This window comes from Bidens hawaiensis, unplaced genomic scaffold (assembly GCF_021521415.1).
Source record: "Bidens hawaiensis isolate Kalapana, Puna unplaced genomic scaffold, B.hawaiensis_p1.1 tig00000326_1, whole genome shotgun sequence".
NCBI lineage: Eukaryota > Viridiplantae > Streptophyta > Magnoliopsida > Asterales > Asteraceae > Bidens > Bidens hawaiensis.
Window position 1 is genome coordinate 6,383,373 of NW_027491025.1, and position 72,089 is coordinate 6,455,461.

General features: G+C 38.0%; 3 protein-coding genes across 3 annotated transcripts; 2 read left to right on the forward strand and 1 right to left on the reverse strand.

Annotated features, from left to right (window-relative positions):
* Positions 1-35,597: 35,597 nt before the first annotated feature.
* On the forward strand, positions 35,598-38,004 carry LOC143622376 (cell division cycle 20.2, cofactor of APC complex-like). Its single transcript, XM_077093552.1, has 5 exons — positions 35,598-35,872; positions 36,423-36,689; positions 36,785-37,054; positions 37,142-37,723; positions 37,822-38,004. Exons 1-5 carry the CDS (start codon positions 35,780-35,782, stop codon positions 37,963-37,965), a joined length of 1,356 nt encoding a protein of 451 aa, XP_076949667.1. The 5' UTR covers positions 35,598-35,779; the 3' UTR covers positions 37,966-38,004.
* Positions 38,005-39,725: 1,721 nt separating this feature from the next.
* On the forward strand, positions 39,726-44,035 carry LOC143622388 (30-kDa cleavage and polyadenylation specificity factor 30-like). The gene is made up of 7 exons (XM_077093559.1): positions 39,726-40,099; positions 40,765-41,142; positions 41,616-41,778; positions 41,890-42,000; positions 42,124-42,192; positions 42,330-42,416; positions 43,071-44,035. Exons 1-7 carry the CDS (start codon positions 39,726-39,728, stop codon positions 43,902-43,904), a joined length of 2,016 nt encoding a protein of 671 aa, XP_076949674.1. The 3' UTR covers positions 43,905-44,035.
* Positions 44,036-45,065: 1,030 nt separating this feature from the next.
* On the reverse strand, positions 45,066-50,960 carry LOC143622398 (uncharacterized). The gene is made up of 19 exons (XM_077093566.1): positions 50,862-50,960; positions 50,312-50,415; positions 49,909-49,995; positions 49,696-49,771; positions 49,534-49,608; positions 49,360-49,413; positions 49,186-49,245; positions 48,995-49,111; positions 48,810-48,904; positions 48,525-48,727; positions 48,337-48,434; positions 47,238-47,341; positions 46,990-47,155; positions 46,768-46,890; positions 46,612-46,694; positions 46,385-46,526; positions 46,221-46,250; positions 45,997-46,067; positions 45,066-45,909 (listed from the first exon to the last, which is right to left on the reverse strand). The coding sequence occupies exons 1-19, from the start codon at positions 50,898-50,900 to the stop codon at positions 45,384-45,386; spliced, it is 2,253 nt and encodes a 750-aa protein (XP_076949681.1). The 5' UTR covers positions 50,901-50,960; the 3' UTR covers positions 45,066-45,383.
* Positions 50,961-72,089: the final 21,129 nt, after the last annotated feature.

Consider the following 72,089-nt stretch of genomic DNA (forward strand, 5'->3'; position numbering starts at 1 on the left):
TCTTTGATCGTTGGTATTTTAAATTAAACCTCGGTTCAGTTTTCTTGAACACGTAAACAAGTAACGTGTGATTTCAAACACAAAACAAAAAAATTTGTGTTTTGTTCTTCGAAATCTTGTGTCCACAAAAGAAACCAATTAAGAATTCAATTGCAAAAAGAAAAATTGTATTATTCAATTGGGCAGGCCTTAATTGTCTAAAAGACAAAACAACTTTATGACTTTTCTTTTCAATTCTTTAATCACAAGAACCTTTTCTTCCCTTTGACTTTCGTGACTCTCACGACAACCCAAACAATTTAACAAATCTAAATTGTTACTGCCAAAGAGAAACACAAGCCAGTTCTTCCAACCTCTTCGTCAGATGAGGATAAAAAACTTCTCCAAGTTCCAACTGAAATGCCACTGTTACGCCGTTAAAATCCAACACACCGGTAACCAGAATCTTGTTCTTTTCCGCTGACTCTTGATCTCCGATCACCGCCATCACAAGCTCTTGCGGTGAAACACCGTCCTTACTTGCCGGATCTTCTTGATCGGTAATCCTCGCAGACGATCTTAGAACCTTAACCGTGGCTCTTGATACCAATTGAAGACAATAAGATTTCAAGTCTAAACCTTTATTGTATTGATTGATAAGTTGTGAATACTTGATTACAAATAACCCTATTTATAACCATAAAATTACTTGTTTGAAAAGAATAGGAGAAAAACTAACTCAAAAACCTCCTAGGTTTGTAAGTACGACAACTAGGTCCCCGCACTTACAAAAGATTACACTAACACGTCTTGCAAAAAAAACATGACTAAATATAAACTACTTATTACACGAATAGATTGTCACCAATATCTAAAGCAAGATTTGTCTTTTAAGTCAAAATAAGCATAAAAAGCCTTTTGAAAGAAAAAAAGATGCCTCAAGAATTTTTTTTTCCATCCATACATTTCTCGTTGAAGATGCAAGAAATGTTAGATAGCATGTAAGCAAATTTTGGAAACAAAATGAATTTGGTTTACCATTCAAACATTTCTCAATTCAAGACATTTAATCATATCTTTAGAACCTCAAGCTTACAATCCAAATCTTATATAGACTAAATCATATTTTATTAGCACCCTGAACTTGTGGAAGATAATAAATCAATTAAACCATGATGAACTACAACTGAATGGAGTTATTCAACCACTGATTGAATGTCAAATTGAAACGGTATAGAGAAAATAAAATCTTATTGAAAACGATATTAAGGAGATTGAATATTTTGTATATTGATACAGAGGTACAAAGACATACATATATAGTCACGATTACATAATTACAGCCATGGTTTAAGCATATATACAAGGAAGGTAAATTAACATTTGACTAACATAATTCTCTAGAATATTCTTTGATATTTTGAATTTGAAACCAATTAATGTGATGGAGTCATATTGGATGCCATAGTGTTAATAGAAGAATCATAATTTCTGTCATTGATTTGCTTAAACTTAAAATTTGTAATGATACCTTATTCTACTTTACTATTGAATCATTGGGCTCTCAAGTCACGTGCCAGTTTCAACTTCCAATGGCAAGAGATTAGCAATGGTGTTAGGAAAGAAGTCAGAACACGGAAGAAAATACTAGTCCTGATTAAAGAACATGAAGAAACACAGATCTAATCCTCTTACGGGTCCTAGATCCAATGAGTCCACAGGTATGGGTCAAATACAATACTACCAACGATACAAGTCCAATCTCCCAAAGTCCAATAACAGAAACCTGCAAAACAACCACCGTGAGCTCGTTACGGGAAAGACAAGAGGGGGTCTTCCCGTAATCACCCACCGGCGTGAGAATAAGTATAGTTCCGATAGAGAGAAAGTACTTTAAGTATTTAGAGTAAATAGTGTAGTGTGTATGTATTACCTCATGGAGATTGTGAAGTATTTATAACCGAAGAGTGTGAGAATATTATTGGCCCAGCTGTCCCTTTCTAGAAGATGCCCTTGTAACTGCTTAGACACTTGTCCTCTTGTAATAGGTTGGGCTATACGGCCCATGTTCATGGTTGTAACAACCTGGACACATGTATATACACGATAGGACGAGATAAACCTGGCCATGTGCACGGTTATAACAACCTGGCCAACTGTCCTTCTTCTATTGGCTGAAGGATCACGTATTCACCAAGAACGGATCTTGGTAAATCTTCTAGAAAGATAGTTGATTAAATACAGCTGTCCTATGACGTTGCCTCCTGGCCATCCTTGTGGGTGTGAACAATACCCTGCGGATGACTCCTGAGGTCGTCTCGATCCTCCCGCACATAGTTCCTAGGAAGTAATGTTTGTTCTTCCTTTGTCTTGGGTTATGTGGGTGATTTATATGTCCCGCGGGTGTCATCTGAGAGGGTCCCCTCTGACCCATGTGTTGGTGCATAGATGTCAGTAGTTCATATGTCTAATGTCTGTAATCGAGTCTGTAATATTGTTTGTGTATTTGTTTGTTAAAGCGAAGTTGTTGGCAAGTTCGCTTAGGCGAACTTGTTAACCAAGCGAAGTTGTTGACAAGTTCGCCTAGGCGAACTTGTTGAACGAGCGAAGTTATGGACAACTTCGCCTGAGGCGAAGTTGTCGTGTATTTATATAGTGTACGGCTGATCGTTTTACAGGTTGATTGAGTTGGTTAATTTACGTGTAATTCAGTGAGTCAAGTGACGTGAGGTCGAGAGTCTGTAAGTATCACGGTTCGAGTTATTAATATAACGTGTGTTTGTTCGTATCGTGTTCGTGTGTTTGTGAGCTTGTGTTCTACGTCCTTAACGATCTACACAGGGATTCCGCACCTGTGTATATCGGGATATCTCGTGTGATCCGTCCAGGGAACCTACAATTGGTATCAGAGCTTTTGCTCGATTGTGTGGTTCGGGATATTCACGCGGGTGTAGAATTCGTTCCATTTCGGGTATTCACGGGACGAGTTTGTGGTGTTTTTGCTCATTCTAGCCTCCTACCAGTGTGTTTAAGCCTTTAAACAGTCAAAAACGTCGTTAAAATCCGATTTTCAGATCTGCAGAAAGTTTAAGTCCGTCAGGCGAAGTTGCTGTTCATCAGGCGAAGTTGCCGTCAGGATACGTAGGGTTTCAGCGAAGATATAAGGAGAAGCTAAGTTATTTACAACTTCGCCTACCTCCTCAACTTCGCCTAACTCAGCGAAGTTCTCATCAAGTTCGCCTACTCTCTAAGTTCGCTTACCCTAAGCGAAGTTATTCTTAACTTCGCCCAGTCACGCGAATTTAAGAAGAATCCAGCGAAGTTATTACTTAAGCGAAGTTATCCTTAACTTCGCCTACAGTACTGTTCAGAGGAAATTTCTTAACTTCGCATTTTCAGAATTTTTCAGGTTTCTTAGTCTTCAAGAAGAATGTCGTCGATCAACATTTCGGAGCTTGTAAAGATGGAAGTTGAAGCGGGGTCAGCTACAAAGGCCCCAAGGTTGCTGAAGGGAACCGATTTTGTCGCGTGGAAGGATCGGTTCATACAATACGTTAAGTACCAGGATGCGAAAATGTGGGTATGCATCCAAGATGGATATATTCCACCAATCATGGAGTATGAGGGTCGAGACCAAATCAAGAAATACAGTAAAATGGAAGAGGAGGAGAAAAAGATGTATGAAGCCGAGAGCAAGGCTCATGCTGCAATCACAATGGCTCTTCCACAGGAGATCCTCCATACGTTCAGAAAGTATACATCAGCTAGAGAGCTTTGGGAAGCTCTTGAGAGCAGATTTGAAGGGAATGTAGGTATTCGGGCTTCAAAGATAAAGTTGCTCAAGACTCAATTTTCAGTTTTTAAGTACTTAAAGAACGAATCTCTGGATGACATTATCACTCGATATTATCATCTAATGACTGAATTGAGTAACTACTCCATTTCATACCGAGAAGAAGAGATTGTGGAAAAACTTCTCGATGCTCTCCCACCAAAATGGGAGATGTATACTGTACTGATGAGGGAAGACAAGGACTTCCCTACTTATGATCTTGAAACCACTGTCAACAAGCTCAAAACTTTTGAGCTTAATATGGTAAGAAAAGAAACATCTATGGATCAGGTTCAAGATCCAGGCATGTACGGTGCTAAAGTAAACTCAAATTCAAGTTCAAAGACTGATTCTGCCGCCTACTACTCGAAGGGCGAGTCTTGTGACAAGTCATCACAGGAGGGGCATGTGTCAGTAAACTCAAATGGGGATGTTTGCTTTGTTGCGGGTGGATCAAGTGGTACTCAACAGACAGCAAGCAAGATTAGTGGATCTACAAGTTCCTCAAGCAATAATTACTCTAAGATGCCAATGAGCGTCAAATCTGCTGAAGAGCAGTTTGGCCTCTATGCTTCGTTTATTGCTTCATATGAAAACTATATTCAAGGAAAGGTTGTTGATCCAGCGATGCTGGATGAAGACTATGACCAGATCGATGCTGATGATCTGGAGGAAATGGATTTACAATGGCAGATGGCCATGATAGTGAGGAGAGTGAAGAAGTTTATGAGAAAGACGGGGAGAAAGTTTGTTGGTGGCAGGCCAGGGTTCGACAAGTCTAAGGTGAGGTGCTATAACTGTCAACAAAACGGGCACTTTGCCAAAGAGTGCAGAAACGAGCGAGTTGAACGTGGTCAGGGCCGGTCTGCACGGCACACTGGGAGTAGTAAAGAAGTCAATGCCATGATGTCCAGAGAAGCAGGTGAATACAACTGGAACCTGCATTTGAATGAAACTAGTGAACAGGCAAATATGGCTAAGGTTGAGAATGAAGAATGTGAGAAGACTACCGGAGAAGAGAAAGCTACTGGTAAGGAAAAAGCTTTCATGACAGACAACAAGGATCAACTCTCCGAGGTAAGTTCTAAATCTATTTGTACTAAATGTGAGAATTTGTCTGAGCAACTTGCTACCATAACTGATCAGTATGTTCGTTTAGATGCTGAATTTAAAACTCTTAAAGAAGATCATCACTTTATGAAAGCAAGAGAAAACAGTTACAAAGTTAAAATAAAAGCGTGTGAAAAAGATGTTAAAAGCTTAAAAACAAAACTTGCTGAAAAAATTGAAGTAATTGATCTAAGTTATGAGGTTTTAGAAGAAAAGACTAAACTGATTGCTGAACGAGAAAAGCAGATTGCTGACCACCAGGTGAAAGTGGTGGAACTGAACCGAAAACTTGAGCAGTTCAGAAATTCCTCAGCTATTCTTGATCACCTAGTTAGTGATCAAGGTACCTCTACAAAGAGAGGAGGAATTGGTTATCACGATGTTCCACCACCTTATAACCACAATTACACTTTTAACCCTAGTGTTCAGAAATATGTTGATTTTGAAGTTCCTCAGACAACTCCAATCAAGGTTACGAGTAAAGAACCAAGTGTTAGTAGTGGCGAAACGAGTTCGCCTGTTTCAAGTGTGAAGATTTCTGTTACGAGTCCAGTCTCATCAGATTCGGATAAGTTGTCCGAATCGGGTAAGACAAAAGAGAAGGTAGTGTTACCCACTGGTGGAGAAAAAGATAAAACCTATAAAAAGTGTACTCCACTCAACCCGTACGTCCCACCTTATGTGAGACGAACGGCCGGTAACACTGCCTCGACATCCAAAACAACCTTTGAAAAGAAAATGGAGTATAGGTGTTGTTTTAGGTGTAATAAGTTAGGACATCTTGTTGCAGATTGCCCTCTGACGCCGAAATTCAGAGGCGTGAGGCCTATTAAAATTGAGCATAAGTCTAATGGTAATTTTAATACTGTTAAAAATGAAAACCCTTCAAAGTTCCGAAATGTAACTAATTCAGGTTTTCACAGAAACAAACCTCAGTTTAACAATGCTAATAACCAAACCACAAGATATAATACTTTCAATATAAATAGGTTTGGAAGGCCTCACACTCAATTTACAAGGAGATTTCATAATATGACTGACAGGAATTATCCAGATGCTAACTTTGGAAAGCAGAAGTACGGAATGTATAGATCCAAGACCAATTGGTCTTGGGTCCCTAGATTCTAATCCTTTGCTTTATTGTGCAGGAACAGTTGAACAGGGCTGCCCACAGTCTTTGGATTGTAGATAGCGGCTGTTCCCGGCACATGACGGGTAACAAATACTTGTTGCACGACTTAAAACCTGTTCAAGGAGCGAGAGTTAGTTTTGCTGGTGAAAGTGGAGGAAGAATTACTGGAAAATGAACGGTGTCCAATGGGAAAATAACTCTTGAGAATGTGAACTTTGTAGAAGAGTTGAAGCACAATCTGCTGAGTGTGTCGCAGATTTGTGATAAGGAGTACACTGTTCATTTCACGAAGAATGAGGCGATCGTGTTGAAGCCTGGTTTTCAGATACCAGACGAGTGGATAGTGATGAAAGCTCCACGTGATACAAATACTTATGTGATGGATATGAGGTCTACTGAAATGGCCACGGGAGAATCATGTTTAATGACGAAAGCAAGCGAATCGGAATCCGAACTGTGACACGGGAGGATGGGGCACATTCATCTTCGGAAGATGAACCACATTGTCAGGAATGGACTTGTGATGGGCGTTCCCTTGAAAAGTTTTAACTTTGAAGACAAATGTATTGCATGCAAGAAGGGAAAGCAACACAAGAAATCCCATCTCACCAAGAAGGTCAACTCAATTGCCAGTACTCTAGAACTGCTTCACATGGATCTCTTCGGTCCCGTGAATGTAAAAAGTCTAGGAGGTACTTCTTACTGCTTGGTGATCACTGATGACTACTCGCGATATTCGTGGGTATATTTTCTGAAATCGAAAGATGAGACGGCTCAAATGGTGAAGAATTTGATTACCAAAGTTGAGAACGTCATGAGTAAAACAGTTAAGTTCATCAGGAGTGACAATGGAACGGAGTTTAAGAATTTTGAAATGGAGATCTTCTGTCTTCAGAAAGGAATTGAACATCAATACAGCGCTCCGTATACTCCGCAACAGAATGGAGTGGCTGAAAGGAAGAACCGAACTTCAATTGAAGGAGCCAGAACTATGCTGGCAGATTCGAAGCTTCCTATGATGTTCTGGGCTGAAGCAGTTGCTACAGCCTGCTATGTTCTGAATAGAGTGTTAACCGTTAAGAGACTTGGTAAAACGTGTTACGAGCTTATGCATGGGAGGAAGCCCAACTTGAGTGGTCTTGAACCATTCGGGTCCCCTTGTTCGATCTTGAAGACAAATTCTAAATTTGGCGAAGTAACCGATGAAGGAATCTTAGTCGGTTATGTTGTTGGTACTCCCAACAGACGTGTCTTCAATACTTCGACTTGCAAGGTGGAGGTGGTGTGTAACACCGACATCACAAGTTACCAACCGCCAAAACCAAGCAATGGACCTGCTGAGCTTTTCGACTATGTTAAGCTTTTTAAGTCATTTAACGTACCGGATTTGGAAATTTCTGAAGAAGAAGAAAGAGTTGCGATGAAGATGATACTTGATGAGGAAGAAAATCTATTGCAAAGACAGCTTATTGATAAATGTCAACCTTCCTCATCAAACACTATCGGTACCTCTGCTGCCTTTGCTGAAGAAGAATTTATCAATCCTTTTCACTCTCAACATGAAACAACCATTGACGAGATCTCTTCTAATTTGGAAGATAATTTGCATGTCGGTTCTGTTCCGACCACGAGAATTCATAAAGATCACCCTTTGGATAATGTGATTGGTGATGTGTCCTCAGGTGTCCAAACGAGAAGTAACTTGAATGAACATACCTGTGTTTATACAAGCATTAAGGAGACAAGAATAATCAATGAATGCCTGTATACCTGCTTTATAAGCTAGATTGAACCGAAGAATTATCAAATGGCTTTAAAGGACAGCTCGTGGGTCGAAACCATGCAAGAATAGTTGGCTCAATTTGAGAAGATGGAAGTTTGGACTTTGGTTGAAAAACCAAAGAATGTGCATGCGATAGGCACAAAATGGGTGTTCAAGTGCAAGAGAGATGATAAGGGGATTATTATCAGAAACAAGGCGAGGCTAGTCGTTAAAGGTTTTAATCAACAAGAGGGGATTGATTATAACGAAGTGGTCGCTCCTGTCGCCAGGTTGGAAGCCATAAGATTGTTTTTAGCGTTTGCTGCTTATGAAAAGATGAAGGTGTTTCAGCTAGATGTGAAGAGTGCGTTTTTGAATGGGAAAGTTGATGAGGTTGTGTATGTTGAGCAACCTCCGGGTTTTCCTGACCCAGACTTTCCAGATCACGTGTACAGGTTGAGCAAGGCGTTGTATGGATTACATCAGGCACCTCCTGCCTGGTATTCAACTTTATCGGATTACTTGCTCGAGAATGGTTTTGAAAGAGGGAAAATTGATAGCACGTTGTTCTTCAAAAGAGATGGAAGCGACTTCCTGCTGGTACAAGTCTACGTGGATGACATTATATTTGCTGCATCAAAAGTCTCCATGTGTCAGGAGTTTGAAGCCGTCATGAAGAAAAGGTTTGAAATGAGTGCTATGGGTGAACTAACTTTCTTTCTAGGATTGCAGGTTGATCAGAAGAAGGACGGGATGTTCATTCATCAGACGAAGTATGTTCATGATGTGCTCAAGCGCTTCAAGATGGAGGACAGTTCTCCATATGATACTCCAATCTGCGTCAATCACAAATTGGGTGCTGAAGTAGACGGTGATGCAGATGTGGACCCAACTCAATATCGGGCAATAATAGGTTCTTTAATGTACTTAACTGCATCTAGGCCTGATATAATGTTCATTGTTTGTCTTTGTGCACGTTTTCAGGCAAATCCAAAAGAATCTCATTTGAAAGGTGCAAAGAGGATACTGCGGTATCTCAAGGGCAAGCCGAAGCTGGGGTTGTGGTACCCGAGAGGAGGAGACTTGGAGCTGGTCGCTTACACAGATTCTGATTATGGAGGGTGCAATCAGAGTCGGAAGTCAACAACTGGAGGATGTTAGTTTCTTGGTGGCAGATTGGTGTCGTGGCAATGCAAGAAGCAGACTTCAGTCGCAATTTCAACCTGTGAGGCAGAATACATGGCAGCATCCAACTGCTGCTCTCAGGTTCTTTGGATTCAACAACAGTTGCGCGACTATGGTCTGAATTTCTTACTTACTCCTATTTGCATTGACAACACAGCTGCTATCTCAATAACTAACAATCCCGTGAAACATAGTAAAACTAAACACATTGACATACGTCATCATTTCATACGGGATTGTGCTGAGAAGAAACTGATAATTCTTGAAAAGGTGGATACGCTTGATAATTTCGCTGATTTATACACTAAAGCGTTTGACAAATCCAGATTTCAAAACCTTATTGAACTGAATGGGATGATCAATCCCGAGTAACCATGCTTTTCTTGTAATATTTAAAAAAAAAAAAAAAAAAAAAAAACGTCACTAATCGCTTAAAAATATGTCGGTTACATCAGTTTGAAGGACTTGTCTTCGTATATGTTTTGGTCCTCATTTTCTACTTGTAGATTTTGAGGATAGCCATTAACCAGATTACTGATAGTGACCGGGGCGGTTTATGATGAGTTTTTCATTCTTTTGCTTAAAATTAGTCGATCATACTTAGTTAGAAGGACACATACTAGTATGTGGTCGGTCCAGCTGATCCATTGGATCTTCGGGATAGCCGTTTACCTGAAGACTTTGTTTTGGTCGGGGCGATTAATGTTAAAATTTTTGAAAGAAAAGGGAAATGAAATTATTTTTTCAAGTCTGTTACTTCGTAAGAAGTTCGTTAACTATGTTTAACAGAAAATTGATCCAACCTTGGAAAATGATAGTTATACTAATTCTGTGTGCTTAGCTAGTGAAGTTATTAGGCTTAAAAGGCTTTAGGACAGTCATTGTATGTCATGGTAACTTTCTATGATGCGTAAAAGTAGATGTGATACAAACTAAATTTACTTGATTTTACGTGGAAACTCCTTAAGAGTTTTGCATGTCTTCATATATATCTTTCCGAATGATAGGCAGAAAAGCGATTACCCAGTCATACACGAGCCCATGTGTGTTCTGATTCCCGTGAAGATAGCGTCTCAAGATACTGCAGTGATCCAGATTCGGGACTTGCAGATAATTTCTACTTTGAAGTCTATGTTTATTAAAAAAAAAAAAAATATTTGGAGTTATTGAAACATATTAGAGATGACAAAATCAAGACTTCACAATCATTGAGTAAGAGAGAAGAACGGGAAGGAGATCAAGAATACTTACAACTTAATCAGACACTATGGGTCGAAGTCAATTCGGGGTGACTTGGGGAAAGCCAAATACGCTTTGAGGAGAGATAGGAGGCATCAATATTTCTGAGTTGTTGCCCACTTAAATTTTGAGGCTTAATTGAATATAACTCGTATCACAGAAACGATGAAAACCATCTTAAGTTATTTACCTGCTTACAACCTATCTCTTTATGTCATAATACAGCTAAACACAGATCTATGTGACAGTCACATACTTAGTATGATTCCTGTTCGGATCTTTTCTAAAACGTGGTAGTCCCTAACTAGACTGAAATTTGATCCCTTATACTTTAAATTTTTTAAGTTTTTGTACTTAGATAGTTTTATGATTTTTTAACTGGTTACTTAGACTTGATCGTGTCGCTTAGTTCTTCAAGGAAAGTTTTTATAACTTAATTGGAAAAATGTTCAAATTATAAGGTTTGATTTTGTAAATATAGGCGATGTTGTTAAACAGGCGAAGTTGTGAATAGGCGAAGTTATCCGTAACTTCGCCTGTATAACTCCGCCCCTATATATAGAATTCTTAGAGTCAAACTGTTCATTATTCAGCGAACTTATATCCACAGCGAACATACTTTTCCGGCGAACTTGTTCTTTCAACCGATTACGTGTTATTTATTCCCGATTTTCACACCGATTCAAGGTTCGAAATGCCATTATATCACATAGTCAATGTTCATTCAAGCGTCTAAATGTTCGTTTCGACTGTTTTCGAACCCTCGGACCATCGGTTTTGAAACCGAGTTTCATAACTTGTGTTTTTACGTGTTAAGAACTATTCTGATCGTCTAGATAACCTTAAACCATGTTATTCGGAGTCCTTAATCTTCAAACTTATCATAAATTCTCGGATTTTGAATTTTGAATTATCCTAACTGTCGCCGATTCAGATTCAGGCGAAGTTAGGGTTTAGGCGAAGTTATCCGTAACTTCGCCTGAAGCTTAAGTTCGCCTGAGGCGAAGTTATCCGCAACTTCGCCTGAAACTTAAATTCGCCTAAGGCGATGTTATGATGAGGCGATGTTAACATTAACTTCGCCTAGATCTTTTTTACTTAATATTAATTAGACGAACTTAAAGCTGAAGCGAAGTTGTTCCCAACTTCGCCTCAACTTTAACTTCGCCTATACAGAGTTTCTCACAACTTCGCTCATGGTAACCAGCGAACTTGTGTTATTCTTTAACGTTTATCTAACTTGGTTAGTTTGTTGCAGATATGGCTGCGGTAGCTGGTGCTGGAGGTGCAGGAGGAGACGATGGTGATAACCAACGTCAATTTTTCCTGGGTCACAATATGTACATCACCCTTGACCCGGAGGCGAGCGGTGTGGACGATTACCGCGAGATCATAACTTTCCTCCTACGCTCGAGGATTTTTCATGCCATCACAAACACTCTGCCGATATCTCTACCAAATATCGAAGACTTCTGGCAGACGGTCGAATACGACTGTCGTGTTGAGCCCCCGGTCATGAGAGCGACTGTGAACAATCAACAAGTTCAGTTCAATTCTGAACAGATTCGGGTGGCATTACGATTTGGAGAAGAGACGAGGGACGACCCAACTGAGTTCGTAGCTCCGTTTCGTGATGGAGCGTTTCTCCGAATGGGCTACTCTGGTCCATTAGGTGATACCCAGAGGAGGAAGGGTTTCCTTCTAGATCAGTGGCGCTTCCTCATGCACGTTATGATAGTTTGCATGTCTGGGAGGAAGGCGGGCACTGACGGTATGGGTGCGACCATGCAGTCTGCAATGACTGCACTGACTTACAATAAACGCTTCAGTTTCAGTCAGATGGTCTTTTACGAGATTGACAGGCAAAGAAGGGCGATGTCTCGGGAGCGGTTCATTATGTACCCACGTTTTATCCAGATGATATTGAACCATGTGGCTCCGAATCTACCGCAGAGACGCCCGATAAGATACGTGGAATCTGTGAGCAAACGTATCTTTGCTCAATGCCGCACTTCAAGTGCGAGGTGCAACCCTGAACGTCGTCCCAGGCATACTCCACTGTTTGGGTTTTTAATTAACCCAGAGTATGTTCCTGCTGGTGGGGACGAGTTCAGAGATCCTCAACCGCGACAGGCAAGAGCAACTCAAGCTGTTCCTGCTCCTGCTGTGCCTGTTGCGTCGGCTGTAGAGGATATAGATCTTGACGCTGTCTTTGGAGGTCAAGGTTATTTTGATATGGATCAAGTTGAAGAGGTGCAGGTCTCGGCTACACAAGGTTCGGGTGTGAGAGCTACTAGAGCAGCTACATCGATGGCTGACTCCGATTTGGATGAGATCATGGATGAGGGGAGACGGTTGATGGTGTCTCGAGAGAGAACGTTTGGGAAAAGAAAGAGAACGGAGGATGATGAAGAGTCAGAAGAGGAAGAAGACATACATAAGCTGATAAGAAGATCAAGACGGGAAAGGACAGGTGCTGGCATGGGAGCTGGAGAGACTTCAAGGACGGTACGTTTCGCTCCGGCCGCACTGTCTGGTATGTCTATTGTTCCTTCTTCTGTACAGGTTACAAGTACAAGCGCTGCGGATGTTCCCGTGGTGGCTACATCATCTGCTGGCATTCCATCCATCACTGCTATCCAGACGTCGACTCCGGAGATCGTGTCTCTACCACCTCCAACGCTTACTCAGTCGGTGGTAGCTGCACGATTTGTAGAGTCAACGGTCATCACTACTGCAGGGTTATCAGGTATGGTACCACCTGCGGTTACGCCTGCTTCTGGTGTCTCGCCTTCGCCTACTTCAGACTCAGAGAGAATAGCTTCACTAGAACGGATCGTGGAAGAGCAATCTAAGACTATTCAAAGCCTAGTGGAAGCAAATCAACTACAGGCATCCCTCCTGGTTGAGCATGGGAAAGTTATAGATGCCTTGAAGGAGTTCTTGGCATCTCAGGGGGAGATGAGCTGTGAGGGCGACGAGCTCAGGACTAAAAGAAGAAATGACCGAGACGATGATCCCAATGCATCGAAAGATGCAGGTGGTGAGCTGCCAAGAACTTCTCAAGCTCTTGGTACTTCCACAGCTGAGGGGGAGTCTGCCGACGCGGCTGGTGGTTCTGGTGATGATGTGGTGTTGGTGGAGGATGACGTGATTGATGCGTTGAAGGAACTTGATGATGATATGTTCAGCAACGATGTGTTGTTTGATGAAGATGTGCTGCCGAGTGATGTGATTGAGAAGATCGGTAAGCAGATTGTGATTGAAGATGGGATAGAAGAGGGGGAGATAGTAGAAGAAGACGTTGAACACGAGATCCCTGATGTTGAGAAAGCCGACATGGATACTGAGATGGATGAGACTGAGTGGGAGGAGCAGCCTAGGTGGAAGGAAGGCTGTGCTCATTGGTTTATTAAGACCAAGAAGCCTGCTGTTCCAGCCATGTTCAAGAAGAGTTATAAAATCAAAGGCTATGTTGAGTCGAAGAAGGGAATTATCTGTTGGATATATGATGAACAGATGAAGTTGTTTGTGGTGAAGCGTTATGATGGTATTCAATACTTCAAAAGAATGTTGAGATCTCTCAATACGTTGCCGGAATGTGAGGTGAAGGATTTGGCCAGGTTGGGCCTGATAAATAGAAGTGACAACAACATGGCAAGAGTGATTGAGAAGATCGTGTGGAAAGAAAGCATAAAAGAAAAGAAGTTTGAATTATTAAAGCCACAGAAGGGAAAGCTCGTGGAGGATACAGAAAGGGGATTGAGAGCAGATGGCAAGCCATGGATGGTGATGAAGTACAAACCTATCCGATGCATCAAGGAGGTTCCAATGAAGACTATGCCTCAAGATGTGTTGAAGAATCTAAAATGGTGGTACGTTGATTGCCAGACTGCTGAAGCCGTGATGGAAGACGAAGATGAATAAGAAGTGCTGAGGGTGTATGATCCGATGCATCTTGTTAACTTATCGAAAGCTGATCTGCAAGTGTTGAATGAAAAGAAGATATTCTATATTCCTGCTTGGAAGGATGAAGCAAGGAAATATCAGCGAGTAGTCACGGTGTGTGTTAGAGAAGGAGTGCACGCTTGAAGATACAGGATTACGAGACAAGAGCTGAAAGATCAAGATATGAAGCTACTGCCAAGGGGGAGTCTGTTGGTGCATAGATGTCAGTAGTTCATATGTCTAATGTCTGTAATCGAGTCTGTAATATTGTTTGTGTATTTGTTTGTTAAAGCGAAGTTGTTGACAAGTTCGCTTAGGCGAACTTGTTAACCAAGCGAAGTTGTTGACAAGTTCGCCTAGGCGAACTTGTTGAACGAGCAAAGTTATGGACAACTTCGCCTGAGGCGAAGTTGTCGTGTATTTATATAGTGTACGGCTGATCGTTTTACAGGTTGATTGAGTTGGTTAATTTACGTGTAATTCAGTGAGTCAAGTGACGTGAGGTCGAGAGTCTGTAAGTATTACGGTTCGAGTTATTAATATAACGTGTGTTTGTTCGTATCGTGTTCGTGTGTTTGTGAGCTTGTGTTCTACGCCCGTAACGATCTACACAGGGATTCCGCACCTGTGTATATCGGGATATCTCGTGTGATCCGTCCAGGGAACCTACACCATGGGTGGTACTTAAGGGTATTTGGGTCTTTTTGGTACCCTACATCTATAATTACCCATTAATAACTTCAGTTTACGATTAACTGCCGGTTCGTCTTTTTTGTTTTCTTCCATACTTGGGAATTAGGGTTCAAAAATCTGTGATGGAGGTGTCATAATGACGAAATCGATTTAGTGTTCAGGTGTGAAGAATAGTGTTTATTAATACACTAAAGTTATTCATTTCACTGATCTATTGAATATTGGAAACGTGAAAGACAAAGCAGGAGGTTGAGGACGACATGTATCGTGGTGGATTATTTTGTATTTGAGGTTACTGGTGTGAGAAAACAAAAACCACCCTGCAACTGCTTCTAACTTCTCTTAAATGTATGTTCTGAATTATGGTGAATACACGTGTTGTAATAATAGGAAGTGAAAAATAAAGAGAAGGGTTGTTGTATGAATGACAGCTGTCAAAACAAACTCTATTTTATTATAATAGTAGATTATCCGTGTCGGTCCCGAATAATTACTAAATACTCATAACAATGTCATAGCCCACACATAATGTGTCGACAAGAAGGTTAATAACAGATTGCTAAATAAGGAAAGATTCTTGTTTGTAAACGGCGGAATCGGGAACAAACAAGATTTGTTGCTTAAAGGTTAATAAAGGTAACAGACACGAACAATAACTCAAATAATTTCCATTTATATAAAGAAATTCATACAAATGATAATCAATTAGAGTTTCTTGTCGGAATGTATATTCAATGATAACCTAGGACAGCCGTCACACTTTAATCAGGAATATTTGTTCTTTTCTGAAAAGTATAAAAGTGAATCCGTAGGAGGTGTGCCCTAAAGTATTCTATTTATAGGTCTGCCACCTATTGACAGCTGTCATTCCTTCTAGAAACCCTAATTAAATAACACGTATTCAAATTACATATTCAAAACTGTACTAAGTGTAAAAAACAGGTCTTCCGGGTAGACTTTGCATAAGTTGTCTTTTCTGAGTAGGCTTTGTGTCTTTTGTCTTAGAGTAGACTTGGTAACCTTCAAGTGTGTTCGGGAACAGGATCTCGAGTAGGCTTTACTTAGAGTATTTTCCAAAGGAAAATACTTACCAAGCAGACTTCAATCTTCTTGATTATATCAGACTTTGCCCGACATGATCTTACGAGCAACCTTGTTCTTCAATGGTCCCTTCAACACCTTGCTAGAAAATAGCTTATTAGCAAAGTGTGCTCAGTAGCACTGTACCTTGCTTAAGTTGAATCCTGGCCGATGTTACTTGAGATATATCTTTACTCACATCAAGCTTACTCGGACCACTGTTTTATTGATGAATACCTTGCCCGATCTTCCAATCACTTGGCTTCATGAGCTTGGTTAGCCAATAGCTTACCCAGAGGTAAACCTTACTCGGCTATGAAGAACAATCATGCTAGATATAGTGAACCATGCTCGGTCATTCACTAAAGAAGATTTCTTGAAGATAACTCTGCCCGATAGGCTAAATATCATGCTAGGGTAAGAAAACCTTGCCCGGGATCCAAGTGTGCTCGGATTCTATACTTAGTGATTCTTGAGGAGGTTGAGAAGATTCCAATCTTCCTTATACTTCTCTTAGGTCAAATCTTGACTCAACAATCTCCCCCTAGATTGGAACACCTCAGTTGTCCCAAAACATCTCTAATGGTTACATACACTTAGTCAAGATACATATTCAAATCGAAATAAACTTTTACACAACAAAAGTTAAAATATTACATATTCAAAAGTCTGTCCGTGGACATTACAAAAACAAAGCCTATTCTAAGTATATTTATCTTCTTCTTGCATTGTAGGTGGCTTGTCTTCGATTCACAATCATAGTTTCTGCCGTTTGCCTAAATATTTGGTAATGAGTGTGACTTTCAGGAATGTTCAAATCCATTATATCTCTTAGATATTCATTGTGCAAATAGGTCAGGTCTTCATCTCTTCTAATTATCCCCAAAATAAGCCCTTCTGAGTTTCGAAGAACATAGTGGCCATCATTTTCTTCTGTACTGTGTAATGTGTAATTTGGGCGTGTCATTCTTCTTCCAATGCTTATACATGTATTCATATTTGACAATGGATTCTTATCTTTGACCTTCAAATGGTAATTCAATTCAGCACTGGCTATCTTTTTCAACTTTGTAGCCCTTCTTGTTCTGTCATGCTTAGTCATCTTCCAACTTTTCTTCTCTTTCAAGAATGGGAATCCCTTGTCAGCTTCATCTTTCAGGTACTTAGAGAGTTCATTATGCTGTCTCCCAGCCAACTTGTTTGTGTCATAATAATCATATAGATCAAGTGTGGCCATTTTCTCCAATTGTTCTTGAGTGTATTCAGCAAAATCACCTCTCATAATTATGTCTCTCAACTATTTGCTTTCCATAATCACCTTTAGAGACTCAGAGACTGAGTCAAAGTAGAGTGTTCTTGGAAGATCCACATTGGATTGTGGTCTTGCTTCTCTTTGGGATCCAGCTCTGCTTGACTCTCCTCTTCCTGCTGATATGAGCTGCCTTGAGACAGGGGGCCTAAACGGGATAGATTTCATTGGTTTGATAGGCCTTATATTGAAAGTTTTTATGAACATTGATTCTATCATTTCAGCAGGGAGGTTGATGAGTTCTGAAAAGTTTTCTCCTGCTTCTTTACAAAGTCTCAAGATCATTTTCACTACCCCAGGATTGTTTGACAACCCTGCAGGCACAAATCTCCCATCTATAAAACTTCTGGGGACACCCTCCAACAAGACTTTCTCCCATTCAGCCTTTTGTAGATAAAACAGTTCTTTCAAAACATCTTTACTCAGTGCATTAAACGTATCCACATCCATTCCTCTTTGATTCACCATTATAGCCCTCAGTATTTTGATCATTTCTTCGTTTTCCCATGGAATAATAGGTTCATCAACTGGTTCAGGTTTCACTTCCACTGGGATTGGGGATTCATCAGCAGTTGCCTCTTTTGATTTTTCTTTTTCAGTTTGGGCCTTTTGTTTCTCCCTTAATGTTATGATTATTCTTTTCTTCACTGGGGGTTCATGTTGATCTCCTGTTGACTACACACTGGATGGTCCAGGTTGCACTCTCTTCAATTGATCTTTCTTTTTAAATTTGTCGTAGAGTGACTCAACTGCAGCCTTAGTTAGGCTATCCACTGCTTCTGGTGCCATCCCCTTTTCAATTAAGTAACCACATTTTCCCGCATATTTCTTTTTCAGATCTTCAAGTTTCTCAGCAAGCTCATTTTCTCTAACAAATTTTTCTTTGATTTCTTCTCTGGTGTTATTGTAAGCATCTCTTAATTGTTCAATCTTGAAGTGTGACAAATCCTTTTCAGAATAGCCATGTTTTCTCAGATAATCTCTATACTTCTGGCCATCTCTGTTCTTCTGTTGTATTAGTTTCTCAATTGTGTCCCTTTCTTTGTCCAATCTTTTCTGCGATTCATAATTATTTAATGAAGATAAGGTTTCAAAGCTTATTCCAAAACTCATCAATTTCATAACCAAAGGATCCTTTTTCTTAGCATCCAACAAACTCTGCTCATTGTTTCTCCTTTGTTCTTCAGTCATTGTCACTTCAAGATCCTCAACATTGGCATTTTCATCACCTTTTCCCTGATCATTTTCATCATCATTATCAGATTCATCCTCCTCCTCTGTAGTTTCATCTACAGCATCAATCTTTGGTTCATCAGGAGTTGGATTTTCAGGGATTGGGACACTTGGCACTCCTTGAACAAATTCTCCAGGCCTCAATGTTTGTAGTGTAACCGGCCTTAGAGGACTTGTTTCATCATCAGGTGATTCAACATAATAATTATTCTTTTCATCCCACTTTCCTTTCTTCACAGATTCATCTTCTTCAGCCTGGTTAGTGGCTTTTCTTTTTCTTGAATAAGTCTTTTCAAATCTGCCAACACTCTCATGAATTTTTGAAGCTTTAGCCATCATCTCTTCAATTGTTTCTTCAGTTTGTTTTTCAGGTTCCTTTTCAGGTTCCTAATGAGATTGGCTTGTGGATTTGGCAAACATACTCACTACAATAGCTAAAGAGTCATCAACTTCCTCAGCTCTTTTCAGATTTATCAAAGATTCAATTACAACTTGATCATCAGCCTCCATTAATCATTTTGGTAATATTGGCTTGATCAATTAGAACCTCCTGCTCTGCCAATTCTAATGGATCCATGGTTCGGGCAATGTGTTCCATTTCCCATGTTTCATTTATGCCTTGTTGCATTCTTCTGGCAGCAGCAGTAGCTTTATCTTCTTCCTCCTCTTCTCTAACAATATTTTCCTTAACAGACTCTTCTATCTCATCATTCTCACTTATTTTTGCTTTTCCCTTGGCTATCCTTCTTTGTTTATCACTTTCAGTTTCGGATTCAAAATCATCAATCATTTTATCCAAGGCATCCATTTCCTCATCATGCTCTACACTCTTGGAGCTTTCAGCTTGTTTTGTTTTAGGTTCAGTGAATATAAGCTCCTCAGTAGTTGCATCATCATCATTGATCACATCAGTTTGAGCATCAGCTAAAATGTCAGTCAATACATCAGTCTGCATGTCAGTGGCTTCCTCAGTGTTAGCCACATTTTCATCAGTATTCATCATTTCATCTTCAACCTCAATCTCCTTTTCAGTTCTCACCTCATCATCATCATCTCTTCATACAACATTCATCACCTCATCATTAACATCATAATTCTGCTCTTCTCTTTCAGACAAATCTGCCTCATAATCCTCATCCACTATTCTTCTTTCCTCACTATCCTCATCATCATCATATGCATTTAACAAATAGGTCAAACCATCAACATCAGTTGTTTTTACTCCTGCATCCACCATTTCAACATCTCCAGTATCAGCAGCATCAGTTGGCTCATTTATATTCTCCCCCTGTTTTGGGGCAGCTGAGGTCTTCTCAACCTTCTGCTCTAGGGTTTGAATTTGATCATTAGCAGCCGCCAACTGAGCCTTCAGTTCAGCATTTTCTTTCCGTAACTCGAAATTTTCACCCTTTAGTTCAATGTTTAGGCAAATAAGGTCAAAGTTTCTTTGTAATAAAAAGGCACTTGAGGGAGGGTTGTTGGATGGTGAAGTGTGGAAAGGTTCTGGTACATGGATTGTTGTTTGGTTTTGTAATGGGGATTGTGTTGTGATTTGAGGTTGGGTTTCAGGTTGGGGTTGGGTTAGGATGGGTATGTGAGTGGATGGTGATAGAATAATTTGTTCATGTAATAGTGGAGAGGAATATTGTATTTGTGGTGGAGTTTGGTGTGAGGTTTGGCTTAAGGCTGGTGGTGGTGATTGGGTAGTTTGGGCAATTGGTGATGGTGGATAAGGTGGAGTTTGTGGTGGTGAGTCAAGGGGTGTGGTTGGTGGTGTTGGAACAATTTGAAGCTCCCCCTGAGATTGTACATTATCATCAAAATTGGCATCTTCCCCTTCTGTCAAACCGGCAGCAACATCATCTCTCCTCTCATTATTCCCATCATCATTTCCAGCATTGTCTCCTTCATCTCCATCATTATCATCATCATTCTCATCATTTTCATCAACAGAACTGGTCGCCATCACTCTCATCATTATCTGCAGCAACATCCTCCTCTACTTCAAATAATAGCACATTCAATTGAGGTATTAAAATATCATCAAGCATCAACCAGGGCAAATCTTCATACACCTCCTCTGGATTAAATCTGCTTGTGCTAGCCAGATTCTCTATTCGTTTGAACGTATCAGGATTTTGCAGGAGATGTGTGGTTCATGTAGTTGGTAAGTCTCCAACTCTTGATTGAAAATGATTTGCAGGAACCTAGGATAAGCCAAGAACTTTTGCTTGATTGGCTTATGTAAATTTTGAACTAATCCTTCGAATATCATTCTTGAAAAGTTGAACGGATAGTCAAATAGTACTGCAACAGTGGCGTTTGCCAAATCCCTGCTCATGAGGGTCCAAGAGCCTTTCCTCGGTGCAAAACCCTGTATAATGTGGTGTATCAAAAATCTGTAAATAATAGGGAACATTCCCTTTTGGAATTGCCCATCATGTGTATCCTCTTAATAACCCATACACTTGACAAAAATTTTGTATGGTTGGGCAGTTGTAAGATGGATTGGGTTAGGGTTATCATCATTTAGTTGTAGACATCTCCGAATCACAGCCTCATCCACTCGTATTTCATGATTAGCAACAGTGGCTTCTATTCGTCGGCCATTCACATCATCAATCAACGTTGCCGAGTTCCAGAAATCCAACGAATGATTCCGGTAAATTACTGGATTTTCTATTACTGCAAGCCGGATGTTTGATCGTTGCAACCATCGTATAATTGCGGCAACTTCTTCGTTATCTAGCGTGACTTGTAAAAGAGCGCGCATGTTGTGCTTTTGCTCAAAGAAGTATTAAGGAGTGTTTTGGTCCGCCATATCTGAAAAAGAAACATAATTAAACATATTCAAAGTGAAATTAGTCCAAAAGTTCATTACTTTAAGCAATTTCAAGTTATAAAAATCGAAGAAGAAAGAGAGAAATGTCATTAAGAACCTGTTCTTCGATAAATTTATAACTTACACACAAAATAGAGCGTTAGTGGAAATACAAAATCAAAGCCCATTATCATCTAATCGTGGTTGGAAAACATATTATTATTGCTTACCGAGTCGGAATTAGAGGGCTGGTAAAGTTAGGGTTTGGATTAATTTAGAATGCGATGAGTCGGTTTGGGTTTCTTTGAGTAAGCAGTGGAAGGAGAGAGAGAGAGAGAGAGAGAGAGAGAGAGAGGGGGAAAATAATGTTGAAAAATATCTCTCACTCCCTCTTATATACCTTTTGAAAGTGGGTTTTAAATGCATTTTGTCGTTTAGTGAGTAAATAGCTGTCAAACAGTAATGTTATCCAATTTAACTTTTTACACATTTAAAAAACATCCAAATCTAAGTTAGCAAATTTAGCAAACCTTGCTCGGAAATTGTCAAGGTGAGTTTTTGCAAAGCATGCTTGGTATATTCCACTTTCTCAAAGCTTACTCAGTTATAGGTTTGTAAAAATTAAAAGTTTAAAGTGAAGAAAGCTTACTTGAAATACAAGATTCCTCGAGAACTAAATCACAAGTTAATATAATCAAGTATTAAGTATCAAGTAGGCAACCTTGCTAGGAATCAACTAAGATACCCAAATAACATACATATAATTTACTTACCTTGCTTGAATAATTTAAACACTAACATTACCAAAAAAAAAAAGAAAAATTCACACATAATCAGTCAAGTATACTTTGATGCAAAGTATGCCCGAAAAACTTAGAATACAAAGTATGCTAGGAGTGAATTCTTAACACAAAGTGTACTCGGAAAGTCAATTTTGAAATTACCAAGTATATTGAGGGAACTTTGAAATCAAAGTGTGCCCGAAATATAACGTGTGCCCGGTAGACAAGGTCTACCGAAAAACACTTGTAATTTCAAAGAATCATATACAGCACGTAAGATGCAAAGCTTGCTAGGAACAAGAGATATCTTTCACAGTTAAGTTTGCTTGAAAAAGAAAAACTTGTTAAAGCTTGCTAGATCACATATTCACATGTTCAGACATCAAGCATGCTCGGGAAGTTAGTATTTTGAGTACTCTACTCGGAAAGTGTAAACACTTCCAAGGAATGCCCGAAAATCATAAACTTAGTCCAAAGTGGCTAAGCTTGCTCGGAAAGGTTAGAAAATATCAAACCTTGCCCAAAAATACATATTCAACTGTTTTGTGCTCGGGAAGGTTAGAAAACATCAAACCTTGACCGAAAATACATATTCAACCTTTTGAAGTCAAAATGCATCTCTTTTTGACTTAAGCCAATTATCAACTGTATTAAAGATCGTTGTTTAAGAGCAAATGGTGCATTTAGAGATCAAATTTCAGTCATGATTCCTTTCAAAACAATTTCTTTTCTTTTGCTGAAAAGATCTCAGGAATGAGATCATATTGACTAAGTAGCTTTCTCAATACTTCATTCTCAGCATTATTATGACAACATAGACAGGTTAACAGCAGGTCTAGACTTAACATGAATTTCATCTATTTAGTGATATTAGTTAGTTTCAATTAATATGCATAATTCTCAATGGATAACACATGTTGTTTTATGATGCTCCTTATCTATTCTCAAGGCTTATTTGGATTTATTCAGATCACCCCAATTTGACTTTGACCCCCTGGATTTGGTCAAAATTTTAATGACAGAACATACTTATAAAAATGTTGGATTTTTCTTTTCAAAATTTACAAACATATATGAGGTTGAACGTTGGACTTACATGCCACGCAAGTTGGACTTACAGGCCTTTCATTTGGAATGTTTAAAGGACTTATATGATTGCCTCCACCCCTGTAGTTCTAGGATTAACCCTCATGTTTGCATTTTCTTTATAAAAGTTTGTGAACACAGATCAACTTTTGGTTGATTATATTTTAAATCATGTGGCTCACAGTTGTTCTTTGTCATTCTTTTAAATCAAACATTTCATTTTGGTGATCAAATACCAACAGGCTTGTGTATGACTGGATAATCATTTTTCTGCCTATCATTTGGAAATATTTATATAGGAACATGCATAGACAACAATGTAACTCCACATAATACATAGCAGTTTCTTTATGTTTATATCACCTTAGATTTTACACATCATGAGAAAGCAACCATACATGTTAATGACTGTACTAAGTGCTCTTTTGGCCTATTAAATCCATATGATTGGCTAAGTAGACAATGTACTACCATTTCCCATTAAATAGATTCAATCACCCCAATTACTCTTAGCTTCCAGGTTAATGGCTATCCTGTCTAGAGGTAAACAGCAGGACCAAACTCACATAAGTATGTGTCCCTTAGGCTTAGAGTTAATGGCATAGTTTTAAGTGAAAGAATAAATTAAAATTGCCCCAAATGATTTCAGTCTTTGGACTAATAGCTATCCTTTCAAATCTATAAGTAGATGACAGGACCAAACATATACAAGTATATGCTTCCCAGACTTGAGCAAATGACATAATTTTCAGCAAATGTAACTTTTTGAGACTTTTCATTGAAAATCCTTTTAAGCTTCTACAAAGCTTTGAACTGAATAGTATTATCATATCTCTGCACCATTAACAAATTGGTCATGTTTTGATCAAAATTCTTGCGATTATGCAAAATTCATTTGAACATTTAATTTTAACATAAAGACACATTTTGACACAAACAGTTGTAACATATTCAAATCTTAATCATAAAGAACATCATCAAAACAAGCAGACATTACTAACATTCATATTCTAGCCTATCCTAATAACATCATATGATCAGATAACATACATATGCAAGCAATTTACCATGGATGTCAGATAAGCATACACAATCAAGTAATTCAAATCAAAATCACTCATCATGATATCTCATACACACATCAACTGATAAACATGCAAAAGTATCAAGGATACCAACCTTTACACATATAGCACATATCAGTTAACATGAAAAACATCATATTCAAACACATACACACAGACAACATTCAAGCAAAACTTTAAAGATAGTCAGTTTGCACAGTCAAGCACACTTCATTAATCAGATTTCATCAGAGTTGATAATTCCCAGACATTTTAGAAGAAAGTTGAACATGGTTCTATCAAGTGATTTTGTGAATATGTCAGCCAGATTCTCACTTGTATCAACTCTGATAACTTCAATTAAACCTTTTTCACTACAATCTCTTATGAAGTGATGTCTGATTTCAATGTGCTTGGTTTTGGAATGTTGCACAGGATTCTTAGCCATAAAAGATGCAACAGTGTTATCAATGTAAATAGGGGTGTTTAGAAAGTTCAAACCATAGTCCAGCATCTGATTTTGGATCCAGAGGACTTGTGCACAGCAGGCAGATGCAGCAATGTATTCAGCTTCTGCAGTTGAGATTGAGACAGTTGTCTGCTTCTTACATTTCCATGACACCAATCTGTCACCCAAAAATTGACATCCTCCTGAGGTTGACTTCCTGCTTATATTGCAGCCATCATAGTCACTGTCTGTGTAGGCTGTCAGATCAAAAGACTGGTTCTTTGGATACCAAATTCCCAAGTCAGGTCTTCCCTTCAAATATTTAAAGATTCTCTTGACAGCATTCATGTGGGAGACCTTGGGGCTTGACTAAAATCTAGCACAACACATACTGCAAACATGATATCAGGCCTTGAATCAGTTAGGTACATCAGTGATCCAATTTTTGCTCTGTATTCATGCTCATCCACTGGCTCCCCCTTTTCATCAGCTACCATCTTTTCTTTTGAATCCATAGGAGTTGAAGCTGTCTTCATATCATGACACTTAAATTTGTCAAGTATGTCCTGTACATACTTAGACTGGTAAATGAAAATTCCATCAGCCTTTTGCTGAACTTGTAAGCCAAGGAAAAAGTTCATTTCCCCCATTGAACTCATGCTATACTTGGATTTCATCACCTCTTCAAACTCCATACACATCTTTTCATTGGTTGACCCAAATATAATGTCATCCACATAGACTTGTAATAAGAGCAAATTTCTTCCTTTCGTCTTGTAAAAGAGGGTCTTGTCAATAGCTCCCCTTTGGAAACCATTTTCAAGTAGGTGATTTGATAGTTCATCATACCAAGCTCTAGGAGCCTGATGCAGTCCATACAAGGCTTTGTTCAACTTATACACCCTGTTAGGATAGATTGGATCCTCAAAACCTGGTGGTTGAGAAACATACACCTCCTCTTCTACCTTTCTATTTAGAAAAGCATATTTGACATCAAGCTAGAATACCCTAATATTCTTTGAGGCAGCATATGCAAGAAAAATCCTAATAGCTTCAAGTCTTGCAACTGGTGCAAAAACCTCCTCAAAGTCAATCCCTTCTTCTTGTAGGCATCCCAAAGCTACAAGTCTAGCTTTATTCATAATCACAATACCCCTTTCAACCCTCTTGTTTCTGAACACCCATTTTGTGCCAATTGCATGTCTGTTTCTTGGCCTGTCCACAAGTTCCCAAACTTGTAGATCTCTAAATTGAGCCAACTCTTCTTGCATTTCTTGCACCCAACTGCTATCCCTTAGAGCGTGTACAATATTCTTTGGTTATGTTTGGGATAGAAAGCATGAGTATAAGCAGATGTTTCTTGTTTCAGAGTGACTTCTTGTAACCCTTTCATGTATATTGCCGATGATGTGTTCAGAAGGATGATTCTTTTCAACATAGGGGGTTTGAATTATCACATTTGTAGACACAGTTGTGTCAAGATTTGATTCATTGAGTTCTGGTTCTTCAATGCTCAAATAAGTTGTTTCACTGTCATGACCAGGTGCTTCTTCATTGTTCTGTCTTGATGTTGATGCACCAGTGTTATCTAGATTCATTGTTTCAAACAAATTTTGAAACCTTACACCTATAGCAGTTTCTTCTTCAGTTTGATTGCTTAGATCCTCCTCTTCAGTACTTGATCATTATGCACTTCTTGATTGTCTTGTTCATCATTGGCTTGATTTTGTACTGGACTTTCATTTTTCTCTTGATTGTCATTTTGGACTTGATTTACATCTGTTTCTGAGGAGTCCTTTATGAATGTGTATTCATTTTCTTGATTTTCAACCTTTTTCCACAGCTTTTCCAAATCCAATGTCTTTTTCTTTGACTCTTCAAACACACTGGTTTTTAGGTTTCATCATAGCCTTCAGTATAGATCTTGAAAGACTTTATCAATTTCTCTAAATCAAATAACCATGGTGCACCATCAACTGTGTTGAATTGGTTTTCACTGAAAACTACATCTGAGGATTCAATCACAACCAAATAATCTTTCACATACACTCTGTAGGCCTTAGAGTGAGTAGAGTAACCTACAAAGAAACAGTCTAGGGATTTAGCTTGAAACTTGTTCAAGTAATCCTTGGTGTTTAACAGAGAACTTTGAATCCAAAGGCTTTGAGAAACTTGATATAGGGTTTTATGTTATAGAAAATTTCATATGGAGTCTTGTTGTGACTTTTGTTTATTAGTACCATGTTCTGAACATAGCATGTTGTATTAATAGCCTCTGCCCAAAAGGTAACAGGCAGATTGGCATCAGCTAGCATGGTTCTTGTTGCTTCAATTAGTGTTCTGTTTCTTCTCTCAGCAACACCATTCTGTTCAGGAGTTCTAGGAGCTGAGAATTGATGAAGTATTCCTTTGTTGTTGCAAAATTCTTCAATAACTTCATTTTTGAACTCAGTACCATTGTCACTTCTTATCACCTTAACCCTTTTATCCAATATATTCTCAACTCTATTAACACAGTTCATAATGAATTCAGCAGCCTCATCCTTTGTACTTAGGAAATAAACCCAAGTATATCTTGAATAATCATCAATGATCACAAGACAGTATCTTTTCTTCCCAATGCTTGGTACACTCACAGGACCAAAGAGATCCATGTGAAGCATTTCAAGCACTTGATCAATTGAGTTAATGAGTTTAGTCTGTGAGAAGACTTGTGCTACTTTCCTTTCTGACATGAGACACAGTTGTCATCCAATTTAAACTCTCTTGTAGGTAAGACAATGACATGCTCACCCTTGCCTAACTTGTTCATGTTCTTCAGATTTACATGACAAAGTTTCCTATGCCACAATTTTGACTCATTTTCAGTGGCTTTAGAAACAAAGCATGTGCCACCCCTGGAGACAACATCCTTCATGTTAAGTTCATACAAATTTCCATTCCTTGGGGCCATCATCATGATCATTTCAGGTGGAATAACATACTCAGGCCTTAAGATGAAACAATGTGAATCATCAAATCCAACTTTGTAAACTTTATCACGTATCTAAGATATGCTTAAAAGATTGTACCGAAGCCCTTCAACATAGAAAACATTGTCAAAAGTAACTTTTCCATTTGTCAAAATTCCTTTTCCAACAATTTTTCCGCCATTCTCATCACTGCCAAATGCCACCGGCCCCTCAAACTTCTCTTCATAGTTGACAAGTGACCGTTTGTCACAAGTCATGTGCCTAGAACATCCACTGTCCAAATACCATACTTCATTTAGTGTAGTCGATTGTTCCTGCACAATACAAAGAAAGTGATTAGTTTGGTGATGAGGTGCAAGCTACTTCAACTTGCAGATCATCAGTTTCAATTTTAATGGCAGCATTGGGAGTGAGTGTTATGGGTTCAGAGTCTTCATGAGTAATTTCAATATGATCTGAATCATCAGTTTCATATCCACACTCTCTTGGAGTCTTCACAAATGAGGTTGTGCTCTCACATTCAGAAACTTCATTGTTACGATCTTGAACAACATAGTCTTTCTTGCTTGAAAAGTATCTCACATCCATACTTATTTCCTCTTTGATTTCAACTTTAGGTTTCCATAGAAAACCTTGAGGTTCATAACCATGTTTCAATAAGAATTTCTCATCTCATGTTAATTCAGTAGGTTTCTTTCTAGGAAAAACACCTTTGTTTCTCTCCTTTTCACTGTTTGGTTATTCTAGAGAATCATCAGACTTAACTGATTTTGTGTCATTGTTTGGAATGATTCTCAAGGGTTGGAAATTCTTCTTCTTTACATACTCAGTCTTCTTAGGAGATTTACTTCTTCTACTTTGATTATCAATTGGTTTCTTAAATCTCACTTCAGTTTGCCTTTCTTTGTTAGTCTTATTTTCAGCTTGTTGATCAGACTTATTCTTCTTCTCATTTTCACTCACCTTCCCCTTTCCCAAATATTCTTCATATTTCAGTTTATAGAGAACAAAGTTTTGTCCAAACTTTGTCTCATTTGGAACATGGAATGGTTTAAAGTTGAGTCTATCGTTACAGGTGTCAGTGTGATGGCCATACTCATCACATTTCTTGCACCATACTTTTCCTTTGAATTTTTCATGATCAACTCCCTTTTTAAACCTTTCACTTGGTCTTGGTGGATCAATCCCAAGTGTCTTCTGAGTCTTCAGACCATCAAATTCAATTGAGAAAGGAACAAATTCATCTATCTTGATATCATTTCTTTCCACCTTTCCCTTAACAAAGACAATTTTCTCCATATTCAGTGGCTCTTCATCTAGACTTCCATTGTGCCTTGTCTGTCTCTTTTCATATTCTTCCATGGTTTCCACTTCTCCAATATCCAATACTTCATGACTTGAATATATTGGGTACACTGGAATGAAGTTGTAATATACAGTTGTTTCAGTCACTTTCTTCTTGTTGTCGTCTTTGATTCTTTGCAGCATTTTCTTGCTCGGAGGTCTTACTGCATTATAGCTGACTTTTTTACTTTTCACATATGTCAAATTTTCTTATTCTTTCATTTACTCTCTTCATCTTTGGAGTTACTGGTGGAAGGTGTGGCAGTTTTTCAATTGAGTCTGGTGTCTTATACCTTCTACCTCTTTCAGCAGCTTTAATTTCTTCATCAGTGATTTGATCACTTAGGTCACTTAAGTCATCTTTAGAGACTTGTATTCCAATTGATTTGTCTTCTTTCATATCTTCCTTCACAGCATATTCTCCCTCTTCATTTACTTCAACCTTCTTATACATATCAACAAACTCCTCTCTATCTTGAAACACTTCTCTGAACTGCTGGAGATAACCATCCCTCTTCTCTTTGTCAACTTTGGGTAAGAAGTTGATGTTGAATGGAGGTGGAACAGCCTTATACTTGTCTTTCTCAGTAATTTGGTTCATAATGCCACATATGTTTCCTGTGGAGACCAAATTCTTCAAGAATTCGTTATCAACTTCCAGCTTTGTGTTCTTCACCTTTTCTTCAATCAACATCTTCGTCATCCCATCAATTTTAGTAACATACCTCTGTTGAGCTCTATATCTACTTAAACAATCATCTTCTAAACTTCTGATCTTCTCTTCATTAACAACATCACTAGCTTGATACCCATTGATGATGCTTTGTTTTCTAAAACACTCACCATCTAGCTTGCCTATTTTCATATTTAAAGCAATAATTGTTTCATTTAAGTCATTGATAGGTGATGAGTATACCTGAGAAGATGATGTTCCAGCCTCATTCTCAATCATTGCCATGAATGCAACATTAGCAGCTTTGATGTCATCTTCATGGTTACTCCAGTCAAAATCACCATCTTGTTGTGCAGCAACTGCTACATTTCCTTGATTTCTTGGTTGAGTTTGATTAGGTCTGTTGAGGTTGTTTTGAGCAGCTTGAGGGAATTGGTTTCTTTGGTAGTTTTGGTTTTGAGGAACATTTTGTTGGTTATTCATTTGTTGCTGTTGAAAGTTGTTGAAGTTGGGATTGTTGTTGTTGTTGAAGTTGTTGTTTCTATTCTGATTCTGCTGATAATTCTGTTGATATTGCATTTGATTTCTAGGCTGTTGATTTTGAAACTGATTAGCTTGAAAGTTTCTGGGCTGGTTACATTCCCTTTCAAAATGTCCAGGTTGTTGACAGTTGTAACAAATAGCCTTTGACTTATCAATCCAATCCTTTCATTTGGCCCAGACACCAATGATCGACCAGTTCTACTAAATAGCCTCTTGCTTCTCAGTGCTAGCATTGCAGCTTGCCACTTTAAATCCATATCCTCAAGGTCATCAGCATCTATTTGTTCCAAGTCATCTTGGATGACACTGGTATGGATTAAGTTCTTAGCCACAAATGCATTATATGACTCAGTGAACTTTGAGAAGAGTGCTTGAGTGTCATTTGCTTGACCATTGTTTCCACCAGAGTATGGAACATGTCCACCTGCCATTGATGCAGTATCATTTTCTTCAATAAGTTGAACATTGAACCTTGTCTGATTTCCATGATGACTTGAGCTACCACTGACAAATGATCTAGGTGTATCAGCACCATGTTTTGTTGGTTCTTCTATTATGGGAATTTGCTGTTGGTTCTTGGTAGACAAGTTTCCCATGGGTACAGTTAATTCATTGGAAACATTGAAATAAGGCTTTTCTTCTTTGATCATCTCATTTTCGATCATTTCTATTTCTGCAGCCTGAAGGAAGCACACTACATCATCCACCTTTAAATCATTGAAGTTTGGCTTTTGGAGGATGAATTTGTAGGCAGTGTACCATTCCTTTGATATTGAGTTGAGCAGCGTGGTATTCAGGTCAAAATCAGTCATGACATAATCAGTTGTTCGGAGGTCATTCACAATTGCCAGGAATCTCTCAAGGATGGACTTCAACCTTTCTCCATCTTTGTATCTAAATCTCTCAAGCTGTTGCTTGAGCCTCTGCTTCTTTATGTACTTTAGCTCAGTGTTTCCCTCGAACATTTCAAGAATTGCATCATACATTGCCTTTGCGGTAGGATGATGTGCAACCTTGGTAAGTATTTCCCAAGACAGTCCTAGCTTAATAATTGCTAAGGCCCTGTCATCCACTTTCCTCAACCTATCTCTTACAGCACCAGTAGCAGCTCCACCATCAGCGGCTTGTGGCCCATTTTTGATTGAATACCACATGTCTACATCGTTGTAGCACTCAGCCGCTTCAAAAAGTACTTTCCACTTGGTGAAGTTTTCCTGTCCATAAAGTCTAGGTATTTTGTTAGTGGACACTTCTTGTTCTTCAAGACCAGACATTTTGGTTGTTTGAAAAAAGAAACGGGAACAGAGTAAAAATCAAATTTTCAAGTGACAAAAATCAAATTTGACTATCAAATCCTTAGATCTGATGAATCTGGTCCGATTGGAACAAGAAATGATAATAAAGATGTAAACTTTAACTAAAATAAATAAAAGAAAACACCGGATTTTTGTAGATCTGGACGGAAAAGAAGAACAGAGTAGCTGACGTCACTCTCCAATGGAACAGTGCTTTGCTTACGTCATTGTTCTTCTTTAGATCTTCAATAAGCAACAAGTTCTTTACCCAAATCAGCAATCAACCAGCTCTGATATCACTTGTCGGTCCCGGATAATCACTAAATACTCATAACAATGTCATAACCCACACATAATGTGTCGACAAGAAGGTTAATGACAAATTGCTAAATAAGGAAAGATTCTTGTTTGTAAACGGCGGAATCAGGAACAAACAAGATTTGTTGCTTAAAGGTTAATAAAGGTAACAGACACGAACAATAAATCAAAAGATTTCCATTTATATAAAGAAATTCATACAAATGATAATCAATTAGGGTTTCTTGTCGGAATGTATATTCAATGATAACCTAGGACAGCCGTCACACTTTAATCAGGAATATTTGTTCTTTTTTGAAAAGTGTAAAAGTGAATCTGTAGGAGGCATGCCCTAAAATATTCTATTTATAGGTCTGCCACCTCCTGACAGCTGTCATTCCTTCTAGAAACCCTAATTAAATAACACGTATTCAAATGACATATTCAAAACTGTACTAAGTGTAAAAACAGGTCTTCTGGGTAGACTTTGCATAAGTTGTCTTTTCCGAGTAGGCTTTGTGTCTTTTGTCTTAGATTAGACCTGGTAACCTTCAAGTGTGTTCGGGAATAGTTTCTCGGGTAGGCTTTACTTAGAGTATTTTCCAAAGAAAATACTTACCTAGCAGACTTCAATCTTCTTGATTATATCAGACTTTGCCCGACATGATCTTACGAGCAACCTTGTTCTTCAATGGTCCCTTCAACACCTTGCTAGAAAATAGCTTATTAGCAAAGTGTGCTCGGTAGCACTGTACCCTGCTTGAGTTGAATCCTGCCCGATGTTACTTGAGATATATCTTTACTCACATCAAGCTTACTCCGGCCACTTATTATTGATGAATACCTTGCTCGATCTTCCAATCACTTGGCTTCATGAGCTTGGTTAGCCAAGAGCTTACCCGGAGGTAAACCTTACTCGACTATGAAGAACAATCATGTTAGACATAGTGAACCCTGCTCGGTCATTCACTAAAGAAGATTTCTTGAAGATAACTCTGCCCGATAGGCTAAATATAATGCTAGGGTAAGAAAACCTTGCCCGGGAATCCAAGTGTGCTTAGATTCCATACTTAGTGATTCTTGAGGAGGTTGAGAAGATTCCAATCTTCCTTATACTTATCTTAGGTCAAATCTTGACTCAACAATTCGAAATTGGTTCATAACAAAATTTCTTAAAATTATACATATATGATACCGAGAATAACTTTTTTCAATAAATGGAGTGTTATTGGGTATGTTTTTGCACGTGCATTTTTTTATTAAGTTTTTTTTTTTGAAAAAAAAATCATTTTGTGATATAAATAAAATCAATTTATGTATAATGATACAAACACATTTTTCTATATACATTATGTATTGTTTTATTTGTAACTTAATTATTTAAGTCATCTCATGTATTACATGAGCTCTAAATATAATTAAATAAATAAAATAAAATCTTTTTGTTTGTTAACTAACACTTGGAAAAGGGTAAATAAAAGAAGTAAAAACGTTTGTATGTTTTAACAAATAGGCACAAAGCCCTCCAATATTGTCCTTCGCAATGGGCGATGCATTGGTGACAATCTTATGTGTAAGAGAGAAACACGTGCCTGATGGGTGGTTAAATACACTCGTAAGCTACTTGATTTTGGTTGAACTAAAAGCTAGAATCAAGTTAAAACAACGTAACATATAAAAATAAGCTTGTTTAGTAATTGTATGGCCGAGCTCAAACCTAGCTATTATTTGTATAACTTTTATTAAAAACATTCACATATTTTCATAATGATTATTATTTAATATTAGCTTAAATATTACGTGGTATAAAAAAGTTGTATTAATATAGATATAAATGCATATAAAAAAAAATAAATTATGAAAATAGTTTATTAACATTAATTTAATATAACAATTAATCAATAATAATAGGGATTAATTTCGTATACGCCCTTACAAACAACAACAATCTATACTTACTATTTAATAAATAAAGCTTTTTAAACGTCATATGTCATCACTATGTTGATCCTTACAAAATGTTCCCTCCTCTTTCTCATATAAATACATTTCTTTTGTTAATATTTCATTTTCAATTTTAATAATTCCATCATAATTTAAAAGAATTAATACCATCATAAATATGTTAATTTGTTTAATATAAAATATATTGCATTAGTTCTTAATATTAGATTTTTATAAGTAACCAATACGAAACGGGTGGGTTTCTCTAACCGATTAAAGTATCAAACATTGTTCATGTCAAACAGTTTAAGATTAGAAAGACTTTTAGCCCACGAGTTGGTTTAAAAAAGTAGCCAATTACAACTAAGTTTTGATATTAGAAAATAACAAAGAAATAATTTATGATTTATGAATTTTCTAACTTTTTATTTCCGAATTGTGTAATGTATAATTTTTAACCGTATAATATATCTTTATATATGTGATACATTTTTTTTTGTATTTCACATTATGTTATTATTTAAAACAAATTACTTATTCTAACTCGTGTGCTACACGGGTAACTAATCTATTATCATATATATGCAAGCAAAACTTGAAATATCATATATGTCCTTACAAAGTAACTAAAAATATCATACGTGTCCTTATAAAACAGCTAAAGTATCATATATACCATATTCATTAATAATAATTTAATAAAATGACAATTTTATTGTTATATTTTAGAAAAATTAACGTCCATATATGCTCACTTTTAACAAATAGACCATTCTACCCCTTCCAGTTACATAATGTGTTTATACTATATGTTATTCTTTTAATAGACTTTTCTCACCGTTAACGACAACCAAATCGTCTCTCGTCACTTCTTCAAAATTGCAAACTATTCGAAGATTTATCGCACAGAATGGTCTAAATTATAAACATTTTATCGCATCTGACCAAATTCGAGTAATATGTTCATTTTTTTAATTTTTTAAATGAGTTGGATATATATGATATATTAATAACCTTGCAAGGGCATATATAATATTTTTAGTTTTGCATGTGTATATATGATATTTTAATATTTGTAATGGTATATATGAAATTGCCCCATAAATTAATTATTTGGTAGCAGTGTTTGATAGAGGTGCACAAAAAACTCGAACCCGGAACTGGACCCAAATAAAAACCCGGAACCAGTTTTATTAATACTCGGGTTTTTTAATACCCGAACCCGACCCTACCCATAGGGTACGGATAGGGTATGCATTTTGGCACTAAAACCCGAACCCGAACTGACCCGATTTGTACCCGGTAATACCCAAAAACCCGAACCGGTTCCATACCCGGAACCGGGTATTTCAAATGCCCAATGTATACCCGAAAAATATCTTAAAAATGCCCGAAAAATACCCCTAAAAAGTGCAAATTTTTAAAAAATCCAATCTATACCCGGAAATACCCGTAAATAGGGTTTTTTCAATACCCGATAATAGGGTATTCAAATACCCGAATTTAGAATACCCGGTTCTATACCCGACCCGACTATTACCAATATCTGGTCATACCCAAACCCAGTTCCATACTCGAACCCGGATACTAAAAAATCCGATTTGTGCACCACTAGTGTTTGAGCTTTAGAAGTGAACTGAAATAAATAGTTTTCGTAAATTAAAACACGCTTGGGCCATAGTAAAAAATATAAAAAGATGAGATTGGGCCTGATCCGTGCCAATAGCCATAACAGGCCCGGCTCATAAGAAGAAATTTACAACGGCTACTTTTACTAGCCGTTTAATAATAAACCCTAGTTTACAATATATAAATAAACTCCAAATTCTCGGTGTCTAATCACACAATCAATTGCTTGCTTCGTTCCAATCGACAATCATCTGGTCACTCGTTCTTGCTTCGATTGCGGTTTTCTTAATCTGATTTCTTGATTTCTGTTAATTAGTATTTGATTTGATTTGATTATTATTATACATATATCTATCTGTCTATTGTTACTACTAACGCCATGGATGCAGGTTCTGTAACTAGTTGTTCTTCAGCCACCAAGTCGTCGTCATCACGACGTCAATTCCTTCATAGAAAGACTTCTCAAGAAAACGTAAGTCAATTTGGATCTTTTAATTCAATTAGGGTTTTGTTTGTTTGTATGATGATTCTATTAGTGAATTAGGGGTTTTCTTTCTTTATTTGATTATTTAATTAGGGTTTTGTTTGATGAATTGATTTCTGTTAATTATGGCTTTTTATTGTTTATTTGATGTTTCTCAATTAGGGTTTTGTTTTGTTTGATGAATTGATTACTGAATTAGGGTTTTTATTGTTTGCTTTGATAATTTTATTCCTCAATTAGGGTTTTTTTTTTATGAATTGATTACTGAGTTAGGCTTTTTATTGTTTATTTGATGATTTAATTCCTCGATTATGGTTTTGTTTTGTTTATTTGAAGAATTGATTATCGAATTAGGGTTTTTATTGATGAATTGGTTAATGATTTAGGGTTTTTTTTGTTTGTTTGTTTGATAAATTGATTACTGAATTAGTGTTTTTTTTTAATATTTTTATTTGATGAATTGATTACTGAATAAGTGTTTTGTTTGTTTATTTGATTATTCAATTACTGACATAGGGTTTATTTTGTTTATTTGTAGCTGGACCGATTTATACCTAACAGATCAGCCATGGACTTCGATTACGCCAATTACATGCTAACCTATAAAGGTAAGGAGAATCCAATTGCAGGTACCTCACCATCTAAGGAAGCTTACAGGAAGCAGTTAGCAGAAAGCCTCAACATGAACAGAACAAGGATCCTAGCCTTCAGGAACAAGCCCCCTACACCAAAAGAAGCCGCTCAAAGCGACTGGTCTTCAATCCAGCAGGCGAAACCAACAAAAGCCCGTAGATACATCCCTCAGGTAATCATCGTCATCCACGAGATCCCTTTATAATCAATCACATTCAAGTTTGTATTTAATGCCCTACCAATGTTGTTTCATTTGATTACAAACAGACTTCTGAAAGGACACTGGATGCACCCGATATTCAAGACGATTACTACTTAAATCTGTTAGATTGGGGAAGCGCCAATGTTCTTGCCATCGCCCTGGGACATACAGTGTATCTTTGGGATGCTGCAGATGGTAACACATCAGAACTCGTTACTGTAGATGATGATGAGGGACCGGTGACGAGTGTCAAGTGGGCTCCGGACGGCCGCCACATCTCAGTTGGTCTAAACAGTTCTGATGTCCAACTCTGGGATTCAACCTCTAATAAACTGGTATGGTACTTTTGTAAAACTTTTATTATGATTTTAAATATTTTTTGTGATTGTTTTCTAAATTTTATTTCTTTTTTAAACAAACAGTTGAGAACTTTGAGGGGATGCCATCAGTCTCGGGTTGGATCAATGGACTGGAACAGCCACACACTCACAACGGGAGGAATGGATGGTCAGATCGTAAACAACGACGTCAGAATAAGATCACACATAGTTGAAACATACTCCGGTCACCACCAAGAGGTTTGCGGGTTAAAATGGTCGACTTCGGGTCAACAGCTAGCCAGCGGGGGCAACGACAACCTCCTGCATATTTGGGACCGATCAGCGGCTTCGATTAACTCGCCGACTCGATGGCTTCACCGGATGGAGGATCACACGGCGGCGGTTAAAGCGCTTGCGTGGTGCCCGTTTCAGGGTAATCTTCTTGCTTCTGGCGGTGGTGGTGGTGACAAGTGTATAAAGTTTTGGAACACGCACACGGGTGCTTGCTTGAACTCGGTGGACACGGGGTCCCAGGTGTGTGCACTTTTGTGGAACCAGAATGAGCGGGAGCTGTTGAGCTCACATGGGTTTAGTCAGAACCAGTTGACTTTGTGGAAGTATCCGTCAATGGTTAAAATGGCGGAGCTTACTGGGCACACATCCAGAGTTCTTTACATGGCACAGGTATAGTTAGTTAAAACCGACACTGTAATTATTATTATATCTGTTTTTGAAGTTAAAATATTGGTGTATTAACTAACTGTAAATTGATATGTTTGCAGAGCCCGGATGGATGTACAGTTGCATCAGCTGCAGGAGATGAGACATTGAGGTTTTGGAATGTTTTTGGGAGCCTGGAAGTGGCAGCTAAGGCTACCCGAAAAGCTGTTCCGGAGCCATTTGCTCATGTGAGTCGTATACGATGATGATTTTGTACTGTACCCTTGGAACCGGTTTTAGTATATGTTTGTTTAAAGACCGTTAAAGCAATGTTAAAAGTTTGATTACTACTTGTAATTACTTCCTGTGTGCATATTGATATCAGTCAAATGTTAAAAAGTGTTATAGAATTGTGTTGTCAAAATACATTTTTGTGTTAAAAGTTTTAAGATGTACCCAATTCAAAAGTACCATAAAATTGAATTTGAGTGTTTTAAGCTCTTGGTTTTGATGTAAAGTGGCATTTCAATACAATTAAGCCGACGTTCTGGTAATAACGGGACAGTTCACATGCCACAAGAAGCCGAAAAAATGAAAACAACAAACCGAAAAACATGGAAACGGGCACCTTAACATATTTCCATTTAGACAATTTTGTATCAGACAGCACATATTTGCTCCAAAATACGATTTATACTTTTGAAATTACACCATTCCTTAATGAAAATAGTACCACATAGAATAGATGTGAGACATAATCCAAAATTGATGACCTGTTTAATGACCTAGCTAAAAAAGGAGTACACTTAAACCGCAAACGCATATTGAATCGAAGATCTTTCTCTAATACCCGTCTCATATGCTTCGAGATTTAGATGCTTTTGTAGAGGGCTGTAAATGAACTGAACGTTCGGCGAAAAGTTCGTTTATGTTCGTCCAATTAATAAATAAATGACCGAACATGAACAAAAAGAAATAAAATTCGATAAGAACGAACGAACACGAACAGAGGTCGCGTTCGTGAACCCATTATGTGTTTCACTTACTATCCCAATCTTTTAAGGTTACAAGATAAAAAATCCAAGGTCTAATCATAAGATGCACGCTTACCCTTAATGATCTCGCCACACACCTCCAGCCTCCCTCTGCTCTAGCATCGTCTATTTTGGTCTGGCCATTAGTCTTCTTTTATGTTTGTTTACAATGTTAACGAACAAATATGGACGAAAATGAACAAGCTCAATTCCTTAATGAATGAACATGAACACGAATCTGCGTTCGATAGAGTGTCCTTGAACTGTCCGTTTATTCGACAAAAGCTTAACGGGGATGAACGAACGAGGTTGTGTCCGCTTTAATTTGATTTGTTTATTATATAGCCCTAGTGTTGGATTCAGTTGTTACCCCCTTGCTCTAAAGTCTAATCGAGTGTCTGTGAGTCGCTATTGAGAGTGGTGAAACTTAGTGTTTTATGTGATTCAGGTTTAATTCATGTTTCATTATTTAGTTTTTTGACACCGAGTGATGATGAGAGACTAGACGAGTAACTGACATTCACTAGTTGGATCCTTGAAATAAACGAGTTTATGTCACGACATTGTCATGCCTTGTGGTGTAAGGACTAACAATTAATCAATATTAATCGGATTATATTGTAATATATAATTTCAGTTTTATACACACACAATTTTATATGTAATTTTAAGTTATATATATAAACAAATACATTTTGACTGGAAATTGGCTGAAATCTCGTTAAAAACAGCTGAATTTGGCCGAAATCTCATCGAATACCGCATGTTTTGGTCAAAAACTTGTCAGAAAACACCTACTAAGTCTAATTAATCATGTTTGTGGTCAAATTTGATTATTGACCGATTAATTGACCGACAAGCTTAAAATTCATCAGTGTAGTAAAAACCAACGATTAGTTGAGGGTTTTCGGTGGATCGAAACTGAAAACATACATACATCATTTTAACCACAAGGCTTTATTGATTCTTGTTTCTTTCTGTTGAACCTGAACATGGAAGACGGTCTAAGCTTCGACTTCGAAGGCGGTCTTGACGCCGCCCCAACCCAACCCACCGCCTCCGTACCCGTCATCCACCACCACCACCCGTCCACCGACAACAACCCACCTCCACCTCCATCCTCCACCACCACCGATAACAACAACCCACCTTCCTCAAGCAATTTCTCCGGCCGTAGAAGCTACCGTCAGACCGTATGCCGCCACTGGCTCCGCAGCCTCTGTATGAAAGGCGAAGCCTGCGGCTTTCTTCATCAGTATGATAAATCACGCATGCCCATTTGCAGATTCTTTAGATTGTACGGAGAGTGCCGTGAACAGGACTGTGTTTATAAGCATACCAATGAAGATATTAAAGAGTGTAACATGTAAGTTTCTGGGTTTTTGTTTGATTTGTTACTAACCCTAAATACCCTTTTGTTTAATTTGATTGTTAGTTGTATTTGAGTTAATTGGCATTTGGGTTTCATTGTTATTCAATAATATGCTAGTTATGTTTGATTCGGTTTCTGGGGTTTTATCCGATTCGTTACTAACCCTATTTGATTTGCTAGTTATGTTTGATTGAATTGGCATTAGGGTTTTTATTATTATTTTTCAATAATATGCTAGTTATATACGATTCGGTTTCTGGTTTCCGTGTTTTTGTCCAAAATCATTACTAACCATAGGTACCCTTTGATTTAATTTGCTGGTTATAGTTGATTTAATTGGCATTAGGGTTTTCAGTATTATTCTTTAATTTCGATTCAGGTTTTGTATTTTAATCCGATTCGTTACAAGCCGAAGATATTAGTTAGGGTTTGTCACTTTGTTGTACTTATTTTTACTATGATTAGAAAATACGAGACAATTAGGTTTTCTTTGTAATTATTATAATTGATTAATAATACACAATAGGTGTATCTAAAGCTTGTGTTTTGTTGCAAGATTATAATGAATGGTCATAGACAATTAAACCATTTTTGGATTACTGATGACACGGTAATCGTTAAAAAAGTTTCAGTTTTTTATGTTGAATCTTGAAATGCAGGTACAAGTTGGGATTCTGTCCGAACGGGCCTGATTGTCGGTACAGGCATGCCAAGCTTCCGGGACCTCCTCCTTCAGTGGAAGAGGTGCTCCAAAAGATTCAGCAGTTAACTTCTTATAATTATGGAAATTCCAATAGGTTTTTTCAAAACCGAAATGCCAACAACTCGCAACAATCTGATAAATTTCAGTTTCAAAATGATGCAAATCAAGGAGCTAAACCTAGCACCACGGATTCTGCTTCAATGCAGCCCGTTCCGCCTTTGTCGCCACGCCAGCAGCAACAGGGTAGCCAGTTCGTTCAGTCACAGGCGCAGTCGAATGGTCAACAAAATCAAACGAATAAGACCTCGATACCCTTGCCTCAAGGAACATCAAGGTGCGTTAAGGAGATCTAAATGTGGATGCCATTTGAGGGTTCCACTTCCATCATATTATGTTTGTTATACGTAGTGATAAAATTACAGTTACTATTGTTGTAAATGGATAATGTACTTTCTCATATTTTCATCTGTTGCTTTTGTTATTATTAAGGATGAAATGTTTCAGCAGTTGTGGCATTGCAGTATAAAAGGATTGTATTATTTTCAAGGGTTGACAACATCAACAGATTTAAAAGCTATATGTACAAGTGCCTAATTTTCTAGAGCTTGAATTATGTTAAGTATTTTAAAATTCCAATTAATATGTTTATTGTTATATTTTTTATTGAACATTAACAAATTGTAAGATTATTATATTTTATTTATTGTAGAAGACTTGAGTTTCTGTGTTTTATGATTCTTATTAACAGTATTTTTCAGTTTTTGTTGCTGATCTTTGTTGCTGATTTCTTATACAATTGAAAATTAGGTATTTTATTGTAAAAAGTTGCAACCGTGAGAATCTTGAGTTATCGGTCCAACAAGGAGTGTGGGCCACCCAAAGAAGCAACGAGGCTAAGTTAAACGAAGCTTTTGATTCTGTTGAAAATGTTATTTTAATATTTTCTGTCAACAGGACACGCCATTTTCAGGTGGGTTATAAACATAATTAACACAACAAATATGACACACAAACTATTTTAGCTAACCTTTTGTCACGTTTGTTACTCGTTAATTAATATTAGTTTATATATATTTCCCAGGGGTGTGCAAGAATGACTTCTAAAATTGGTGGTTTGGTTGGCGGTGGCAACTGGAAATCTGAACATGGAACTGCACATTATGGACGGAATTTCTGTGTGAGATGGCTTAAGGTACATTGATTGCAACCCGTAAAAAGGATTTTATAAAAATCTCCATACTCAAATTAATAAATTTGTGACAAAATAAGGTCAATGTTTAAAGTATAAGAAATGTAAACGTTATCTGCTTTGCAGCTATGTGAACTGTCCTTCCATAAAACTCGACATCTGAGGAACCCTTACAATGAGAATTTACCCGTAAAGGTATTATTATTATTATTATTATTATTATTATTATTATTATTATTATTATTATTATTATTATTATTATTATTATTATTATTATTATTATTTATTGTAGTTATTATTATCATTGTTATTATTTTGTATTGTGGTTGTAGATAAGCAGAGATTGTCAAGAACTCGAGCCCTCAGTCGGTGAACAATTGGCGTCTCTTTTGTATCTTGAACCCGACAGTGAACTTATGGTACTTTTGCTTTTCTGAACATTTTGAGTAAATTAGAATGTTCATCCTTTAGTTATACACAAACTTACAGGTTGTCCCCTTAAACTAAGGTAATTACAAAAAACATCCATCATATGAAAAGTTGTAACACACTTTGTCCTTTATACTAACTGGTGTTAAAAGTTCTGGATTTTTACTAACTGACTATTTTGCCTTTACACTCAAAAGGACAAAATGTGTAAATTTCACAAGTTGTTATTAGGCATTTTATTATACACTTAAATTTTAACGTTACCAAAAGGATATGTACTTACAAGTTTAGGGTTTAGAACACTTAATTAGGGGTGTTAAACGGGTTAAACAGATCGACTCGTATCGCTAAATGTATTTTGTGTTATCGTGTCATGTTAGAAAAGGATCTTAACTTATTTGTGTGTTATTTTTAATAATAAACAGTTCAACGATTCGACCTGGCGGGGGTTTGGCCCGTTTAGCTAAATGTCTTTGTGGGTTCGGATTGTTTAACTAAACTTTTTCACAGATTCGGCCCGTTTAGCTAAACGTGTTCGCGGGTTCAGCCTTTTTAGCTAAATTGACCAGTAGCTAACGAATATGGTCTTTGTCTTGTGTGACAATTCAAAAATTGATTTTAACATTTGCGTGTTATTTTTATAGGCGATATCACTTGCAGCAGAGTCAAAACGAGAAGAAGAGAAGGCGAAGGGATTAAATTTAGAAAATGCAATCGAGAATCCCGATATTGTTCCGTTTGAGGACAATGAAGAGGAGGAAGAAGAAGAGAGTGAGGAAGAAGATGACAGTTATGACCAGGGTTTTGGCATGGCGGCACAAGGCAGCAGAGGGAAAGGTGGCAGAGGGTTATGGCCGCCACATATGCCGTTAGGAAGGGGCCCCCGCCCCATGACTGGAATGAGAGGTTTCCCTCCTCTCATGAACATGATGGGACCCGACGGGTTTCCTTATGGTGGAGTTGGGCCTGACGGGTTCCCAGTTCCAGATCTTATGAACATGGGCCCACGTGGATTCGGCCCATTCGGGCCTAGATTCTCGGGTGATTTTCAGCGCCCACTGTTTAATAATATGATGTTTCATGGCCGTCCTGGGCCTCATGGGGGGGTCCCAGGGGGTGGTGGCTTCGGAATGATGATGGGACCTGGGCCTGGACGTGGCCCGTTTATGGGTCCGGGGGGAAGAGGTGGTCGGCCTGGGTTTTCACAGCAGCAGCAGCAGCTACAAGCTTCTCAGAATACTAGTCGGAGTAAGAGGGATCAAACGGTAGTTAGTGGCGGTGATGGTGATAATCGGCCCATGGGCCAAAATATGGGCGGGCAGGATGATGAGGCCCAACATGGTGGGGAGAATAGATTAAAAAATGGTGAGAGTGAAAGTGAAGATGAGGCACCAAGGAGGTCTAGACATGGAGAAACGAAGAAGAGGCGTGGCGGCTCTGAGGGTGATGCGGCCACAACCTCCGGTGACAAGATTTAACCGACGCCTGACCTCATTGGTAACTTGATATGTGAGTGTATTTGTGGTGTTACTGATAGTTGGTTTTGTACTAAGATAAGCAGATATTTGTTGGTTTTATGTTTCTTAAAAGATTATGTACGTTAGCTTCACTTACACAAACCAAGAAAACGACTTTATATTGCAATATTTCATGCTATGTTTTATGTTTGTTTATTCATATTGTTTAGGCAAATTGGATTTTTAATTTTTAAGAATTATACATTTTTGCAGCCGGTTGATAATAATCTTCTCTAAAAATTTATTGTCATCAGTTCCACCTTTCGCCCTATTTTTCTCATTGAACGCCATTATAAAAAAACTAAACTCCATTAATGTTTTTTCAAATTTCAGAATGATGTTCTAGAACGTCATCTGTGTAAAGTTTTGCACAATTAGTTCTGTTCATTTAATTTATATATCATAACAAAACATTTAATTCATTATTAAAGTCTTGCCCACATTGTTTTTCTTGTTCTTGAACCGCCCTCTACGTTAACGATCGTGGCCTCCATGGTCGGTTAGCTGGTTCTACGTTGAAGTATTCGTCAGCCCACTCCTGTATTTCTACAGGGACGGCCGTAAAAGAAGATGCTCGAATTGGCATTTCCACTCAAGTAGTGGCACTTGGAAGATTCGTTTGAAATTTGCATTGAGATTATAATATTTACATACATAATCTCTTGGTTGTTCTTGACGTATGCGTCTGATTTTGTCTTGGTCTATAGAGCCTTGGTGTACGTATCATTCACCAATTGTGCAATGGTTCGTCGTGTTCTTGGCTCGTGATTCAAATTGTATGGGCGTATTACGTGTCATTCACTCTAGCTCACTAGAAATGGCGACATTAATGATAATACTAGTTAAGAGTTGTACCTTATAAGTGAATCCGATTGTATGCTAATATAACATCTACTCAATACCATATCTGTTCTTTTGGAAATTCATAAATAATAATGTCTTCGTATGCTGACTAAAAACATTTATACAAAAATGATGTATGTATAAACGTCTTAAAAAAAAGATATAAAAACAAATTAACACCTCTTCGGCTCTAATAAGATTAATAATAAACACCAAAATTAACAAAATTTATGTTATTTTATAATAACCCATTATTGAAACTTTTAGACATTGAGAATCTGAACGATGTAAAGTAGCACAAGACGTCCTAACATACAAACATTTGGCAAGAGAATCTTCTAATAAGAACTGCACCATCGGAAAAACCATTTTCAGGTCACCGGAGTCACAATTTGGTAAACCGACTCGAGCAAGAAAGAATCACTATCTCTATTCCGACCGTATGCCCCCGTCAATAATGTACATCATTAGTCTGAATTACACATTAAAAATTAAAAAAAAAAGTCTTACCATTTATCCTTGTCCTACAACCAGAACAATGCTTTCACGATTTTGAAAGGTTTAAAAAGCCCGGCCCACGCATATTTCCATTAATTATTACTCCGGTGGGCTTACTCCAACATCGGTTTTACCGCCACTGTCAGCCACCGTCTCCGGTGCGTCAGTGGTGGTAGATGGCGGAGAAGCCTCCACTTTGTTAGGAAGATCAGTAGCGATATCATCCATTGGTTTAACTTCAAGATCACCGTTGGGGAGGTCATCAGTTGCAGCCTGAGATGTTTCAGCAGGCTTGGTGGCCATAACCGATGGTTCTGGTTCAGGCGCTTCTCTCCATTCAACCCATTCGGCTGGCTTATCACTCTCACTTGGTATTGGCTCATCAGTTGACTTCCCGATGGCTGGATCATCCAACTCCTGTTTTGACTCGGGAACCTCAGATGTTGCAGAATCAACTAACTGTTTATCATTTTCATTGGAAGTAACCATGTCATCACCACCACCATTGCCGCCGGTTGTACTGCCCGTGTCAGGCGAGGGTGAAGCTACTGTACTAGTTGATTGCTCGGGAGCTGCCCTCTCCTCCTCAAAAGCAAACCAGTTTGAGTTTGTGAAAAGCGATCCGCTGAAACAAACATTCAAAAGAGTTAAAATAGTAATTTTCTAACTTTTTTTATTTTTTTAATTTCATTTTCTTCAATAAACAGCATACCCTTCTTGATCATCTCCCAGTCGAAGTGAAGATATGACCACTTCAGCAGATTCATCATCAAAGTAAGGATCCTGCACATGTAAGGAGAAAGAGAGGTTATAACAGTCATATCATGAAATACGAAATTTGAAGCATCTAATAATTTAATTCAATAATAATGATACTCATTAATTAGGATTCACAGCATAATATCATAAACTAATAAAACTTAATGACACTCATACCTCATCGTCTCTTTCTAGTGAGCCATGACCCTGAACAAAGTAGAAAGAAAAATAAAAATTAAACAAAAATATAATCAGTAGCCCAAAATAAAACAAATTACATTTAGATGATATTAAAGAAACAAAGTAAAAATATGCAAAAACATGACTAATTTATGGTATACCTCATCATTATCATCATTTTCATAGATACCATATCGGAACGCCTGGCTTAAATTATTGGCTAAAGCTGCCACGTCATAGTCTCTATCTTGATAATCATCCTCATCACTATCTCGACCACGATCATGAAGTGTAGTAGGTCTCCTGTTAATTTCATTGTACAAAGAAACAATTACAATTTACATAAACTGTAACATAGGGCCCGATAGTAAATTACTTAAATACCCACCCGCACGCCCACTGGTAGACGTTTTCAAGCGTGTTGCGTTTAGTAAGTACCTCAGTATGCCACTCTACCCATTCATTATCACCCTGTCAAAACGTAATCATTTTAAATGTAAGGAAACTATTTTACTCAAAATACAAAATCACAGAAAATGAGAACCTGCAAATATGACTGTATGTAGCTATTGTTAGCCCCTTGTTCGATAAGTTTGTTTGCTATACGTGTCATGTGTCCAACATTCCCAATCCTAGGTGGCGTTCTTCCCTCTGCAGGGAGTGTTGGCTGTAACATTGACTAAACTCGGTCAACTATGAAATATTTGTATAACAATAAACGTGACAATTGTAAAAAATAAAAAACATAAAAGTAGCACATTATTACATTCTTTGGATCTGAACTCAATGCACAATTCTTCTCGGCATCAAGAATTTTTCTGACAAGATGGCATGTTTCAAGGATATGCTGAATGAGTGAAGTGTTCTTGCTGTCAATGCAAATATCTATGATCTGCTCAATGTGGTGATGAATAAAGTTGTTGTATGGATACCTAATTTCATCAAAATATAGTTGTGTTAATACACATGGATACATTTTCATATAATATTTCTGGAGATTGGGGAGACGCTTACTCAAAAAATAATTCTAGAATACGTTTTAACGCACCAAGGCGGATCAACTCCTTCTCAGCAGCTTCACTACTTACAGTCATCAGGACTGAGATGAATTCTATGATCTGAAATTTTACATTGTTAAAATCAATCAGTTAGTTTACATCTTTACCCTTCAAGTTTTATAGTAATGTCAAAACCCTGTGGAGTTTTGCTAAGTTTTCACATAAATCGATTTATTTTTGTTTAAAAGAAGCCCTATTTATAAAATCTAAGAGCTTAATCATGCAACAGAAGAAGTGAAGAACTAATCACAAAATTTCATTATTGTTAAGTTTAAAGACATAAGCAAACACTAAGGGGGTGTTTGGTACAGAGAAAAAAAATTAGAAGAAATGGAAATGGAAATAGGAGAGAAATGGAATTGGAAAGAAATGGAAATAGGTGGAGAATTGAAAATCATTTCCTTTGTTTGGTAGAATAGAGAAAAGAAGTGAAAATCATTCTCCTTCTCTCAACCTAACTCTTCCAGCTGCCACCAACCCCACCTTCTCCTCTCTCTCTCCGGCGACCGTTCTTCCTCCTCTATCTTCTTCTAATCCACCACGGCCACCAACCACTAAAACCACAGCTGCCGCCAACCACTCCGCCGCGATTTAGGGTTGCTAGTTGCGAACGGACGGACGCCGGTCGGAGTAGGACGCGACGGAGTAGGGTTCCGCCAGTCGGAGTAGGACACGAACGGATGTTTTTGCCTACATCATCGCCGGAGTTGCTAGTTGCAACGCGACGGAGTAGGGTTCCGCCGTGCCGGACATCATCGCCGGTCGGAGCAATGGAAATAATACCATACACACTTTTTGCCTACACCGAGAAGACAGATGAGTAGAGCAGAGAAGCGATGGTGGCTCACAGAGAATTCCATTTCTCTTCAAAATGGAGAGAATTGGATTTCTCAATTTTTTGCCTACACCCAATTCCCAGAGAAATCCAATTCTCCCCCCAATTCTCTACCTAATTCTCCCAAACAATGGAAATCCAATTCTCCACCCTCTTTTCTCTTTACCAAACACCCCCTAAAAACCAATTTTAGCGATAAAAGCTAAAGCATAAAAATAACCTTTAAGCGATTTTTCCCGAGAGGCGGCTGTAATTTTCCATATGTTGTAAATAAAACATTTTCTTCTGCTGAAACATCCAACAGCTTTAACAAACTTCCTGTACATTATAATACCAATATATAACTGAATGCATTAGAAAAATGAAATTTTATTTTAAGTTCCAAAAGCTGACTCAGCATGACAATACCTAGGCTATCCAACATGCCTTCAACAGTTTCAGGTTTTGCTGTTACTAAAGATCCATGTGTCGATTGACGGTTGTAAATGTAGAATGTCCCTGATGTTTGCCTTTTAGGATCCAATAAAGATATGCATACAGACAATGAATGAACCAAAACTGACTTTGGCCGTGAGTCCTCCAAAGCATGGCGAAATAATCTTGCTATAAAACTGTAAAACCAAATATTAAAATGTTAAATGTTCATTTCTTCATTAAATAATATAAAGCAGATTTTACACTGCAAACTGTCACCTTGGGCTGGATATTTTTGCGGCTAGTCCTGGAGGAGCATATCTAGTTATAGCACAAAGTGCTTCTGCTGCATTGGCATGCACTTCAGGACAATCCTTCAACAATTAATTTGTATAATTTAGTTATTACTTATTAAGTTCATATATTCAAAGTGCCCAAAAGTATATAAAACTAATTTATATTACCGTGGAACTAAACTTATCAACAATCATCTCCAACACATCTGTATCTTCTAGCCACGGCATTGATTCTAAATAGCTTGTGTAAAGGTGTTCATCAGCACCAATCAGACGAATAAGAACCTGTATAACAATAATATTTAGATGGGATGATGATACGATGGTTAAAAGTAGTAATGTTAGAGCTTAAAATTCACCTCCATGATGGATGTAATTCCTATTAAGTCAACTAGCTTATGGATAATATCCTGACGAGCCTGCCCGGCAAACCATAAACTTAGATGCTTGGGTGAACCGAATATATTATACCAAAAAAGAGTATACACTTAAGTAAAGTTCAAGCTTCAAATATAAATTAACTTGTAACTTACTTGAATATAGTTCATTAAAGGAACTGTCTTTCGCAGCAGCAGGCATACAACAACCTATAGAACAATAACAAAACATCAGCTACCGAACAAGCAAATTATAATTAAAAATAATGCATATATGACAGAGTGATGTACCATATAAAAAAAGTCAAAATGACAATTGGATGAACTTACTTTACTAAAATAGCCAGCAAGTAGAGTACTATGAGGATGTTCTGGGTTAAGGAAGGAGAACAGCATGTTCATCAACTACAACAAAAAAATATATTACAACGTATTTCACACTTAAAATTTTTAAAACAACTTGAAAGAAAAAGAAAGATCAATTGACTGAACCTGATCATCCTCCACTAAAGCATTGAGAATGATATCAACTTCACAAGTAAAGATCTCACAAGCAATAAAAGGAAACCTAGAACGCAATAATACTTTTTATCAGATTGTTAATGCTTATAAGCACAGAAATACAAGAACAGGGCGGCATAACAGTCTACTAAGATGAAAGCATTTGAAGAAACTTATTTTACTTGATGGTCCACAAAAACCTACTTAAATGTTCGCCCTTTGTCAGCATCTTCAGGAGGTTCTTCCACTATGTACCGAACAAGTTGTTCAATTTGATTCCGTTCCCTCAAACTGCAGTTGACAGTTAAAGCACCATTGACTATGAGTGTGCAGCACAATTACAATGGTTTGGATTCAGATATCATATTACATACTTACATGTGCAATTATTTCATTATCAGAACCAAGAACTAATATGCATACATGAAACTCAATTCAGATATTATATAATTAAACAATGCCTCAAACCTAGCACACAATGTGCAAAAGCAACAAGCTGTCTACCATGAAACAAAAACAGATAATGATAGCTTCACCAAAACATGAAGCAACTGGCGTTACATCTGAGAGTATGAACCACTGTATAAGCTCAAATTATGGGACTTACAAATTGATAAGTCGGTTATTAAGAGCTTTGCATTCTTGAATTATTTCATCCTCGTCTAGAAGCTCCTCTAGAGTATAATTTTCCTTGTCCAAAATTGTGTCCACCTGGAATTACAAATGTATGATATTCTGCAACTATTCAAAAGACAAAGCGAATGGCATAGAAACTTATCATAGATAAATGATTCAGATCAAAAAGAAAATAATATGGCAATCAAATCCTATTTTAGCCTTCCTTAGAAATAAGAAAACAATCCGTTCGATGCGATTCGTTTGTACAGATGCAATCAGAAATAAGAAACCCCCTCAAACCTTGAATAACACTAAATTCAAGACAAAAAAATAAGCTCAACTTGTCAAATGTCAATACAATCACCTAATTAGTATTATAAAAACCACGTCATCTTATTTCAATTCCTTATCAATACACAAACTAATAATAATAATTATTAGGTTAAATAGTAAGCAAGCTAACCCTAGGATCTAACGATACCTGAAGGCACCTAACCAATTGTTATTGTCATAATAATATGAAAGTTAGGAGGATTTACCGGAGATGTGGTGGACAATCCAGTCATACGCCAAAACATCTTGTCTTGTAATTGAATTCAGATCTGAAACCCTAGAAATTGAAGCAAACGCAATGTTAATATTATTATGTTTATATCCGTCGATTTGTTTTATATTATTATATTCTGGTGATTGAAACCCTAGATAGATATATATATAAAGATTGAATAAACCAACCCTGTATATGTGTATGTATTCTTGAGACTATCTTCTCTGCTTATTATTATGTCCATCGATCCATTTTCAAATTCCAAAGTTAAATCTGATAGACCAATTATTTCCAAAAAATAAAAACAAATAATGCTTTACAAATTTACTACTGTAATATATATCTTTTCTGTTATGTATATCTTTTAACTTAATTTGGAAAAGGGTATTTACGACTCACGCGTTATGGCAGAATTGTTAGAAATAGCCAGAAAAGGGTATTCTCATAGAAGCTTCAAATACACGCGTTATGTGTTAAATAGCAGAAAAGTTTAATGTCTTGTAAAGAGTTGAATTCCCGTTATTTATGTCCGTACTGGATGGTACCTACAAGATGGAATTGGAAAAAATTATACAACAACGAGAAATTCTAATTGCGTTAATTACGTTTCTTAATATTATTTTTGAGTTGTTCGGGTGAGCAGTGAGCTTAAGATTTACTTCATTTCCTCTCATGAGTTGGGCTATTATCGTACAAATTTACTACTATAATAAAAGAATACTCATTTTTGTCACTTGTCACTCTCTCAGTTCTTCTACCTTTTTCAAACCCGTTTTCATATATGGTTTGTTTCTTGGATTTATTGGATACCACATGGGTTATTATCCGACCCAACAGGTCAGATCTCTTTCAATTTAGACCCCCCTATCCCAAACACCATTGTAGATTTAGATCCAACTCCTCGCCACTGCCGATGTAGATCCAACTCCCAAACGCCATGACACCATTCCGCCATCGGACCACTGCCACTACCGCTACCGCAGCTCCTCCCACCGTCTACCATAGCCCCTTCACTCCCTCCATAGCGTATGTCCGTTCTTCCTAAAACAAAAATTAGGGTTTGTACTTTGGTTTATAAGTTGAGATCGATTTTATTTTGATTTTGAGTCTTATACATTGTCTCACACACACACTCCGCTCATCCGTACTAGAAGCTTCTATGTTAGCATTGTGTTATTAGTTTTAAAATGATCTTAATTTGTGAATGAGGAAGAAATTATCATAGTTTAGTTAGACTTTGCCAACAACTCAAATAACTAACTATGCAATATTCAATAAATCGTGTATTCACTTGGATTTGTAGGACGTGTTCATTGCTTATTTGATTATAAGGCATCAACTAATTTTTATTTGTAACACCTGCTTACTCACTTAATATATATTTTAATATTGAGGAAGAACACGACATTTGAACATCTTTATTGTAAAAGTTAAATTTGCAAATTAATTCTTTGGTACATCATGTCTGCAAATTAATATCTTACTTCGTAGGTTGATTAGTGTTACCTTTTATAGAAAGTCAAAACAATGATGATAATTCTCATATGCCAAACAATCAACCAAACCTTTAAGCACCAAAAATGTAGATGAAGTATTAATAAAATAATGTTGTAATGAATTTTAGGCTATGATTAACTTGAGCTGTAACATATGCATGTTAGGTTTGAAAGTCTCTGCTTTTAAAGTCACTTATTAAGCATTACACCTAGCGTGCTACAAATTTAATGTATTTAGTTTTTCCTTACAATACTCATGAAGTTTGAGACACAACTTTTGTTGTTTCACATTAGGCAAGCAAATGCGACTGCAGTTTGTTGAGTGGGAGAAAGATATTAATGGGATGATTGGTGCTACTAAATATGGTGATCTTGCACCGATGTTCATTGATGGAAGCTATGACTTTGAAATGGTGAGTTTTCGTTGTATATGATCGAAGTTATTAGTTTTTATAATTTTTTGAAATATGTAGCTTTTAGTTTATGTTACATTTTGTAGGAGACATGTGACTTCCTTATCATAATGCAAGTTCATGTATTTTCTATTGTTATGGCGTTATTAAACATCTTGATTTATTCAAGATGTTTTAAGAATCTACTACTATAATAAAAGAATACCCACTTTTGCCACTTGTCACTCTCTCAGCCCTTCTACCTTTTTTAAACTCGTTTTCATATATGGTTTGTTTCTTGGATTTATTGGATACCACATGGGTTATTATCCGACCCAACAGGTCAGATCTCTTTCAGTTTAGAACCCCTATCCCAAACACCATTGTAGATTTAGATCCAACTCCTTGCCACTGCCGATGTAGATCCAACTCCCAAACGCCATGACACCATTCCGCCATCGGACTACTGCCACTACCGCAGCTCCTCCCACCGTTGTAACATCCCGAAATTTCCAAAATAATATTAATTATATTATTTAATAATAGAGGGAAAGTTTACTCGGGTTATCGGAAAATAATTAAATAGAGTAGGAGTTGGTATGAGTCGGGCTATTGTTGGCTAATGGATATAGGTTATGGACTTGGGTCATGAAAGAAAAAAGGATGAGACCATGGGCTTAAGCCCATGATCCATAATTATAAAAGCCTTAATCACCCAATTATCATTCATTTCCTCATACTCCATACACCACCAAAACACACACTTAGCTCTCTCTCATCCTACTTTCTCTCTCTAAGCCGAAACCAAGAAGAAGAAGGAGAACTGATTTCCGACCCAAGGTAATGATAGTGTGATGTTGTTTATACTCAAACCCGTTAGATTTAGTCACGAAACGACGAGCCGACACCGTTAAACCGTTGAAGTCACGAGATCCGGGTGGAATCGGGTATAAACCGAACCTAAGATGAGCTTAGGGATCACCCTAGCTCAGATCTGGATCGAACGGGACGAAAAACGGTGAAAAGGTGGTGAAACAAGTGAGATCTCGCTTTTCCGGCGAGATTCACGTTTTTCCGGGAGCGGCGGCGCCGGAGGTTGTGTCACATCAGATGTGACGTCTGACGTCTGACAAAACCCTAACTCTAATTCGTTACGGAATTCTAACGAATTAGCAGTAACTCGTTAACGGAAGGGTAGCCAGTTCGTTATGGCAATTCGTTATGGTGGGAGGACGAACTAGAAGCAGCTCGCTAAGTGATTCGTTAAGGAGAAATGACGAATGAGGATAACGAATCAGACCATGTTAGCTGATTCGTTACTTGTTCATTCGTCAAGGCAAGATAACGAATTAGCTCACTCAGTTCGCTAAGTCAAGATAACGAACTAGGCAGTGTGTTGATAACGAATTAGGCAATGTTGTGATAACGAATTAGGCTTAATTCGTTATAGCAGTCAAGTGGGCGAATTAAATAATAATTTAAAATCGTAGTGGAAAATGTGATAAGACAATTAGTAGAAATAAAATTTTTCCAAGCTGACCTGGCAGCTCGACCCCTTCCAGAGGCTCTACCCCTTGGACCCTGCTAGGGGCTGCCGCCCCTAGAACCCCGCTGTCAGGGGCGCTGCCCCCGAACCCCGTTCATTGAGGGTTGTAAATAGATTAGAAACGTGATATGGATAGTAATAGTTAATTGATATGTGTAATTGTTATACAGTTAGTCATGCTCAGTTAATGAAGGAGTAACTGTTAACCGAGTTCAGGTGAGTTTCTAGCCCCATTTCTTGTTATGTTTTTGGGGTTGTGTGCATACTCGATATGAAGTGTGAATACACTTACCTTAAGTGGTAAGTGTATGCTATAGATGTTATACGAGGTAGCTATTATATAATGTTTGTCGGTACGTGAACGATCTTCGGATATTGTACGTATCGCCAAGGATAGTGATTGTCAAGTGGTTTTTAGTGTGTATGAATGCTATGATGTGACTTGCTTATTATGTAAATGATATAAAGCGTGTTGTAGACAAGTAGAGATAGAGTGTGTTAGAAGTGGCAAGAGTCTAGTAAGAGTGTTAGTGGCATGACGATAGTACGTGGTAGGGTAAGCCTATACGTGACTACGTCATTAAATTGGCAAAGTGACAAAGTGGCATAACGTTATACGTTATTAAAGTGGCAAAGTGGTAGGTGTAAATAAGAGGCTAAGTGGTAAGGTGAGCAGGTTAGATATTGGACTACGTGTCTTCGGATACGTATATGATGCATGTAGTGGTTGCATGATAAGTTGCTTGATTAACTAGAACTCACTCAGCGTAGCTGACTTTTAGTATGCACGCAGGTGAGCTGACTATAGAGTTAGCATGAGGACGGCACATGGCTTGGACTGAACGGCTGGCATGCGAAGATAGAAGTAAAGATGTTTAAATATAATGTTTTGGGTTTTGGTATCAAAGAAAAGATTTAATGTTTTGTGACAAATGATTGATGTTTTATATTCCGCGAAAAGTTTTAACAAACTCTGATTGGCAGAACTGTGTTTATGAGTAAATCCGACGCTAAAGTAGGGCTACCGGGTTCGGGGCCTTACAACCGTCTACCGTAGCCCCTTCACTCCCTCCACAGCGTATGTTCGTTCCTCCTAAAACAAAAATTAAGGTTTGTACTTTGGTTTATAAGTTGAGATCGAGTTTATTTTGATTTTGAGTCTTATACATTGTCTCACGCACACACTCCGCTCATCCGTACTAGAAGCTTCTATGTTAGCATTGTGTTATTAGTTTTAAAATAATCTTAATTTGTGAATGAGGAAGAAATTATCATAGTTTTTTTAGACTTTGCCAACAACTCAAATAACTAATTATGCAATATTCAATAAATCGTGTATTCACATGGATTTGTAGGACGTGTTCATTGCTTATTTGATTATAAGGCATCAACTAATTTTTATTTGTAACACCTGCTTACTCACTTAATATATATTTTAATATTGAGGAAGAACACGACATTTGAACATCTTTATTGTAAAAGTTAAATTTGCAAATTAATTCTTTGGTACATCATGTCTGCAAATTAATATCTTACTTCGTAGGTTGATTAGTGTTACCTTTTATAGAAAGTCAAAACAATGATGATAATTCTCATATGCCAAACAATCAACCAAACCTTTAAGCACCAAAAATGTAGATGAAGTATTAATAAAATAATGTTGTAATGAATTTTAGGCTATGATTAACTTGAGCTGTAACATATGCATGTTAGGTTTGAAAGTCTCTGCTTTTAAAGTCACTTATTAAGCATTACACCTAGCGTGCTACAAATTTAATGTATTTAGTTTTTCCTTACAATACTCATGAAGTTTGAGACACAACTTTTGTTGTTTCACATTAGGCAAGCAAATGCGACTGCAGTTTGTTGAGTGGGAGAAAGATATTAATGGGATGATTGGTGCTACTAAATATGGTGATCTTGCACCGATGTTCATTGATGGAAGCTATGACTTTGAAATGGTGAGTTTTCGTTGTATATGATCGAAGTTATTAGTTTTTATAATTTTTTGAAATATGTAGCTTTTAGTTTATGTTACATTTTGTAGGAGACATGTGACTTCCTTATCATAATGCAAGTTCATGTATTTTCTATTGTTATGGCGTTATTAAACATCTTGATTTATTCAAGATGTTTTAAGAATCTACTACTATAATAAAAGAATACCCACTTTTGCCACTTGTCACTCTCTCAGCCCTTCTACCTTTTTTAAACTCGTTTTCATATATGGTTTGTTTCTTGGATTTATTGGATACCACATGGGTTATTATCCGACCCAACAGGTCAGATCTCTTTCAGTTTAGAACCCCTATCCCAAACACCATTGTAGATTTAGATCCAACTCCTTGCCACTGCCGATGTAGATCCAACTCCCAAACGCCATGACACCATTCCGCCATCGGACTACTGCCACTACCGCAGCTCCTCCCACCGTTGTAACATCCCGAAATTTCCAAAATAATATTAATTATATTATTTAATAATAGAGGGAAAGTTTACTCGGGTTATCGGAAAATAATTAAATAGAGTAGGAGTTGGTATGGGTCGGGCTATTGTTGGCTAATGGATATAGGTTATGGACTTGGGTCATGAAAGAAAAAAGGATGAGACCATGGGCTTAAGCCCATGATCCATAATTATAAAAGCCTTAATCACCCAATTATCATTCATTTCCTCATACTCCATACACCACCAAAACACACACTTAGCTCTCTCTCATCCTACTTTCTCTCTCTAAGCCGAAACCAAGAAGAAGAAGGAGAACTGATTTCCGACCCAAGGTAATGATAGTGTGATGTTGTTTATACTCAAACCCGTTAGATTTAGTCACGAAACGACGAGCCGACACCGTTAAACCGTTGAAGTCACGAGATCCGGGTGGAATCGGGTATAAACCGAACCTAAGATGAGCTTAGGGATCACCCTAGCTCAGATCTGGATCGAACGGGACGAAAAACGGTGAAAAGGTGGTGAAACAAGTGAGATCTCGCTTTTCCGGCGAGATTCACGTTTTTCCGGGAGCGGCGGCGCCGGAGGTTGTGTCACATCAGATGTGACGTCTGACGTCTGACAAAACCCTAACTCTAATTCGTTACGGAATTCTAACGAATTAGCAGTAACTCGTTAACGGAAGGGTAGCCAGTTCGTTATGGCAATTCGTTATGGTGGGAGGACGAACTAGAAGCAGCTCGCTAAGTGATTCGTTAAGGAGAAATGACGAATGAGGATAACGAATCAGACCATGTTAGCTGATTCGTTACTTGTTCATTCGTCAAGGCAAGATAACGAATTAGCTCACTCAGTTCGCTAAGTCAAGATAACGAACTAGGCAGTGTGTTGATAACGAATTAGGCAATGTTGTGATAACGAATTAGGCTTAATTCGTTATAGCAGTCAAGTGGGCGAATTAAATAATAATTTAAAATCGTAGTGGAAAATGTGATAAGACAATTAGTAGAAATAAAATTTTTCCAAGCTGACCTGGCAGCTCGACCCCTTCCAGAGGCTCTACCCCTTGGACCCTGCTAGGGGCTGCCGCCCCTAGAACCCCGCTGTCAGGGGCGCTGCCCCCGAACCCCGTTCATTGAGGGTTGTAAATAGATTAGAAACGTGATATGGATAGTAATAGTTAATTGATATGTGTAATTGTTATACAGTTAGTCATGCTCAGTTAATGAAGGAGTAACTGTTAACCGAGTTCAGGTGAGTTTCTAGCCCCATTTCTTGTTATGTTTTTGGGGTTGTGTGCATACTCGATATGAAGTGTGAATACACTTACCTTAAGTGGTAAGTGTATGCTATAGATGTTATACGAGGTAGCTATTATATAATGTTTGTCGGTACGTGAACGATCTTCGGATATTGTACGTATCGCCAAGGATAGTGATTGTCAAGTGGTTTTTAGTGTGTATGAATGCTATGATGTGACTTGCTTATTATGTAAATGATATAAAGCGTGTTGTAGACAAGTAGAGATAGAGTGTGTTAGAAGTGGCAAGAGTCTAGTAAGAGTGTTAGTGGCATGACGATAGTACGTGGTAGGGTAAGCCTATACGTGACTACGTCATTAAATTGGCAAAGTGACAAAGTGGCATAACGTTATACGTTATTAAAGTGGCAAAGTGGTAGGTGTAAATAAGAGGCTAAGTGGTAAGGTGAGCAGGTTAGATATTGGACTACGTGTCTTCGGATACGTATATGATGCATGTAGTGGTTGCATGATAAGTTGCTTGATTAACTAGAACTCACTCAGCGTAGCTGACTTTTAGTATGCACGCAGGTGAGCTGACTATAGAGTTAGCATGAGGACGGCACATGGCTTGGACTGAACGGCTGGCATGCGAAGATAGAAGTAAAGATGTTTAAATATAATGTTTTGGGTTTTGGTATCAAAGAAAAGATTTAATGTTTTGTGACAAATGATTGATGTTTTATATTCCGCGAAAAGTTTTAATAAACTCTGATTGGCAGAACTGTGTTTATGAGTAAATCCGACGCTAAAGTAGGGCTACCGGGTTCGGGGCCTTACAACCGTCTACCGTAGCCCCTTCACTCCCTCCACAGCGTATGTTCGTTCCTCCTAAAACAAAAATTAAGGTTTGTACTTTGGTTTATAAGTTGAGATCGAGTTTATTTTGATTTTGAGTCTTATACATTGTCTCACGCACACACTCCGCTCATCCGTACTAGAAGCTTCTATGTTAGCATTGTGTTATTAGTTTTAAAATAATCTTAATTTGTGAATGAGGAAGAAATTATCATAGTTTTTTTAGACTTTGCCAACAACTCAAATAACTAATTATGCAATATTCAATAAATCGTGTATTCACATGGATTTGTAGGACGTGTTCATTGCTTATTTGATTATAAGGCATCAACTAATTTTTATTTGTAACACCTGCTTACTCACTTAATATATATTTTAATATTATGGAAGAACACGACATTTGAACAACTTTATTGTAAAAGTTAAATTTGCAAATTAATTCTTTGGTACATCATGTTTGCAAATTACTATCTTACTTCATAGGTTGATTAGTGTTACCTTTTATAGAAAGTCAAAACAATGATGATAATTCTCATATGCCAAACAATCAACCAAACCTTTAAGCACCAAAAATGTAGATGAAGTATTAATAAAATAATGTTGTAATGAATTTCAGGCTATGATTAACTTGAGCTGTAACATATGCATGTTAGGTTTGAAAGTCTCTACTTATAAAGTTACAACTTTTGTATATGGTTTTTCCTTACAATACTCATGAAGTTTGAGACACAACTTTTGTTGTTTCGCATTAGGCAAGCAAATGCGACTGCAGTTTTTTAAGTGGGAGAAAGATATTAATGGGATGATTGGTGCTGCTAAATATGGTGATCTTGCACCGATGTTCATTTGTGGAAGCTATGACTTTGAAATGGTGGGTTTTCGTTGTATATGATCGAAGTTATTAGTTTTTATAATTGTTTGAAATATGTAGCTTTTAGTTTATGTTACATTTTGTAGGAGACATGTGACTTCCTTATCATAATGCAAGTTCATGTATTTTCTATTGTTATGGCGTTCTTAAACATCTTGATTTATTCAAGATGTTTTAAGAAGCCTAAAAGGACAAACCAGAGTCTTAAGCATCGGTTCTGGTCTACTACATGGAATGTCTTAATGCTTATTATATCTTCGCTTTTCTTTTTATATTTTAACTTTATCTTTATCCTTAAGTAGTAATATGAAACAATTTAGCTACGGAAGAAGGCATGTGAAATGGGATTGAAGTGGTGGGAACGTTGCTTTATTTTAGTTTTTGTTGTACTTTTAGAGATATAAAATAAAAGTCAATTAAAATACTTTTTATCTTAAAAATTTTCATTATATATATTGACTACATTATTTATTACCATAAATCAACATACTAACAATTTAATTTGTTTTTTTTGTTTATTTTGGAAAGCTAGAATCATTAATTTTTTTAGCTAACGCGTATATAATTTAACACCTAATTTGTATATTATTAAATATTTTAAACATGTTAAATTAGCACATAATTTCAATTTATTTAAATTAATTGAAGATATGTTTACCTATCTCAATCTTTTTAAAATTTTCCAATCTTCACAAAATATATAATAATCACACGTATCTAAATATTCAAAATTTGAAGTTTCCTGATCAATAAGTCAATTTAGCTATTATGGCAATAGTTCAGAAGTTTATATCAAAATTCGATTAACTATAAATCCAAATGATTTACTTATTTGGAAAGCTACAATATCGGTTTATTAGTTGTCTCAATTTCAATAATTACTAATATATCATATATATTGTAACAGTTATCTAAGATATTAACTAATCATACGGGTTAGTATTCAAAGATGACGGTTTCTCATTGCAGTATGTTTCATGATGACCATAAAGAAAAGACAAGCTAAATCATTATCTAGAGTTGGTTTGTACATGAAAGACCTCACATGGACAATTATACTTCGCATTGTCAAGAGTTCCAAGTCGGCATGAACTAAAGATTTTGATTCTTAATAAACAAGCTATATTAACTAATACAAAAACCAACGTAGTGTATGCGTAATGTTTTTTTTTTATTTCTGTAATTTTAATGTAAATTGTAATGGTATTAACAATACATGATAATAATTGTGTTGTTGATTGTATTTTGCTTAATATTTATATATTAAAAGTTTCATCAATTCCCCGTGTAATACACGGGCCTCAAACTAGTCACCAATATACTAAATGTTTTTAAAACTGCAACTATTGTATTGGAGGTCTATTATACCACACGTTCTTTAGTGCTTAGTCAAATACTTCTAAAGTGTAACAAAGTAAATGAGTTTTCATTTAGTGGTAAATAATTTTTCGATATGATACCACCGCAGAAAGATAAACTTGTGAAACAATTCAAAGAAATGCACCCGGTCATTACCTGTGTTGTCGCATTAAATCCTTACTTAAATATAGCGGGGGTTGAAACTTTACTTGAAAAACTAACATATGATTTGGATTTACACGTACAAGAACATGTTTGACTCAAACATTAAAAGATAACTTTAACAAAAAAAATTTCAAAGATGTCTGATGTTTATTTAGAAAGGTATGAAACAACATCAAGCAATCACGAACCAATGAGAAATGCAACATCTACGACAAGTTAAAGTAGTAACTTATGATTACTTAAATGAATGAAAACACTAAACAACAATGGGGGCACACTACAAGCAGTGAACTCGGGAGGTATGGTGGGACAAATTTTCTAGCCGGTATGGGTGTACACGAGTTAAGACACTTTGATATATTGGCTTTGTGGAAAGGTATGGAAGATCAAGTTCCGATCCTATCAGCAATGGTATGAGATTGACTAACCGTTCAAGCTTCTATGATAGCTTCATAATCTGTCTTTTTATGTTAGTGTTAGGGTTATATCATTACGAATAACAAGACTAACTTCTATAACGGTAGAGATGTCCATTTTCATAAAGGATTACGTGGACACGGCGCAACACATATAACATATATCCTCAGTGGCGGACCAACTGTTTAACTACGGGGGTCGGGTGACCTCTATGAGAACAAAATATTAGTGTTATACATACGAAAAATTTCGACCGCCCATGTAAAATTTTTTGCATCAACCCTTGTGAAATACTGAGAAAAAAAATATACAATGGAGAAAAAGTAGTATTCCCGGAAAAAAATACTGCAAATGAAGTTGCAGCAAGAAGTAAATTTAATTTGGAGAAGATAAGATGAGTTGATAAAAGAAATAATACTTTATTAGGTGTACTATACAGTCTATACTAATCTGTAGTTGTAGTCTGACAACTTTTTTACCTGTCTTTTTCCAATAAATCTTTTTCAGTTTGACTTTTTTTCTTCTTCTTAATAATAGAACATTAATAAATAAATAAATAAATGATAAACTAAACTTAAAAACAATTTCTTAGTTTTACATAGCACACACCCTTTTTAATTTATGAATTTACTGGATTTTTTTTTTTGAACGACCAACTAAGTAACGCCGGGTACTTCGTATGCGGCCCTCATTGGCTTAAGGTAGCCCGAGCCGGCCACTAGTCCGGACTGACAGAACCCCTAGCGGTCCACCTATTGAGGGATTCACCGGATAAAAACTGTAACATCCTACTTTCGGTTATATTAATAAAATAAAGTTCGTTTATTTTATAGCGGGTCGTTATCGGTTTAGTTGAATAGAATACGAGATGGACTTGTGTTGGGTATATGGATATGGGTTATGGACTTGGGTTATGGAGGAATGAAGGAAAGACCATGGGCTTAAGCCCATGATCAAAAATATATATACCCTTAATCCTCCATTTAATTCATTTACACATATCCCTTACACCATCCAAAACACACACTTAAGATTCTCTCTCTAGTTCTCTCTCTCTCTAAACCGATATCAAGAAGGAAACCGAGAACCGACCCGAGGTAATGATAGTATTTTATTGTTTGAGCTTAAAACCGTTAGTTATGAACACGAAACGACGAGCCGACACCGTTAAACCGTTTAAGTCACGAGATACGGGTGGATTCGGCTATAAACCGAACCTATGATGAGCTTAGGGGTCACCCTAGCTCAGATCTGGATCGAACGGAACGAAAAACGAGTTAAAACACGTTTTTCCGGTGAATCCGCGGTTTTCCGGCGGTGGCGCCGGAAAAGGTTGGTACGAGGTTAGCGATGTCAGGGAATGTTCTGACATTCCCTGACCTAACCCTAATTCGCTAAGGGTAACTAGCGAAGTAGGTGTGATTCGCCAGCCGATTCGCTAAGAAAAGATTAGCAAACTAGCATGTCATTCGTTAAGGAAATAAGGGCGAACTAGGCCATTCGCTAAGAGAGTGACGAATGAACACCCTTCGTTATAGGGTTCATTCGTTGACCAGAACAGTTCCTTAAGGTCCAATTCGCTATAAGGACCAGTTCGTTAAGATGCCTGATTCGTTACAAAGGCAGATTCGCTATAATGGCTAATTCGTTATGAATTCCCATTCGTTAAGAACTGAGTGACGAATTAGAACTTTGAAAGAACGACAGAACAGTCCCTGGACTTAGAAAAGAATGATATAATTACAAAGAGACCCTTGGACTTTGATGACTTATGAAAGATGCCTTCAAGGGTTAAAGTGTAGCGATTAACTAACCGGTAATAATCCAATGAAGTAAAACCGGCTTAGATACGTAAGATTAATTAAGTATGCGATACGAAGAGTTAGAGCCGTATTTAATATATGTATGATTATACAGTTAGTCGTGCTCAGCTCAGGAAAGGATTAACTATAAACGGTGAACGCAACCGCCTTGAGGTGAGTTTCTAGCCCCACTTCCTTGTTATGTTTTCGGGGCTGTGTGCATACTCGATGTGATAGTTAATACACTTATCTTAAGTGGTAAGTGTATGCCTTGTATGATTTATGTATGATGATTGTTTGACGGTGCGTGAACGATCTTCGGATATTGCATGTACCGTCAGGTGGTAGTTAAGATATGATTGATAAGTATGATGAAAGATATGATGTATGTATGAATATATGATGTATGCATAATGTATGTATGTTGTGATGATGGTACGTGAACGCTCTTCGGAGATTGCACGTATTGTCAAGGAAAGTATGTATGAACAGGTACGGTACAGTTACACGAAACAAAGGGACCAGACCCTAATAATATCTGTGATGGTAGGGACCAGACCCTAATAATATATGTGATGGTAGGGACCAGACCCTAATAATATCTGTGATGGTAGGGACCAGACCCTAATAATATCTGTGATGTTGGGGAGCAAACCCTTTATAATATCTGTGATGTTAAGGACCAGACCCTTATAATATCTGTGAGGTTATAGAGCGGAAGGCTCTTTAAATAGAACGGATAGTTATGTATAAAAAGTAAGTATGAATAATGTGCACCCCTTTGGGCACGTGTGCAAGTATGAGAACAGATTGTATGTTGTATGATTAACTAGAACTCACTCAGCGTAGCTGACTTTTAGTATGCACGCAGGTGAGTAGATTGAGGCAGCTTGCATAAGAGGATGCACATGACATGGACTTGAAGAAGCTGGCATCTCAAGAAATGTTATGTTATTCTAAAGACAATGTTTTATGTTTTAAATGATTTGAATGTCCGTTAAGACAACAAAGTATGGTTTTGTAATATGATGGTTTGAATGTTTTAAGATTCCGCGAATGTTTTTATTAACTTTGATATTATGAACTGTGTTTATGAGTAAATCCAACGTCCAAATGTGAGGCACCGGTAACGGGGCCTTACAAGTTGGTATCAGAGCAAAGTTCGAGAGATTTAAGCATCTTATATGCTTAGACTCGAACAGAGAATGGGATTAAAGTAAGAAAAGAAAGAAGATGCCAGTTCAAGAATGCCATGTGTCACTCAAGCAAGCTCAGTAACGGTAAAGTGTATGATTAAATATGTATGTTAATGTTAGCTTGATTGCTAAAGAAAGGATATGTGAATGTTAGGGATAGGATTACTTGATTGATTAACTGTTTAGGATAGAACCAGCACAAATAGACTCATAAGGGAGGTGTATAGGACACGGAAAGTAACGTGATCAGCTAATCACAATTGGCCACTGTTATTACCTGTTAGCCTTACTATCCTTGTACTAAATGGTTCCTTAAGTGATGACGTTTGTGTTTCCTTATAGAATACGATGGCTGGAGTTAAGAAAGTTGCTGGAAAGAAAGGACGCACGGGACGCCGTGGCAGGCCACGCGTTGTCAGAGAGCCGTCGGTAGCACCAGTTACCAATGCTGAGGGAGAAGGGAGTGCCGCTGGAGGAAACCCGAGTAACAACGAGGGAGTTCAGCTGGATCCCGCTGTTCATGCTGCTGTTGCCCAAGCGGTAGCAACTGCTATGAAGAACATGAATCCCGATAAGCCTGCTGGAGGCCCAGAAGGAACCGCCGTAAGGGCAGAAGGCGAAGGTAGGAAGGATGATGAAGGGGAGAGGGTAGAATCGAGCGTTGTGAAATCGGTGAAGGTGGATGGTAGAAAAAGGGCCGAGGTGGATGCAACTATAAGTCTTTCAAAGGTTGTGATCCACCACAGCTAAATGGCTTGGGAGACGCAATCGCTACTCTCCAATGGATAACCGTCATGGATAAAATTATCCGAATTAGCGAATTCCGTCCCGACCAAGCTGTGGGATATGCCACCCAATCATTCGGTGAGGAGGCAATGTATTGGTGGGAGTCAGTTGAGCAGAGGAAGAGTCGAGAAGAGATCAAGGCCTTGAGGTGGGACGATCTGAAAGAGTTAGTAATGAAACGATTTTGTGTTGATGCTGAGGTAGAGAAGGTTGAAATGAAGTTCTTGAGTCTGAAGGCGGGTAAGATGACACACCACGAATACCTCACTGAATTCAACCGCCTGTCAAGGTTGGTGCCAGATATGGTGGACACTGAGGCCAAGCGGATCAAATGTTACTTTAGAGGACTGTCGCAGAATGTTCGCGTCTTGGTCAATACTGGTAGACCGGGTACCTTTGACTCTGCTGTGGGACTCGCAGAAACGGTTTATGAGGACTTGATAGATGAAGCAGTTATGGAAGAGAAGAAAGAGAAGAAGTGGATCGCTCCTGCCAAGCGACCTGGTACTCAGTTATGGAACCCCAAGAACAAGCAACCCAGAGTTTGGAAAAAGAGGTCGTGTAAGACTTGCGGAAAGATGCATGGTGGTGAGTGCAAGTGGGGTAGAAGTGCTGATGTTTGTCTCAAATGTGGAAAGGCTCATGGTGGAGAATGCAGAATGGGGTCGAATGCCTGTTATAAGTGCGGGAAGGTAGGGCATTATGCCAATGAGTGCAATGAGAAGCCAGCATGTTACAAATGTGGCAAGACAGGCCATATGGCAAGAGAGTGCACTGAAGGGGAGGCTGGAGGTAGTGGGAAGAAAGATTCTGATCAAGCAAGGCCGAGGACTAGAGCCTATATGCTGACCCAGGAACAAGCTAGACAGATTCCTGATGTTGTGACCGGTACGTTCTTAGTAAACGGCATTTCTGCTTCCGTATTATTTGATTCTGGTACGAATAGAAGTTTTGTAGCTACGATATTTAGTAAACTAGCTAAAATGAAAGGCTGCCGAGTGTCTGAAACTTTTATAGTAGAAACCGCCAGTGACACTTCGGTTAAAATAACAAAAATGGTTAAGGATTGTAAGATAGAGTTGGAGGGACATGAGTTCCCTGTTACTTTGTATGTTATGACCTTAGGAGGGTTCGATGTAGTGGATTGGTTGTCTGAATTTGAAGCTCAGATAGTATGTAAGAGTAGAATAATAAAGCTAAGGTCTTTAGATGGTAGTGCGGTGACGGTTTACCGTGATAAAGAAAGTTCAGGGTTTAACGTCATTTCGATGATAAAAGCCGAAGGGTTATTACGACGAGGATGTGGTGCCTACCTGGCGTATGTTGTCAATGCTACGGCCGAGACGAAAGAAATGAAAGATGTTCCTATCGTGTGTGACTACCCAGAAGTGTTCCCTGAGGATCTTCCGGGGTTACCACCGGAGCGAGAGATAGAATTCCAGATAGATTTAAAACCAGGAGCCCAGCCCGTCGCGAAAGCACCTTACCGTCTAGCTCCGTCCGAGATGAAAGAATTGATGTCCCAACTTCAAGAATCCTCGACAAGGGTTTTATTAGACCAAGTGTTTCCCCGTGGGGCGCACCAGTGTTATTCGTAAAGAAGAAGGATGGAAGTATGAGAATGTGCATAGACTATCGTGAGTTGAATAAGCTTACGGTGAAGAATAGATATCCTTTGCCAAGGATTGATGATCTGTTTGACCAACTGCAAGGTTCAAGTTGGTTCTCACGGATAGATCTCAGATCAGGCTATCATCAACTTAAGGTGAAAGAGGCAAACATCCCTAAAACAGCGTTCCGAACGCGGTATGGACACTACGAGTTCCTCGTAATGTCATTCGGTCTAACGAATGCTCCCGCGGCATTTATGGACATGATGAATAGGGTTTGTCGGCCGATGTTGGATAAGTCGGTTATCATCTTCATTGATGATATATTGATTTATTCAAAGAGCGAGTCTGACCATGCTGAGCATCTGAGAGAGGTATTGGAGACTCTGAAGAAAGAGAAGTTGTATGCTAAGTTTTCGAAGTGCGCGTTCTGGTTAAGAGAAATGCAATTTCTAGGTCACGTGATTAATCCGGAGGGGATTACCGTGGACCCAGCTAAGATTGAAGCGATAACGAATTGGAAGACACCACAGAATCCGACTAATATACGAAGCTTCCTAAGGTTAGCTGGCTACTATAGGAGATTCATCGAAGGTTTCTCCAAGATAGCCGCACCGCTGATCGGTATGACCCGAAAGTCGATAGTATTCAGTTGGGGAAAGTTTCAAGAAGAAGCCTTTGAGGAGTTAAAGAAAAGACTCACGCAAGCTCCAATCCTTGCTCTACCCGATGGTGACGAGGATTTGGTTGTCTGTACTGATGCTTCGCATCGTGGGTTAGGTTGCGTGTTGATGCAACAAGGAAAAGTGATAGCTTACGCGTCTAGACAGTTGAAAGTCCATGAGAGTACTTATCCGACGCATGATTTGGAGCTAGCAGCAGTAGTGCATGCCTTAAAGATATGGAGGCATTATCTGTATGGTACTAAGTGTACCATCTACACAGATCATAAGAGTTTAAAGTACTTCTTCGAGCAAAAAGAATTGAACATGAGACAGAGAAGATGGTTGGAGTTGATAAAGGATTACGACTGCGATATTAAGTACTACCCTGGCAAAGCTAACGTGGTCGCCGATGCACTAAGCCGTAAGAATGAGGAAGTCCTTGCAACTGTGAAGTCATACAAATTGATTATGAATTCAAGCCTTTTCGAAGAAATCATCAAGGTGCAGTCAGAGGTGCTAGTAGACGAGAAGTTGGTAAAGAAAGAAAGAGTTTACGGCCAACAAGACGAGCTAATGGAAAACACTCATGGTGTTAAGACTAGGTTTGACCGTATGTGGATCCCACGCCATGGAGATCTCAGAGGTCGAATCTTAGATGAAGCTCATAAGTCAAGATATTCGATTCATCCAGGAACTACGAAAATGTACCAGGATTTGAAAAGAGATTATTGGTGGCCAGGAATGAAGAATGATGTGATAGATTATGTCACTAAGTGCTTAACTTGTTTACAAGTCAAGGCAGAGCACCAGAAGCCTTATGGAAAGATGCAACCTTTGGAGATACCAGAATGGAAATAGGAACACATCACCATGGATTTCATAACTAAGCTACCTCGTACATCTAAGCACCATGATACCATCTGGGTGATTGTGGACCGTTTGACCAAGAGTGCTCACTTTCTGTCTATACGAGAGGCTATCTCGTCAGAAACGTTAGCAAGCTTGTTCATTAAAGAGGTTGTATCTAAGCATGGAGTACCGTTATCAATTGTGTCTGATAGAGATACACGGTTTACTTCGATATTTTGGAAGAAGTTCCATGAAGCTATGGGAACGAGGTTGAAAATTAGTACGGCGTATCATCCCCAAACAGATGGACAGTCTGAAAGGACGATCCAAACCCTTGAGGATATGCTACGTGCTTGTGTTCTAGACTTTGGTGGAAGTTGGGATGATCATCTGCATCTGGCAGAGTTCTCTTATAACAACAGTTACCATTCAAGTATTGGTATGCCACCATTCGAGATGTTGTATGGGAGACGCTGTAGAACTCCCGTATGTTGGGGAGAGATTGGTCAGAAGGAGATGGGAAGCCTAGAAGTTGTGCAAGAAACCTCTTCGAAGTTCGATCAGATCAAGGCAAGAATGAAAGCTGCTCAAGACAGACAGAAGTCGTATGCTGATAAGCGGCGACGACCGATTGAGTTTAACGTTGGTGACAATGTGATGCTCAAGGTCTCGCCTTGGAAATGAATCATTCGTTTCAGGAAGAGGGGAAAGTTGAGTCCAAGGTACATTGGACCGTTCAAGATTTTAGATCAAGTAGGTGAAGTGGCTTACAAGTTAGATTTGCCAGAAGAGTTGGAAGGAATTCATTCAACCTTCCACGTTTCTCATCTGAGAAAATGTCTAGCTGATGACACGTCTCACGTGCCATTGATGGACATCGAGGTTGATGAGCAGTTGAACTACATTGAGCAACCGATAGAGATAGTTGACCGCAAGGAGAAGCAACTTCGTCGCAAGGTTATACTTTTAGTGAAAGTGATATGGAAGCATCGCAAAGGTTCAGATGCCACTTGGGAAGCGGAGAATGAGATGCGCAAGTTTTATCCGAATCTGTTTATGTAATAGTTAGGTTTCGGGGACGAAACCTCTTTAAGGAGGGAAGACTTGTAACATCCTACTTTCGGTTATATTAATAAAATAAAGTTCGTTTATTTTATAGCGGGTCGTTATCGGTTTAGTTGAATAGAATACGAGATGAACTTGTGTTGGGTAAATAGATATGGGTTATGGACTTGGGTTATGGAGGAATGAAGGAAAGACCATGGGCTTAAGCCCATGATAAAAAATATATATACCCTTAATCCTCCATTTAATTCATTTACACATATCCCTTACACCATCCAAAACACACACTTAAGATTCTCTCTCTAGTTCTCTCTCTCTCTAAACCGATATCAAGAAGGAAACCGAGAACCGACCCGAGGTAATGATAGTATTTTATTGTTTGAGCTTAAAACCGTTAGTTATGAACACGAAACGACGAGCCGACACCGTTAAACCGTTTAAGTCACGAGATCCGGGTGGATTCGGGTATAAACCGAACCTATGATGAGCTTAGGGGTCACCCTAGCTCAGATCTGGATCGAATGGAAAGAAAAACGAGTTAAAACACGTTTTTCCGATGAATCCGCGGTTTTCCGGCGGTGGCGCCGGAAAGGCGGCGCCGGAAAAGGTTGGTACGAGGTTAGCGATGTCAGGGAATGTTCTGACATTCCCTGACCTAACCCTAATTCGCTAAGGGTAACTAGCGAAGTAGGTGTGATTCGCCAGCCGATTCGCTAAGAAAAGATTAGCGAACTGGCATGTCATTCGTTAAGGAAATAAGGGTGAACTAGGCCATTCGCTAAGGGCATTTGCTAAGAGAGGGACGAATGAACCCCCTTCGTTATAGGGTTCATTCGTTGACCAGATCAGTTCCTTAAGGTCCAATTCGCTATAAAGACCAGTTCGTTAAGATGCCTGATTCGTTACAAAGGCAAATTCGCTATAATGGCTAATTCGTTATAAATTCCCATTCGTTAAGAACTGAGTGACGAATTAGAACTTTGAAAGAATGACAGAACAGTCACTGGACTTAGAAAAGAATGATATAATTACAAAGAGACCCTTGGACTTTGATGATTTATGAAAGATGCCTTCAAGGGTTAAAGTGTAGCGATTAACTAACCGGTAATAATCCAATGAAGTAAAACCGGCTTAGATACGTAAGATTAATTAAGTATGCGATAGGAAGAGTTAGAGCCGTATTTAATATATGTATGATTATACAGTTAGTCGTGCTCAGCTCAGGAAATGATTAACTATAAACGGTGAACGCAACCGCCTTGAGGTGAGTTTCTAGCCCCACTTCCTTGTTATGTTTTCGGGGCTGTGTGCATACTCGATGTGATAGTTAATACACTTATCTTAAGTGGTAAGTGTATGCCTTGTATGATTTATGTATGATGATTGTTTGACGGTGCGTGAACGATCTTCGGATATTGCATGTACCGTCAGGTGGTAGTTAATATATGATTGATAAGTATGATGAAAGATATGATGTATGTATGAATATTTGATGTATGCATAATGTATGTATGTTGTGATGATGGTACGTGAACGCTCTTCGGAGATTGCACGTATTGTCAAGGAAAGTATGTATGAACAGGTACGGTACAGTTACACGAAACAAAGGGACCAGACCCTAATAATATCTGTGATGGTAGGGACCAGACCCTAATAATATATGTGATGGTAGGGACCAGACCCTAATAATATCTGTGATGGTAGGGACCAGACCCTAATAATATCTGTGATGTTGGGGACCAGGCCCTTTATAATATCTGTGAGGTTATAGAGCGGAAGACTCTTTAAATAGAACGGATAGTTATGTATGAAAAGTAAGTATGAATAATGTGCACCCCTTCGGGCACGTGTGCAAGTATGAGAACAGATTGTATGTTGTATGATTAACTAGAACTCACTCAGCGTAGCTGACTTTTAGTATGCACGCAGGTGAGTAGATTGAGGAAGCTTGCATAAGAGGAAGCACATGGCATGGACTTGAAGAAGCTGGCATCTCAAGAAACGTTATGTTATTCTAAAGACAATGTTTTATGTTTTAAATGATTTGAATGCCCGTTAAGACAACAAAGTATGGTTTGTAATATGATGGTTTGAATGTTTTAAGATTCCGCGAATATTTTTATTAACTCTGATATTATGAACTGTGTTTATGAGTAAATCCAACGTCCAAATATGAGGCACCGGTAACGGGGCCTTACAAAACCCGACCCCCACACCCGCATAATAGCACGACAGCGAGGAGCCGGTAAAACCGGGTGAGATCAGGACTCGAACCCTGGCAAGCCAGGGTCATCCCTCATATCTCCCATATAAATTGGTGATAGTAAGGTTTGAACCCCCTACCTCTCACTTGTAAAGTGAGTGCTCTACCATTTACTGGTTTTATTTACTTTGTTGTATTATTATAATATATTATCTTTCATTCTAATATATATATGGTGGGGTTATAATAAGA

Bases quoted from the DNA above. Each gene is read 5' to 3' on its own strand.
- LOC143622388 (XM_077093559.1), top strand. From the start codon at position 39,726: ATGGAAGACGGTCTAAGCTTCGACTTCGAAGGCGGTCTTGACGCCGCC. The intron at 41,143-41,615 runs GTGCGTTAAGGA...ATTGAAAATTAG, and splicing joins TTGCCTCAAGGAACATCAAG to GTATTTTATTGTAAAAAGTT. The intron at 42,001-42,123 runs GTACATTGATTG...TCTGCTTTGCAG, and splicing joins TCTGTGTGAGATGGCTTAAG to CTATGTGAACTGTCCTTCCA.
- LOC143622398 (XM_077093566.1), bottom strand. From the start codon at position 50,900: ATGTTTTGGCGTATGACTGGATTGTCCACCACATCTCCG. The intron at 50,416-50,861 runs GTAAATCCTCCT...TTGTAATTCCAG, and splicing joins GATTGTCCACCACATCTCCG to GTGGACACAATTTTGGACAA. The intron at 47,156-47,237 runs GTAAGCGTCTCC...TGATGAAATTAG, and splicing joins ATTCTAGAATTATTTTTTGA to GTATCCATACAACAACTTTA.
- LOC143622376 (XM_077093552.1), top strand. From the start codon at position 35,780: ATGGATGCAGGTTCTGTAACTAGTTGTTCTTCAGCCACCAAGTCGTCG. The intron at 36,690-36,784 runs GTAATCATCGTC...GATTACAAACAG, and splicing joins CCCGTAGATACATCCCTCAG to ACTTCTGAAAGGACACTGGA. The intron at 37,724-37,821 runs GTATAGTTAGTT...ATATGTTTGCAG, and splicing joins GAGTTCTTTACATGGCACAG to AGCCCGGATGGATGTACAGT.